This window comes from Myodes glareolus, chromosome 20 (assembly GCF_982192425.1).
Source record: "Myodes glareolus chromosome 20, mMyoGla1.1, whole genome shotgun sequence".
Lineage (NCBI taxonomy): Eukaryota > Metazoa > Chordata > Mammalia > Rodentia > Cricetidae > Myodes > Myodes glareolus.
Window position 1 is genome coordinate 17,979,223 of NC_142045.1, and position 72,089 is coordinate 18,051,311.

The window sequence follows — 72,089 nt, forward strand, 5'->3', positions numbered from 1 at the left end:
AGATGCTTTCCTTCTTCCATTGTATACCTTTAGCTCCCTTGTCAAATATCAGGTGTTCATACGTTTGTGGGTTAATACCCGGGTCTTCTATTCGATTCCATAGGTCGACTTCTCTGTTGTTATGCCAATACCAAGCTGTTTTCAATACTGTTGCTCTGTAATAGAGTTTGAAGTCAGGGATGGTAATGCCTCCAGAAGTTCCTTTATTGTATAAGATTGTTTTGGCTATCCTGGGTTTTTTGTTTTTCCATATAAACTTGATTATTGTTCTCTCAAGGTCTGTGAAGAAGTTTGATGGGATTTTGATGGGAATTGCATTGAATCTATAGATTGCTTTTGGTAGAATTGCCATTTTTACTATGTTGATTCTCCCAATCCAAGAGCATGGGAGGTCTTTCCATTTTCTGGTATCCTCCTCAATTTCTTTCTTCAAGGACTTAAAGTTCTTGTCAAATAGGTCTTTCACTTCCTTGGTTAGAGTTACCCCAAGATATTTTATGCTATTTGTGGCTATCATGAAAGGTGATGTTTCTTTCCCTAACATACTACAAAAGCATTTGTTCAACTATGTTCATAGCAGCACTATTTGTAATAGCCAGAACCTGGAAACAACCTAGGTGCCCCTCAATAGAAGAATGGTTAAAAAAGGTGTGGAACATATACACATTAGAGTTTTACTCAGCGGTAAAAAACAATGACATCTTGAATTTTGCATGCAAATGGATGGAAATAGAAAACACTTCACTGAGTGAGGTAAGCCAAACCCAAAAAGAGGAATATGGTATGTATTCACTCATAAGTGGATTCTAACCATAATTAAAGGTCTTTGAGCCTATTATTCGTGATCCTAGAGAAGCTAAATAAGAAGGTGAACCTGATGAAAATCATGTAGCTATCTGCCTGGAGATTGGAAATAGACAAGAGTCCCAGGTAACCTCGGGTGCATGGCGGGGTGGGAAGGTTGTTGGAAGGGGAGAGGGTTAGAGAGAAGGGAGTAGGGGAGGAATGGGGAAAGCTCGGTGGAGTGGGATGGGGGGAGGGAGGAAGGATGGATATGGGATCAGGGAAGAATATATTTCAACTAAGGGAGTCATTTTAGGGTTTACAGGAGACTTGATTATAAATGGGATCCCAGGTCCAAGGAGAGATCCCCACATTGTTCTCTGGACAGAGGAGAGGGTGCCTGAAACGGCCTTGGCCCATAACCATACTGATGAATATTTTGCTTATTACCATAGAATCTTCATCTGGCGATGGATGGAGATAGAGGCAGAGACCCACATTGGAACACTGGACTTAACTCCCTAGGTCCAAACGAGAAGCAGAAGGAAAGAGAACGTGAGCAAAGAAGGCAAGATCAGAGAGAACCTTCATCTGACGATGGATGGCGATACAGACGGAGACCCACATTGGAGCACCGGACTGAGCCCCCCAAGGTTCAAATGAGGAGCAGAAGGACGAAGAAAATGAAAAAGGAAATAAGGACTGCGAGGGATGCGATCACCCACTGATACAAGGGGACGCGGATCTAATGAGAGTTCACCAAGGCCAGTTGGACTGGGACTGAACGAGGATGCAATCCAACCAGATTCTCTGAATGTGGCCGGATTCTCGGAATGTGGCTGGCCCGGAGTCTTTCTGAAAAGCAATTGACAATGGCACTGGGACTTGTTTCCTCTGCATATACTGGATTTTGCGGATCCAGTCTGTCTGGACACTCCCCTTCCTGGACCTGGAGGGAGGGGGGAGGAACTTGAACTTCCCACAGGGCAGGAAACCCTGACTGCTCTTAGGGATGGAGAGGGAGGAGGAGAGGGAGTGGGGGGAGTGGGAGGGTGGTGGGAGGAGGGGCGGAAATGGAAACTTTTATAATTTAATAAAATTACTTTAAAAAAAAAAGAAAAAAAATCTAAAATGCCTCACCTTTCAAAGCTCAGCCTAGCCAACTGAACATGTCCTGATCCCCACCTCAGAGAGATACCAGTGAGTGCTGCTACCACAGCAAAGTCTCCACCCCACCTCTTGAGCCTCAGCTGTGTTTCCTGAAGACTGGGCTAAGGCCTTTCAGTATTAGTCAGGCATTAGTGCCACCTGGTGGACATTTGCACTAACCCTACAACTACTGCCTAATCGCTTAAAAAGTCTCTTAAAAACAAAAGGTAGGAAAACATTTCCATCGTTTGGGAATATACTTCATTATCGTGACTTCAGACACTTAGTTTCAGAAAACCAAAACCCATGCCAATTGCTCACTCAAACGCTATCCCTCATTGTAATCCAGACTGTAAATGGTCCAAATTACATTCATACACCACTGGGCAGTGGCATGGAAAATTCAGACAAGACCAGGCATGTTCAGGGTGGTATGTCTGCACATGGAAATCAAACGGTGAAATAATCGACCACTGCAAATCATTCAACAGTTTTTTATTATTCATATTTCTATGATCAGAGTTCTTTCCAACATGTGGGTCCCAAGAATCAAATTCAGGACATTAAGCCTTACTCCTTGAGATATCACACCGAGACAGGGTCTAAGTATGCAGCGCTAGCTGGCCTGAACTAGCTATAGACTAGCTATAGACTGAAGACTATCGTGGGACTCATGGAGACTTGCCTGCCTCTGCCTCCCAGGGTGGAATTAAGGCATGCACCACACTGCACCTTGCTTCTCAATAACTTTTACTTTTTATTTTATATGAATGGGTGTTAAGCCTGCACATACTTTTGTGTGCCTCCTGTGTGTCTGGTGCCTTCAGTGGCCAGAAGAGGGCAGAAGATGCCCTGTAATTGGAGTTACAATGATGTTACAGGTTGTGAACTGTAACATCAATTCTAACCACTGAGCCATCTCTCCAGCCACATTCTCAACAATATTTAATACAAATTTCAGATGTCAGTTGCCATGCCTAATATAAGAGACACACATAAACACACACAGGAACCAAATACAAAGTATCTGGCTATGAAGTCGAAGATAAAATGATAACTGTTTTTTTTTTCTTGTGGTAGCTGGGACTGAACCAGAGCCTCACCACTGAACCTACCCCCACGTCTCCAAACATGCCATATTTCTCTACCTGCATCACCAGGCCTGCTGAGAAGAATTGCTTATTTGGCACTTCATGAACTAGTGCTAATGCATGTTATCTCAAAACCCTTCACAAGAATGCTATGAAGTAGGTTATAAGAACCAACTTACGTGAGACTGGCAGAGACAATGTCTGAGAATTGTAACTGCAGTGCTAAATCCCTGTGGATCAAATGAAGGCAGCATTGCCAGAGGAACATGTGGTTAGCTAAACTACTCCTGAGAACAGGCATCGAGAATTAAGCCTGTCCTAAAAGAAACAGGCAGTTCATTCAAAGAAAATGTCACTGTAAGAATTCAAGTCAAAGAACTAAAGCTGAGTATTTCATCATATTCCATCGTATGGAGAAAGAAGAGATACCTAGACAAATCTCTTGCCTTCAATTCAAGGCCTACCTTCCTGGAACTGGTCAAGTTATTTGGACATGTGACAGCAGGCATCACAGTAAACACCTTTAATCCCAGCACTAGGGAGGTTTGCAAATTTGGACCAGAATTTGAGGACAGCCTGGTCTATGTAATAAGCACTAGTTCATTCCACATTATACAGTTAATATATAATTATTATATAATATACTATATCGTATATATAAAATATATATGTTAATGTATATAATTCCACAATATACAGTTAATACTGTCACAAACATACAAAACACCCAATGTGACACAACTGAGCAGCTGCGAATGATCAACCCTTACATGAGTTTTACGGAAACTCTTTCATGATTCCTTACAACAGGTGGCTCAAGGGAGAGCTGTCCTATTTTTAACAGCACAGTCTCTTGAGGCAAAATAAGGCAATGACATAATGTATGGCCAAGAGTATACCACTTCTGAACAAGAATTTGTGAAGCAGAAAGACTTATGTCAAAGACAGAATCTAACTTGAAGAGACATCAGCTGGTGGGTTCTGGTATCTCAGCATTAACTTTAAAAATAAACTGCTCAGAAATAAGAGCAACAAACTTGCTATGGGCTGAATATATGTTCCCCAAATTTACACAGTAAAATCTAATCCTAATGTTACTGATGACGTGAGGCCTTAGGAAGTAATTAGACAGTGAGAGCAGCAGCCTTACCGAGGGAGCAGAGCTCCAAGGAGGTGACGCAGAGAGGGCTTGTCTGTACCTGTGAGGACTCAGAGTTTTTGCAAAACTAAAAGGCCTCCCCCAGAGCCTGACAATAATGGAACCCTAAATTTGACTTTCTAGCCTCCAGAAGCATCAAGGTTTATAGAGTTGATAAAGTCCGGTCTATAATATTCTTCAAAGTACTTTTCACTAAGACAAGAAAACAGTTTTTAAAAAAAGACAAAAGGAACTACAGGCAACCAAGTAAAACTGGGAGCCGGAGACGTGGTATTCCCCAGGGAAAACAATCAACTGCCCAGTGCCAAACAGCCGGCCCTGAAAACATACATAGAAGTAACATTATATGGACAGAGCCAGCTGTACTTAGGAATATTACATCCTTCTCTTTTTTTGGTGGGGGCGGAGGGTGGTGGTAGAGAGGAGTAGTGGTGCTGGGCGTTCAACCCAGGGTTTGACCATGCTAAGCCAGCACTCTCTCAAAGTCCGCCATTCTCTGAAATAGCAGAATTAAAAACTAGTGAGAAGAAAAGGAAAGAGAAAGTCAGCAAGATAAATGTTTCACTTGCCAAATCTGGGTTAAGGTTAACCATGAAATCTCTAAACTATTCTCATACCTTTCTCTAAGTCTGAAATTATGGGTAAATGTATTTTTTAAAAATATTCCTTGGTCTAGAAGTAACAGAACAAGAAAGCCAGGTAAAAACAACAACAACAAAATACCAAGCAATCTAAAAATGGAGGTCAACATGAATACATTTACTAAAATTAAGAACCTTGACTCACACCAACTAAGGAAGCATGTCCTGGAGTCCCCAGACTTTGGCATTCTACCATAGCAAGGTATTAGCTTGACTCTGCTAAACATCTCAACTGCAGAAACAACTCTCCCTCATCTTCTTCCTTGGTCATCAGACTTCTGACAAGAAAGGAGCAGCTTTCAAGTGTGTGTTCCATTATATACAATGATAAGCACGGAATTTATAAAGTTGACTACAAACAACTTTACTTCTTGGTTCCCAGCCACTGTCAACCTGAACAGTCAGAGTACCATGGAACTCACAGAAATGGTAGACATAGCAAGCTACTTGACTCTGCAAGCCCTTGGATATCTTTATTCAAGAAAGACTAAGGTTAGAGTGAAACTAAATTTTTTAAGTGGGAAAATCACATTAAGTATTTAACAACTTCACTTTAGAAAAAGGCATGAATAACTGCCTTAAAATCTTGATAAACCAACCAGTGGTAAAACAAGTGAGAACGTGCTATGGTCATGCTCCAACTGCTGTCCCCATCAGTCTACCACAGGACACAACATGCTTTTTAGATGAATACACACATAAAAATGAAGGACTGGAGGATGTTTGGGGCCTTTACTCCTAACTTCAAAAACCAGGGAGTCGAGTCTTAAAAAACAGTGTGGCACTGAGCACATGGTTCCATCTGCATTCTTAATGGTACATACAAACTAAGTAAAAAACATCCAGTGAGGTGCATTTATCAAATCTTGCTTGTAGGAACAAGGTTATAAAAATTCATTTTCGAAATGCTTAAACCCGAGCCAACACTCTTCTTTCGGAATATGGAAGGCATTACTCTTGGTTTAATATAACATTTTCCTATTCCTTCATCTACAATCATTCTTGCTGACGGTGGTGCGTTATATTCAATGGCAGAAGTGGACAGAAGAAACAGTGTTTATTCTCAACTTGAAACCCCAAATTTAAAAATTATATCCTTGATACAAGGGGCAGACATTTTTATAATAAAAACAAGCTATCACACTAAGCTGCTGTCCAAAGTAAAAAACAAATCAAATTGCTAATTAACCTGTAAAACGAATCTGTGCTCCCTACAAACCTACACACACTTAAATACATTTTAGTCTACCGAAATAAAAATTAAAATAACCCTCAGTTAAGTTTTTTTATAGAGCTAAAGTTATAGCTTAATGACTGGACAGCAACTTTGCAAGTACAAGCCTTGGGTTTAAACCCAGGAAGGGAGAAAAAGGGTAAGGATACAATTCTATGTAGAAATAAAATGATTAACTTCCCAGCTCTCTTGTGATAAACTGAACTTTCATTTCCCTACCTCAAGGATATGAAAGTGATTTAAAGTGGGTCAAAGAAATTAACATAAAACAAATGTAAGAGGCTGGCTTATATTCTAATGTTTGGTTAATATCCAAAGGATCCTAACTTGATCTTAGAATCCAGCACTAAAGTAGTAAAACTACTACGGCACCTCTGATGGAAGCACATTAGATGCCTCAGTACCAGTAACACCAATAACAACTACATTCCATCTCAGCGCTTTTCTAACTATCAGACTATGAAACCTTTCAATACTGTAAGTGAACAATAAAAATAGTCATTTATTCAACTTTAAGACCAAATTCTCCTCTCAAAATACAAAGGAATGCATGTACTATACAATGATGATCATTTTGCTGACTTCTGAGGTCACAGACTCGCAAACAGCATATACCATGGCTCATCATGACATCATTGATGCACCTTCTTCACCAGTGGCATCTTGGGAAATATGAAGGTCTTCAATCATCTCAGCCAGACTAATTCGAGGGGCTCCTTCATCGTCCGTGTCACTCTCCACAGGGATGGTGGAGTCTAAGGAAGGAGGGGATAGTTCACATGTACAAGTATGGACACGCACAGACCACTATCCCTACCATCATCAGCACTGAGGCTCTCAGCTCTTATCTACAGCAGGCTTTCAAATACTAAATAAATGAGCAAACTAAATATGCAAGAGCTAGCAACTTAAGGAATCAGGCTCAGATAACAATTGCTTCATTATGTATACAACAAACAATATTTAGAAAATTTTACAGTTCCTTCATTATCTGGAAGTAAAAGCTTGACTACAGCAGTTTATAAGACAAATAAAAATCACTTATAAAAAGTAAGTTTAAAATATCCTCACAGATACTATCTACAACATGACTTCAATACACCTAAAACACTAACCTCTGTAAATGTTGACATTTTTTCTAATTGCCTCATCTTCTTCAAGATCTTCAAGGAAATCTTGATATTGCCTGCAAGAAAAAGAAACTTTGAGCACTGTCTCAAGTATTATAGTATTTGCAAAGTTGAAATATGGCTGCTAATTAAGTATGTAGGCTGGGAAACAAATTTCCTTACAATAGTTATAACTGTTGAATATTAAAGTGATGTTAAATTCAAGACAATGAAAAGATAACCTCTCACCTCCATTCTACCACACAAACAATTCTTAAGGACAAGTGACTACAGTTAATTTGGGGTGTTTTGTTTCGTAATTTAATGATTTATTTTTATTTATGCATGCGTGTGCATGTATGTCTGTGTATGCCAGAAGTGTGAGGGTACCCGTAGAGCACTGGATGCTATGGAGCCATAGCCACCCCACATGGGTGCTGGGAACTGAACCTGAGTTCTCTGACAGAGCAGGAAGCACTCCCAACTACAGCAGTCATCTTTCCTGCCCTTCAGATTTTATGTTGGTTCTAGGGGCTTGAGTCTTTAGCTGCTGAATCAGATCACCAGGCTAAGACTACAACTGAAACAGTCAAGTGTGCACTACTAAACAGTAGAGCATGCTACAGATGTACGTATTTTTAGAAAACATTATTTTCATGTCTGTTTAAGTTATCTGAGTAATATCTAATGTCAATGAACTATTATGTTAAGCTTAAGATAAAAGCAACCATCTATTTCTGATATCCATGTGGTAATTATTCATTATACTGAGTGTGTGTGTGTGTGTGTGTGTGTGTTTGAGACAGGCTTTCTCTGTGTAGTTTTGATGCCTGTCCTGAAACTAGCTCTTCTAGACCAGGTTGGCCTCAAACTCAGAGATCCACCTGCCTCTGCCTCTTGAATGCTGTAATTAAAGGTGTGCACCACCACCGCCCAGTTTATACTTGAACTTTTTAAACTAAATTATTTTCATTAACACTACAATTATAAAAGACAATAACACAGGAAATGATTATTGAGGTTTTGTATATTGTTATTTTATTCCTTTATAGATTCTCCTAAGTAGATTCCAGTCATAACTTTCTCTTCCTAAGTTAATTTGACAAAAATCTATTGGCCTGAAACTGAAAGTCTTCTGTAAAGCAAAGAACACGGTCAACAAGACAAAATGACAGCCTACAGAATTAGAAAAGATCTTCACTAACCCCACATCAGACAGGTTTGATCTCCAAAATATACAAAGAACTCAAGAAACTGGATACCAAAAGAACACATAATCCAATAAAAAAAAAATGAAGTACAGACCTAAACAGAGAACTCTCAACAGAGGAATCTAAAATGTCCCTCGACCAAAGAATGGATAAGGAAAATGTGGTATATTTACACAATGGAGTACTACACAGCAGAAAAAAATAATGACATCTTGAATTTTGCAGGAAAATGGATGGAGCTAGAAAACATTACTTTGAACGAGGTAACCCAGACACAGAAAGACAATTATCACATGTACTAACTCATAGGTGGTTTTTAAACATAAAGCAAAGAAAACCAGCCTACAAACCACAATCCAGAGGACTTAGACAACAATGAGGACACTAAGAGAGACTCACATAGATATGATCTACATGGGAAGTAGAAAAAGACAAGATCTCCTAAGTAAATTGGGAGTATGGAGACCTTAGGGGAGGATTGAAAGGGGAGGGGAGAGGCAGGGAGGGGAGCAGAGAAAAATGTAGAGCTCAATAAATATCAATTAAAAAAAAGAAACAAAAAGAAAAATCTATTGGGTGATAGTAATTTCTATACGACGTAAGCCTACCTTCTAAGAGTTTCCCCGAAACAACCCCAAGCTTAAGGGAAGCAGTACCTTTCGTCATCTGTGTCCATGTCTTCTCTGTCTCTCGCAAGCTCTTTCAGTTTCCAGTTTCTACGGCGCTGGCGTTTCGTACGGTCATAGCTCTTCTTAATTAACACCTGTAACAGAAATATCTGCAGTTACAGCAAAGACACACACAAGGGAGAACATTCAAAACTCAGGGATGCCAGGGAGTCCAACTGTTGGCCATCGTTACACTTCAGGAGAAAGGTGTCAAGAGGACGTCTAAACCTTTACTATGTATTCATGAGGATGCTTTTGAACATTGTTATTATCTAACTGTGAAAATTTCAAATGACTAAATGCTAAATGATTATTGCCAAAAACTTGCATTGTTTTTATTATACTTTTTTGGTCACCATTTATACAGCACATTTTGAAACATTACAGACAGACACTCCATTTTTTCACAGTAATAAGCACTTACAAAATTTACATGAATTTTATAACATTTAATAATTATATAGTGAAAATTTTAGAAAACAGAAAAATTTTGAGATGACTAGTGATCTCGTGTATCCATTTAATAAATACCCATTCATGCAGCTGGAGAGATGGCTCAGCCGTAAAGAATACTTGCTGCTCTTGAGGAAGACCTGGATTCAGTTCCCAGCACCCACATGGTGGCTCACAACCATGTGTAACTCCAGTTCCAGGGTACCTGACACCCTCTCTGACATCCATCAGCACTGCTCACACATGGTGGATACTACTGACATATGCCAACAAGACATTCATACATGTCACATCAAACAATAAATCTAAATAATAAATACCCACTCTGACCCATACCCAATTCTTTTCTGTCACCAACTGAAGAACAGCCAGATGAGATAGGAACCTCCTATTACCAGGACTCCATTTTTGCTCAGATTTAAAGAAATTCATGTTTATTCTGAAAAGACATACCAAGTGCAGCCAGGTCCTATTCTTCGTACACTGCTGTTTATGAACTTTAAACTCACAATTCTAATTTGTATTCAATAGTTAATAATGGACTTAATTCTACACGCCCTGTGAAGTTGAGAAAATACACAGAATAAGCTGAGGCTAACATAAGAGTGAGCCTGACTAAACTTTAGAGGTCGCCATTTCCAGGTGCAAACTCACTCTCCCTCCATCAGCGGTACTGGCGGACTGAAGCCAGGCCTTTCTGCATGGCAGGCAAGCACTTTGTCACTGAGTAATGTCCCCAGTCCTCTGGTTCATTTCTGTTCTATTGAGACAGGATCTCATTAAGTTTCCCAATCCAGTCTTAAATTCACTCAGACTCACTTTCTAGCCCAGACAGGTCTTGAACTTGTGATCCTCTCAGATCAGCCTCCTGCACACCTGAGATTGTAAGCCTGTGCCACCAGGTCAGGCAGGATCAAGTGTTTTGCTAAGAAAATGAAAATCTGATTATTGAAGGTAGGGGTACCCTGAATAAATCTTCAGAATTCTATCAATCCTCTCTAACACGGGAAAACAACAAAAAGAACAAAAAAACCCTAAAGCCTTACCACATCTGGAACTCTATCTGACTTCATTTTGTTGACATGTTCATCGTTTAAGTTACAGTTGGCCAAATCAAATCTGAAATGTAAACAATGAAAAGTTTAATAAGTATCCTTGTGTATAATTCTGTTTTATATATATCATCTCTATATATGGACACACACACACCTATCTTTCTAAGTAGAAGATTTTGAAAGCTCCCCATTTTAAGTTTTGAAATTTTGGGCTGGAGTGATGGCTCAGTGATTAAGAGCACTGGCTGCTCTTTCAGAAGACTTAGGTTCAATTCTCAGCACCACATGGCAATTTACAACCATTTTAACTCCAGTTCTAGGGGATCCAACATCCTCTCCCAGCCTGTAGGCACCAGGCACATACACTCATACAAGAAAAAGATACACATAAAATTTAAAATTTTTAAATAGTAAATAACAGTTCTGAAATATGCTATGTGGTGAACATGCTTCTCTGCAAACAGGAACACACTGCACTCTAAGTCTGTCACTGTCCCTTGTGTGTCCTCTTTCCATTCCTTGCTAAGGACGTGACGGAGTGACACAGCAGCCTTAATTTCAGAATGCAACTGAGTCTGTAAGTTTACAAAGCAAGCAACAACCTCTCTTCCTCTTGTAAACGGAGCTCAAACTGCTGGGACAGAGCCCACGTCTAGAGCACACAGATGAGCTCAGATGCAGACAGCTACTTACTTTTATGGTGCTGTCTGACATAAGGACTGTTTTTTATTAATTTATTTATTATGTGTATATGCCTGCATGCATTTATGTACACTATACACATGCAAGTGCCTAGAAGTCAGAAGCATCAGCTCCCTTAAAATTGGAGCTACTAGTAGTTGTGACCTACCTGAGAGGAGCACTGGGAATTGAACCTGGGTCCTCTGTAAGAGCAGTACACACAACCTCTGAGCCATCTCTTCAGCCCTGCCTATTTCCAAAAAGTGAAGCATTTTCACAGTCACCTAAACAACCCACTACCATTAAAAAGCTATAAATACTCAAACTATATAAATTCAGTATTTAATTACCAAAATCTTTGAAGAACTGACTCAGATGATGGCCCAAATGGAACAACTATTGGCTTTTGTCCAATACATGGTTTTATAGTTATCAATAATAAAATAATCTAGTTCTTAAGACCTCTTAAATCTTTTTTTGAAATTAACAAGTTTAGTATTTTATTGACTTATGAAGAAAACTTGCAATGCTACCTGGCAAGTTAAAACACAACAAAATAAAACAAACCCCAGCACCAGGTCTCCAGGATTTAAAAGATGTCCCAAGTGAGTCCGACAAAAATACTGTTTATCTGTGTCCATTTCAGATGTCTTCTGGACCCAGACCTCCGCAAGGGTGTGCTTAGCAGAAAAGAAAAAGGAGTCAGTAACAGAACAATTCAAGACTCATGTCACGGAAAAATTAAATGTAAAATTGACTTTTTTCTCACTCAACATGCACTTGGAAATGCCTTCTACTTTCCAGAATTCTAAAATCCTGTATGTAAAATGTCTTCAAAGGAAACCATAAAAACAATCCAGAACTTGTATACAACATTAACACTACCCCTTGAAAAAACAAACATGCAACATACATATACAGCACTTTCAAAAAAAATGGCTTCAGAGAGACTGGTTAACTCAGAGTGGGCACAAAAGTAACTGGAAGGGTAAAAGGATCATAAAGCCAGAAAACGGTTCAAGCAAATGCCTGTAAGACCCTGCTGCGGGAGCTCCTTCAGCTCCTTCAGCCAATCGACGCTGAGTTACCAGCCCATTGGGGCGTGGTCTCTCTCTCCTTTAAAAAAAAAAGCAGCGGCTGTCCTCCACCCCCTCTCTGGCTTCCGGCTCTGCTTCTGGCCCCTAGACTCCTTTCCTGTTCGCATGGAGGGGCTGTTGTCTGGGACGGTAATCTGTAAGTTTTTTCCCCTTTGAATAAATAACCATTCTATTAATCATAATTCCAAACTGGTGTGGGATTGTTTGTGACTTACGCCTTCAAGACCCAAGACTTAAAAACAAACAAATCAACCAAGAGTTCAGAAAACCTACAAATGACACCAGCACACTAATACTGAGCCCCCCCCCACCCCCCCCCCCCCCCACACACACACTGCACACTGGGCTGGAGGGATAGCTCAGTGGACAACAATGATCGCCACCAAGTCTAATGATGTGAGTTTGATCCTCAGGTGCAGCTCCTTCAAGTTGTCCTGACTTCTACAGGTGCACATGTGCACCATGAACAGCCTCCCTCCTCCCCAAATACAATCTAAAAGAACACTCATCTCTGAAATAGTCCCATAAAAACATGTCTGTCAAAACGCAGGTGCTCTTCTAATTTAGAGAAAGACAATAAAATCAAGTTATATTGGCACTATAACCAAACAGGAATAGAGACCCAGAAGGCAGTATAGTCTACAAGGTATGTGCTCTTTCCGTTTAAGAAGTTGGTATCATAACACGACAGGAAAGCATTATCACTGAAGAAAAGATTTAAGAATTACAATATTCACATAGTTCAATGTGTGCTCCCCACCTAGATGCTAGTCTGAGCAAACTTCTGAGACAAAGGAAGGAATCTGAATGTGGACCAAATGTCGTTCTCATAGTGATAAACTGATTGCCTCAAAGGAGTTCTATGTTGTATAAAAAAGTATGAATGATTTCATACTCAGGAACGATTCACAAATTTAATTGTCCACTTGGTTCTCTCCCACCAAAATAAATGTGAACAAAGATTAAAAATAAAAACAGAAAAAAAGCCCTTTGCCCAATACAAAAAGAAGAAAATTGACTTAGACTATAGTTCAGCAACCTCCACCACAATGATCCATTCAATTTCATTTTTTGTGAGACAGTGTATCAGCATGTGTCTCAGTATGCAGCCCTGGTAACTGACATACAAACCAGACTGGCCTCAAACTCAGAGATCCGAATTCTTCCACCTTCTGAGTGCTGGGGTTAAAGGGATGCTCTACCATACCCAGTGATGACAACTCCGTTTCAAAGGAATTGCATTTATTTGTGTGTGTGTGTAAGACAGGGTGCTGGCATCTGCCACAGCACCTGGAGATCAGAGGAAAACTTTGTAGTGGATTCCAGGAACCCGACTCGGGTCGTGAGACTTCACTCTTACCTGCTGAGTGACGCCTCTGGCCCTCACAGCTACCCTCATGGTGTACTTCTTTATCTAGACTCCACATTTTATAATCACTAACAATCGAAAACCACAAACTTTTAAGAGTAAGAATGGGCAGGCGCTGCTTACTTTTTTTGATAGGACTCCAGCCCCGGCACTTCGTTTCAGATCTCGGACTATGCTGCATTCCATCACAATAAATTCTTCGAGCTGTTTAGGGTGGCATAAACTATTGAAAGGGTGACTCCAGAATGTGTTTCCATCAATATCAGCCACTAAGAACAAGCATAAAAACAAGATAACTGACAAATGTCTAAGTCAGTGTGTTAACCGGAAGGCTGTTTAGAACAACAGGAAGAATCAGACCAATAGGAACAGACGTCAAACCGCTCTAAGTCATCGCTCACTTCCATACATGAGCTCCAAACCTCCCACGGTACAAGCGAAATATCGGGTGTCAAAAGATATTTACATCGTGTGCTCATCGTAAGGGGAGCTCACCAAAGCCAGCTGGACCGGGACTGAATGAGCATGTGATAAACCGGACTATCTGAATGTGGCTGACAATGGGGGCTGACTGAGAAGCCATTGATAAAGACACTGGGGCTTGTTTCTACTGCATGTACTGGCTTTTTGGGACCCTAGTCTATTTGGATGCACAGCTTCCTAGGCCAGGATGTGGCGGGGGAGGGCCTTGGACTTCCTACAGGGCAGGTTCCCTGCCCTCTCTTAAGGAGGGAGGGGGGAGGGAGGAGAGCAAGTGGGGAAGCAGGAGAGGAATGAGAGGAGGGGAGGAAGTGTAAATTTTTGAATGGAAAAAATTTAAAAAAAAGATATTCACATCTTAGTTATATAAGCAGAATGCCACACAACAAATTCAATCAGTTTTATGATGATTTCATGTGCTAATGTTTCATTATAGAAACCTACTGGTCATCATAGCTGCTCAAGTTATAAGCCATAAAGCCTACTTTTATCTGACAGGGAAGAATGCCCCCCCTACCCTATTACTGCAAACAGACCTTAGCTGATAATATAATCAATGAGTTTCTGAAAAGTATCAAAATACAGAAACCTTATAAGAAACTTAAGAAAAAGATTGAGGAGACAAATACCAAGACTATCACTATGCAGTCTTCCTTTCTTAAAAAAAACGATTTCTATAAAGATATACTAAAAATGACCCATAATAACGATGAAAAGTTAAAATTCGTACTTAAACTAGGGACCTCACTGGGTCACAGCTCAAATATCCCAAAATTTAAAATACTTGTTCAAAAACTAAAACTTGCAGGCTAGACATATAGTTTAGCAGCAGAACCTCTGCCTAACAGGCACAAATATTTGAGCATACACACATGTGGCAAAAAGACTTAGTCACCAAAATTATATGAGTCAGAAAACTTTCAGAAAATGAATAAAACTGAACTATCTACAAGTTCACAGTAAAGTTTCTTTAAAACAGGAAGAGAATAACAAAAAGCTCTATAATTCCTGTATTATTTTGTTTTGTTTTTGTGAGATAGGGTTTCTCTGTGTAGCTTTGGAGCCTGCCCTGGCACTCACTCTGTAGACAAGGCTGGACTCGGCACACAGAGAGCCACTTGCCTCTGCCTCCCAAGTGCTGGGATTAAAGGTGTGTGCCACCACCACCCAGCTAATTGCAGTATTTAAAAGTACTAAACTTAACTATTAGTCTTCCAAAATAATATTATCAAGAGTAACATTTGGCACTGGGGATGTGGCTTACTTAGCAGAATGCTTGGCTAGCATCCACCAGGCCTTGGGCTCAATCTCCAATAGCATGTAACTTGGTTTCAGGGCACACTTCTGTGATCCTAGTGCTGGGGAGGTGGAGGGAAGAGGATCAGGCATTGCAGGCCATCTTTGAATACATGTAGAATTTAAGGCCAGTATAGGCTACATGAGACCTTGTCTCAATAAAAAAAAAAAAAAAAGAAATGAGTATGGGGGAATAATCAATATAAAGGCCGTGAGTGATTGCTGTTACCAGAGGACAAAGCTAGCTCCAAAGCTTACCTTGCAGGGTGTTGGGGTCTATGAGATGGATGGCACTAGTCACTCGAATACAAATACATATCTGGCTCATATTTCCAAGACTCTGCGCCAATTTTGGTGATAGGCAGACAACATTATCCTAGACAAAAAAGAAGTAACATCTAAAATAAGGCAATTCTAAGTAACTGCCTTTGATAAGCATTCATTAATAAACCTGACAAAACTGTCTGTCTGAATTTGTGGATGGGCCAGTCAAGAATTATCAAGTCTGATTCTGCCTAGAGGACACTACCACACCTGGCTCCATAACATTATTTTTCATCTTGGGCCAATAAAGGACCTGCAGATAAAAGTTACACCTTAGAGAAGTGGAAACACTCAGTACATTCTTAAGATGAGCCCATTTGTCACTATGTAGACTAGCCACCTTAAATTTATAGATATCTGTTTGCCTTTGCCTCCCAAATACAGAGGTTAAAGGCAAGCGTCACCACACCAAGCTATTTGTTGGATTTTACTCATTTGCTTTTTTAAAGTGTTTTATCTTTGTACATTTAAATGAAATGATAATGTATGTTTTAAATGTTTTATTGAAATGTTTACAAGTAAAGACGATTCTACGATCTCATTTCCATTAATACAGTAGTCAAAATCCTGTTGGCCAGGCTAGAAAGACAGAAGCCGAATACAGATTCTCAGCACTCAGGTTAAAAAATAAAAGTTGTAAGCCTAGAAGTAGAGACACGCAGATTCCAGGGGCTCAATAGCCAGCTAATCCAGACTAATTAGTTGGCTCCAGGTACACTGAGAAACTATCTCAAGAAATAAAATGGACAGCAATTTATGGAGACACCTAAAACTGACTTCTGGTCTCCACATGTATACATATGTATACAAACACTAACGTGGATATACAAAACTCTTACCCATACATATTCCAAAGTGGCTCACTGATCTTTTTAACTACCATTTCTTTAGATGAAAGTTTCATGAAATTATTGTATGTCCACTGAGATTCCCTTCTTATTTTTTTTGAAACAGTATTTCTCTGTGTAGCTTTGGAGCCTGTTCTGGAACTAGCTCTTGTAGATCAGGCTGGCCTCGAACTCACAGAGATCTGCCTGCCTCTGCCTCCCAAGTGCTGGGATTAAAGGAGTATGCCACCACCACCCAGCCCAAGATTCCAATTTTTAATAAAACTGGATTATAAAATTTTATAATTTGCTATAACCTTGTTATTTGTGTGTATGTACGTGTGTGTGTGTGCACGTGCACACGCACATATTGTTCAAGAATACATGCTGACATCAAAGCATGATGTCATAGTTGTCTATGTGGAACTGGTTCTCTTCTACCTTTACCTGGGCTCCAGGGATCCAACTCAAGTCACCAAGCTTGCACGACAAGCACTTTAAAAAGGATGAGCCATCTCCCCAGTCCAATCTTTTCATCATAATACACCAAAATGAAGAGCATTCCAACCCACAGTTATAAACACAGATTTTGAATTTTTTTTAAACAAAGCTGAGCATGTCAAAAATCATTGAAGGAAGCTATTCTTAATTTTTAGTCAGTAGGAAACCAGGGGCAATAAATTATATATAATCAATTAATTACTATTCTCTTACAGACATGAATTAATTACATAAAAAGAGGTACCTTGCATATTGGAACAATTTCAACAGAAAAAGTGCTCTTGTAATTGTATGTGTTACTATGGATATCTTGAGAGATCAATCTTTGTGATGCTTTGTATCTATGAAGAAAAAAAATAGTATTAATAGAAAGGGACAGATCTAAGTCCAATGTCTTCACACAGCTTTCTAATGGCTTTAACTATCAACCTGACATAACCTAGAATCAAGTACAGAGCAGGACTGGGCTGCTCTATGAACATGCCTGGGGACTGTCTTTATTGAGTAAATTGATATGGGAAGACCCAGCCCCACAGTAGCACATTCCCTAGGCCAGCAGGTCTTAGTTTGTGGGTCCTGCATATCAGATATTTACATTATAATTCATAACAATAGCAAAATTACAGTTAAGAAGTAACAGTGAAGTAACTTTATGGTTGGTTCACCACAGCATGAGGGACTATATTAAAGAGTCACAGCATTGGGAATATTGAGAACCACTGTCCAAGGCAGAGGGTCCTGAACTGTTTGAGAACAGAGAAATCTAGCTGAGTAGAAATAATCAAGCAAGTGGGCAGGCACGTCCACATCCATTTCTCTGCTCTTGGATGAGATATGAGTCACTGATTTGATTTTTCCATGAGATGAACTGTAACAACTGTACGCTTAATAAACCCTTTCTCCTAAGCTGCTTTCTGTCAGGGGGATTTATCACAGCAACAGACATGAAACTAGAACACAGGGCAAAGCCTAATTTTATCCACTACATCTCAAACTTTCAGCAGAATGACTACACTCTAAGCCACACTAATGTACCTAACAGGTACATTAGTAATCTCATTTTTCAATATAAACTCAGCTTGTGAAAATTTCCCTCATCTTGAAGCCGTAGCTCTTCTCTCCATCTTCTGTAGCACAGCCTTACAGTGCTCATTATTATGGAGTTAGGTTTAACTATTAAAGGTTCTTCAGCAAATATAAAATGGATAACTCAATGTTTCATGACTGTTTAAATAGTCGCGCAAAATTTTAACAAAGGAAGTTATCTAAGCCCGAGGAAAAGATGTGACATATATATATCCTATTCCCTGAACCAGGGACTTAGACATTTAGATTCAAACATACCTGCAGGGAACCACACCCTGAAGAAACTCCACCATCTTCTGAGCATGTTGTTTTGAAGAATAGTAGAAATCCAGACCATCTAAAAATATAATAAAAATGGTTCTGCAAAACAAGGTCTTCCTCTAACATGACCATATCACAAATTAAACCCATAAGTAAAATATATTATTAGAAAATTGTATAGCCAAAACATGTTGGGGATATTAAGAACTGTTTGGCAATAAGGCAGACAAAAATCAGATAAGAAGCTGAAAACTTCTTATCTGAAATGAAAACAATGAAACAAGATTCACATTAATTCACAAGAACAAAATTCAAGGCTAAGAGACAAAAGGAAAAGAATATTTTACGTAATAAACGGAACAGTCTATCAATATGATGATAAGCATCCTAGCAAACACGAGGAAAGAGAACAAAGTAGGCCCCGGATGGCCAGTGTCATTTTACACTATCAACAAAGGGACAGCCGAATGCAAATCCTGCTAAGGAATATTTATGAGATACGGAAATAAGAATTAAATTTACCCACAATAGCCACAACAATATTGAGGGAAGAGAGCAAATTCACAGGACTTATATAAAATTAAGACAGCATGGGACTATTATAAAATTAAAAGTTCATGCAAACTTGAGATTGCAGAAAAAGGCTATTTAATCAAAAGACCTTAAAAGAGGATCAACGGCATTTAACAGATAAATGATGAATTTAGACACTTTGCATCAATTAAAGAGTTAAGGCCCAACTATGAATTAAAATTATAAAGCATAAACTGGGTGGTGGTGGTGCACACCTTTAATCCCAACATTAGGGAAGCAGAGGCAGGCGGATCTCTGTGAGTTTGAGATCAGCCTGGTCAACAACTCAAAATAGCTTCACCCCTAAAACTAGCCACGTTCACTAGCACCCTGTCTGCCACAGTAAGCAGGGCTAAGCTACAAATAAGACTCTGAGATCAGACCGGCTGCCTGGAAGAGGTTTAGACCAAATGAGTCCCTTAAGAAGGATACTCTCCATGCTGCTCTACTGCCCACAGGCTGTGTGTAGTATGTTCCTGGCTCCCAGTTTTGCAAGCTGTCGCCCATACAGGCTGAGGTGGACTTGGTGATATAGCTGGCTTTGAGCCATTCCTGTTCCTGTAAGTAACCTCTCTCCCATAGTCCTGTAAATAACCCCAATCAAAAACACTGGTTCATCAAGTTGGACTTTGGTGATGTCTTTATGTATGGTCTGTAGGGGGATTCCTATTAGGGGTGAGTAGACAGGTGCTGCAACCCACCTGCCCCCAAACCCAAGGAAAACTTCCACCACCCAATATCTAGATTTCATCAAACTTTAAAAGTTGGAATTGGAGAGATGTCTAAGCAATTCAGAGGTTCTTTTAGAGGACTTGGGTTCAGTTCTAGCACCAACATGGCAGCTCACAACCCTCTGCAACTCCAATTCCGGGGGGGGGAGGGTCTAACGTCGTCTTCTGGTCTCTGTGGGCATTGCACACACATGGTGTACTTATATACATGCAGGCAAGACATTCATACATATAAAATAAAAATTCTTTTTTTTTTTGAAACAGGGTTTCTCTGTGTAGCTTTGGAGCTCACTCTTTTGATCAAGCTGGCCTCAAACTCAGAGATCCACCTGCCTCTGCCTCTAGAGTGTTGGGATTAAAGGCATGTGTCACCACCACCCAGATAAAATAAATAAATTTTTAAAAGTTAAAAAAAATTAATGTTGCCAGGCGGTGGTGACGCAAGCCTTTGATTCCAGTACTCGGGAGGCAGAGGCAGGAGAATCTCAGTGAGTTAGAGACCAACCTGGTCTACAGAGTGAGTTCCAGGACTGGCTCCATAGCTACTGAGAAACCCTGTCTTGAAGAACTAATAACAACAACAACAACAACAATAATAATGTTTGCAATAGAAAGAACAACATTAAGAAAAGAAAGACAGGCTAGATATAGCCCAGGAAAAAACACTGCAAATCATATAGGCAATGAGAGACTTATACGTAGAACATGCTTCCTATCATTTGTCTTTAGTGAAATGGAAAGTAAAGCCACGGTAAGACACCACTATAGACTTCCCTCTACAAAGATGGTCAGCAACTAACATAGAGAATCTGGAACCTTTCAACACCTTTCTGTCAAAAAGGTAAAGACCACAACCTGTTGATGCTTCTCAAACATAAACCCCAACATAAATTCCCCATGAAACTCGGCACTCATGTATTTAAGTACAGACTTGGAGACAGGGCTCAAGAGATGGCTAAAGATGATAGATGCCCCTAACTTCCACAAGTGGCATACCATATGCCCCAACAAGACTACACACATAAATAATGTAATGAAAATGGTTCATGTGAGAACTAGCTGAAGGAGATGAGATCAATGTCTTAAAAGGAAATGAAATTAGCTATGCCAGGAGATACCTCACTAAAAGGCTTAATGGACAAGTTCTTCAAAAGCCTAGAGTTAATAAACACTGAAGACAACGAGGACAAACTTTGTAGCTTTCTCCAGTGCTAATATAAACTACAGCAAAATTGGATAAAGCACAGAACACATTTGTTGGAACCATTTGGAGTGCTAGCCTCCAGCTGCTCTTCCCTGCTAGAGATCTTTACTTTCCTTCTGATCTGAGTTACTGAAGGCTGTGTCAAAGTTGTTTACCAGCTCTGCTTCACGAGCACGTGTTGCCTTGGCCTTGAGGATCAGAGGATAAGGTTTTCACCTGTTGGCCCACTTGACTGTTGGGTATATAAGCCTCCATGGTGCTACTGAATAAATGGCTTCTTACCACTGATTAGGTCTGTCTCTGTCTATCTGTCTGTGTGTATGTCAACCTCCAGCCCCTTGCCCGAAGCTCGGGAACTGAATGGTAGCACATAGAGCACAGACGGGCGTTATACGCTGCACACATTCATGTATATATATGTTCATACACATCCAGCACATGTATAAATTAGGAACCTTAACAACTACTTACACACAAAACAAGGTACTCAGTCTAAGGAGACTGAGGCACTGAGAGTCCAAGGACAGCGTGGGCTACAGAGACCCTGCTGTTCAACACAAACTGGTCTCCACATTTTTATGTGTTTGGAGAGGGATGGAGCTAGTGTTTTGTTTTGTGAGAGAGAAAGACCACGAAGTTAGAAGGCAGCATCTGAAAGGAGTTGGGGGAGGGAAGAATACAACTAAAATGTAGTATATGGAAACGTTTTAAAAATTTTAAAAATGTAAGAAAAGGAAAAAAAGAAAATTGACTTCAATAAATATTATTCTTAGTGCCGAAAAGTAACCAACATCCTAAAAACACATACAAAATGATACGAAATAGATACATGAGTGAAGGTAACTAACAGACAACTCACATTAGAAACAAAATGATTAAAATGCATAAGAAAACTTTTATCCCTTATTACTAATCAAGAAATACAGATTAAAACAATATGCCCTTACATGTGCAAAATTTAGAAAAGCCAACCCAGTTCTAACCATTACCAGCAAGTGTCAGGAAAAACCACTAATGCTGGGAAAGTAGTATACTAGCACTGTTATGGGACATCAAAGTTCATATTTGGATTCTCCTGTCCAGCAATTCCAATCCTTAGATCAATTCCCAAGAAAAACCACTACATATACACTAAGATGAACAAAAGAATAGTTATTCAGTTCTATTTTCAGCAGCAAAAAATAAATATAAGTCTACTAATAAATCAATTTATATATCCACTAAGGACTATCAGAGAACAATTAAAAATAATTAAATGGAACTAAATGCACTGTTCCTGAAAGTCGTCCCAACAGTTAAAAGCATCAGAGTCACAGAGCACTTCATGAGAGCAACTACCGACAAGCTAGAGTACACTGTTTTTAAGGAACTGTACTGTCTCTAGAGGTGAGACAAAGGTAAAGTGAGAGAGGGTTTCTTAATTTCTATACGATTTGAATGTTTAGAATTATTTTTAAATACATACTTTGTTTCTATTAATATGCATATGTTTGTGTACACACATGTGCAAGGTGCCTACATAACTAAGAAGGCATTAGATTGCCTGGAGTTAGAAGGTGGATTTTGAACCAGTGAAAATGGGTGCTTGGACCAAACTCCAGTCCTCTAAAAGAACAAGTAGCACTCTTCCCTGACGAGTCACCTCTCCAACTCCAATTACAGTATTGTTTAAGTTACTAATATACAAGTTAAGGAAAACACTTATTTAAGTCAAAAATTAGTAATGAAAAAAGACTTTAGCTAGAAAAAGAGTTGTTAAACCTGCAGCACTGGGGCTTTGGCAGTAATTTTAAAAAGGAATTTAGTCTTTTGTCAACGAAACATTCTGTGAGAATAATGTCTACTATGGTCCTTAGCTAGAATATGAATGAACTGAAGGCAAACAAGCAATCCAGCAGACTCTCATGTTGCCCAGGCAGGCTTATACAGGGGACAACCTTCAAACGCTCGCTCCTCCTGCCTCCAACCCCCAAGTACCGAGACAACAGACACGCAACACCACACCCAGCTTTGAGTTTCTTCATCAGGCATTACTCAGCACACTTTTCCCTAGGGATTAGCCAATCAATAAAGAAATCGTGTACACAAGTGTGGTGGTTTGGATGGAAATGGTCCCCACAGGATAATAGGGAATGGCACTTTTAGGAGGTATACCCTTGCTGGAAGAAGTGTGTTACTGGGGGAGGTCTTTGAGATTTCAGATGCCCAAGTCAGGTCAAATGTCTCTTTCTCCTGCTGCCTGCCAATTCACATATAGAAATCCCAGGTACCCCTCCAGTACCATGTCTGCCTGCAACCCAGTTTCCCACCATTAACAACCTCTGAACTATAAACTAGCCTCAATTAAAGGCTTTATAAGAGTTGCCGTGGCCATAGAGTCTCTTCATAGCAACAGAAACCCCTAACTAAGACAAGGTATCACTAAATTGGTTCATGATGCAGACAACCCTATGCCTACTAGTAATACTCTCAACGTAGAGGCACAGATTACGTTTTCACATAACTAATACTGCTTTCTCATTTAAGGACTTTGGTCATTTCTTCAAGAACAGTCACCATCAGAAATCCTGTATTTTAAAAAGTGACTTAGAAAAACAGCTCTTGTCTAACAATAACACCAACCAAAACCTATCAGTAGTAGGAGTCTTGCGTTTGCTTCAAAATATTTAAATTATTAATTTCAGAACTATGGCATCGCCATCATATGTGTGTGTGTGTGTGTGTGTGTGTGTGTGTGTGTGTGTGTGTGTGTGTTATAAGCCTACAGTGTCACTCAGGGACAGTCACATGAAACCCAGATGGCAATCCCTGCCACCATCAAAGAAACCATGCCAAACAAAACCCAGCATATTCTGAAGCACAACTTAGAAACTACCATAAAATTTTATGTTTCAGAACTCTATTTAGATATTTCACTATGTATTCATCCCTCTTTATTTACTGAGTTTATACTGAATTCTATCTATCACACATTACCTCTTAGCCCATAAAATACAGAGAAAAAGTAGAAAAGAACTTAAGAGATCTTCCAATCAGAGCAATCTTTCCCATATGAAACAAGTTCTTGATGAGTTTCTTATTTCTTTACACCACATTAATGGAGTCACCGGCTTATTCCTCAAGACGAACAACACATAGAGGGCAAGAGCCAATATTAATACAGCATTATACTCCAAGGACAAAGAATGGCATCGATCATAAACTAAATGCTTAATAAATGAACTGGGACAGAGGGACATCACCACAGAAAAGAACAGTTCTAGATACGTGTTATCCACAATAGCCACTAACATGTGTGTTTAGTATCAGCTAACAGAAGAAAACTCAAAACTCAATTCCTAAATTAAGCAACATGCACAATGTAGATATTAAATTAAGAATTTCTTTTTACACGTGTACATGATTTTTTAAAAAGAATTTGCAATTGCTTCAAAAGCTGAGAAAGATGTTATTTGAGATAACTGAAAGAAAATTTAGATAGTTTCCAGTTCTTTTCAATCTGAACTCACCATGAATCTCTTTGATACGCAGTGTATTCTGATGCATTCCATATTTCAGAATCAACTGTTCCAGATAGTAGAACGTTTTCTTGTGAAGAGTCTAAACATCCATGCATTACACAATCAGTACATCATATGCCAAAAAACATTAGTAAGTATAGTACACATATATCAATTGCAGATATAGCACACTGATTTTTCAAACAAAAACATCCTTTAAAAATTAACTAAAACATAAAGTAGTGATGTTATTTCCAAAGCTGAATGTTCCAGAAACCTAGATTCTGGTCATACATCAAGGGAACAGAGAAGGTTTTATCAGCTATTTATAATGGGCAATGGTAAGTTCATGATGCAGAATTCACTCATTATCTGTTTCAGTACCTTCTGCCTGACTTGAATCACGGCCTTCCAGAAATCCTTAGCTTCTACTCTATGGCAATCTCCACACATCTGGGACTGAACAACATAGTCCACCACAAACACTTGCTGAAGGATAGCACCATTCATCACCTGGAAAATAAAGCAATTGCACTCCTTCACTCTTACAGCTCTGCCCAATAGGAACCGCTTTCTTTATTAAAGAAGAAAAATAAGTAATTTGAAACTTTTTTCTATGAATGCATTAAGGACACCAGTAAGCTAAATTTAAAATTGCAAAATTAAGTTATACTACCTATTTTTGGAGAAGAGAGGGAACATACAAGGACTGAATATGGGGCCTGATGCATGCTGGCCAAGCACTCTACCACTGAGCTACTTCCCTGATGTGGGATCCCCCTCCATATGCTGGGAATGCCATTGGTTAATAAAGAAACTGTCTTGGTTTGTAATAGGGCAAAAGAGTAGAGCTAGGTGGGGAAAACTAAACTGAATGCTGAAAGAAGACGAAATCAGGGAAAAGCCATGTAGCCCCACTGGAGACAGACGCCAGAACTGATAAGCCACAGTCTTGTGGGGATACAGATTAATGGAGATGGGTTAATTTAAGATGAGTTAGCCAGAAATATGCATAAGCTAACAGTCCAAGCAGTGTTGTAAGTAATATTTTATAAATAGAAATTTTAAAAATATAAATATTTTTATAAATAATAAATATAACATGTGATTATTTCGGGTCTGGACAGCCAGGAACAAACACACAGCCTTCCTACAACACTCACCCCAGTGGTAAGTTATGCTGTTTTAAGAAAAGTACACAAGAATTTCAAGTATTAGATTACCATATTAAGTTTACCTCTAGAAAAAGTGGTTGTGAACATACTTTTTTAAAAACTTGTGGGTAGGGATGTGGCTTGATTGGGTGAGTGCTTGTCTGTCACACTTGAAGCCTCGGGTTTGATTCCCACTGCCATATAAACCAGTCATGCTGGCACACACCTAAAATTTTAGCATTTGGGAAGAAGCAGGATTTGTGGCTATATACTGAATTTGCAAACTCAACCTAAAATTTTTTTAAAAGTTATATATATGTGGACATGCTGTATATATACATGCATGTGTGCCTATGTGTGTGACACACAACTCACTTTTAGAAGAACATTAAGTAGGAAATTCTCCACAAACAATGAAAAGTTGCCTGGGAAGCTTTCTAAATATAGTCTAGGAGTATACACAGCTTAATGGTGGAGAGCTCACCTGGCACACTGGAGACCTTAGGCTTGATCTTTAGTACTTCAGGAAAATAACAATAAACAAACAAACAAATTCAGAGATTCTGATTCTGCTACTATGGTATATAATAATCAGTCAAGTTTGAGAATCAGTCTTAGCTAATGTTTTAACTTCAATGTTTTTAAAATTAATTATTTTTGCTTTTTAAAAAGTTTTAACTTTTAACTGTGGATAGATGTGCACATGAGTACAGGTGGCCATGGAGACCAGAAATAAGTGCTGGATCCCTTGGAACTGGAATTACAGGTGGCTGAAAGAAGCCCAATGTTGGTGCTAGGAACTGAACTTTGGTCCTCACAACCCTGGGATTATACGGCTGCTAAAAATAACTGAGGGTTGGGCATGGTGGTGCACACTGCCTTTAATGCCAGCACTCAGAGGCAAAGGCAGGAGGATTTCTACTTAGTAAGCGCTAGACCAGCAAGGGCTACCTAGTGAGAGCCGATCTTAAAACAAAATCAAAACCTTTAATGAGACTACTGAATCCATTAAATTGAGCAATGGTAGCTATTAGTGACCCAATTATAAGTCAGATGATTAAAAGATAACAAAAGACTAAGATTTAAATTATACTCTTCGTTTTAAAGCATTTAGTCCATAAAATAATTTAACATTAGTCTCTCATTCTCATGACTTCTATTTTAACCATATTAAAGGAAAAATGAATAGCTTACCTCTTTCTGAATTGTCAATTTAACTTTAAGCCTCTTGGAATGGGGCTCAGTCCAAACAAAGCCTGCATCGACAAGGCGAACCTTCAATAAAATATTGAAGAAAAGAAAGGAAACTTAAGTCCCCATCTGAGAGACAGAAAGATGAATGAATACCTCATTCATAAACTGGTGTGGGAGAATTGTCTGTATTCTGTCAATCATATTTTAATAAAACATTGATTGGCCAGGCAGGCAGTATAGGCGGGAAAGCCAGACAGAAAGTAGGGGTGGAGCAAAGAGACTGGGAGTTTTCTGGGACACAGAAGCTCTCTCAGCCATTCCTGTACAGACCACCAAAGAGGCAACATGTAAGCTGTCACACTGAAAAAGGTACTGAGCCCATGTGGGTAACGTAGATAAGAATAATGGGGTAACATAAGTTATAAGAGCTAATAAGTAGCCTGACCAAATGGGCCAATCAGTTTATAATCTTATGGAGTCTTGTGTATGATTTTCCTTGGGAGTTGCCAGTTGTGGGGTACCGGGCGGGACAGAAACCCCAACAAGCTGGCCCCGTCATGTTACAATAAACAACTCAGATCTTTGAAGGAACATGGGGTTAACATTATTACAACACTCACTACAAACAAATAAAAGGTCTATCACTAAAGCCATGGCAAGAAAAGCAGCATGTGAAAGGGCAGCCCAACGGCTGCACAGTGAGCCAAGAAAGAACTATTAAAAAAAAAAAAGCTACTGCTCTTAAAATATACAAATATAAAATTTTTTAAATAACAAATTGATGACTTCATTATGCAAAAGAAACACAATTATTCTGTAAATAAAAGCTTCTATTCAAGTTAATATCTTTCTATGTTGGACTATAGATTTCCCTCCTCCCCCTTCTAAGAATGGACGTTTGTTGGAGAGATAGTGGTTGAGAGCACTGGCTGCTCTTCCAGAGGACCCAGGTTTAATTCCCAGCACCCATATGGCAGCTCACACCTGTCTATAACTCCAGTTCTGGGACATCTGACACCCTCATACAGATATACATGTAGACAAAACACCAACGCACATGAAATAAGTAAGTTAAGAAAGAATGGACATTCATTTGAGTTACCTAACTATAACACTCACTGACAGATAAGGAACTAAAAACAGTTTGCTAATCTTGATGAACTGAATATAAAACAGGCTAGAAAGAGAACTTTGAACAAACAGACTGAGAGAACAAGATGGAGCCTTTGTAATAATCTGAGTAGAAACCTAACTTAGAGGAAACAGAAATAAGAGAAGCAAGAGCAGCTACTTAGGAGATAATTCTATAGATTTAATAACTATAGATTAGAGAAAAGAGAACATACACTAGCACAAAGTCCAAGTATCCAGCTTAGGCAGCTAGATAATACAAGTTGTTTGACACAAATAAGCAACAGGTTTAATAGAGAAAGATCGCTTCATGGCATCTATGACACACATAAGTCGTATGATACTGTCGTATGATACTGGTCTGAAGGTGCAGGGAGAAATCTGTTAAATAACAGACTGAAAAGTGTGAGCAAACAGACTAAAACTGTATCAAATATTGCCTGGTGAGAACAAGACTAGCCACGGCAGACGCAGTACTAAAGCGGAAAACCCACCCAATATGACTGAGGAGGCTACAGCAAATCCCAGCAGTCAAGAAACCAAGTCAAGACAGAAGACGAGCAGCTTCCTAACCAACGCCCCCAGCCAAATCTCATAGTCCTCCCCACCACCGTTGCCACCACCCTCATCTCTCTCTGCGGAAGTTAAGAGCAGGAAATGTACACAGCACTAAATAGTCTGTGTGCTCTGTCTAAAGGCTCTAACCTCCATCTGCAGAATGCGGAGACCCTGACATCCACTTCAGCATTCAGAAGGCTCACCACACTCCTCCTTAGACAGGCAATTCCCAATGGTATCGAGTCTTTTGTCCTTTACCCTACCTGCCTCAGTCACCTTTCCATTTCCTTCAACCAATTTCCATATGGTTCTTCATTCTCTTCTGCCCCCATCTAACCAAACCTAAAATCATTTTACTATGCTCTCTATTCAATGGAGCATCTCTTTCCTTTCCCTTCTAGTTGTCACAACTACACTGTTTCCCTCCATATAATTAAAAAAAACCCTAGACAAATAAATCAAGAGCTCGAAAGATTCCAGACCTTAAAAGAATTACTGCTAGAGCTGGAGCAATGGCTCAGTGGTTAAGACCACTTGCTGCTCTTCCAGAGGACCTGAGTTCAATTCCCAACTCCCACAAATCAGCTCACAAGCATCTGGAACTCCAGTTCCAGGGGATCCAACAACGTCTTCTGGCTTCCAAAAGCACTGCACACACATAATGCACAGACATACAAGCGGGCAAAACACCCATACACATAAAATAAATAAGTCTCCAAATTTTTCTAATAAATAAAACTATTGCTGCTGAACAAAGGTCAATATAAAAATTAAGTGTGTGTGATCAAAACATTTGTAATGGGACTAGCAAAATGGCTCAGTGGTAGAGTACCTGGCAAATATGGGCAAGGTCCCTGGTTTAATCTCCAGCACCAAAAAGCAGATGAAAGGAAAAGAAAAACGCGAGCAAAACAAACAGTCACCAAAACAAAGCAAATTCCACACAGAAGGATTTTCTGAAAATGAATGTTGTAACCATCCCACCTACCTTACTTAGAGGTGCTTTAATTTTTTTCAAGCACAAAGCAAGAAGCTCCCTGGACTCTAAAGCACACTGTATCCAAGATGCTGGAGGCTGAAAATATCTGAAAGAAGATAGCATATTAAGTCTGCCACTTATTTCCATAGGCCATGCATAACGTATACTGATTATTAACCAGAATATATGTGCACACAGAGATATTATTCTGGGGAGACACATTTTGAATTCTTGGGAAGGTCCAGACAATCTCCATATAAACAAAGCCAAGTGCTATTTGGGAAAATATAGGCATATAATTTTCATATTTACCAGCAAGTTTTGTGTCTCTCAATGGACCACCAGATGTAAGTAGCTTATGCCAACAACTAAGAAAATGAAACTAAAGGCGAATGAAATATCAACTCTCAGAACTCATCGTCTACTGTCAAATTCAAAATACTATTTGCACAAATACTTTTATCATCTTTACCAGATGAGTAGGACCGTAGAACACACACTATAAATTTGCAAATTATTAAATCCGTAGTACCATCAACCTAAGTAAAAGTTCAATCCCAATTGCACATGCTTCCTTCTGTGTACTTTGGTGTATTCTCAGCACGCCACAGCGGCTCTCTCTGCATGGTAACAACTTAAGAAAGCTAAACAACTAATGTGCTGTACTGTACCTTTGGCACTGTTTGCAGAAAGAAATGGAGACCTGCTTCGGAACACCTTGGCTGATGTCAACTTTACTTCGTAAACAGGCCACACAAACATTGGCAGGGTTTGGACTAATTGGAACGCCACACTCACAGCACAAGCTTGAGAAAATAAAGCAAAAAAGTTTCCAATTAGATCTTATACATTCGCCAGTTATATATAAAATATATAAATATACATAAAATAAAATTATATATATACATATATATGTATGTATGTATGTTATGTATGTATAAAACCCTACCAAACCAGAGACCCAAGATCGATTTCTAGCACCCAAGTGGTAGTTCATACCCATATGTAACTCCAACTCCAGGAGATTCAACCCCTCTTCTGATCTCTGTGGGCTCCACACATACATATACACACTCATGCACACACACATTAACGCAACTTAAAAAACAAACAAAAAAGACAAGCTGAGAATGGTGGAAACCCCCTTTAATCTTAACATCAAGAAGCAGGGAACACTGATCTGCGAGTCCCAGGCCAGTCAGAACTCTATAACGAGGTGCTGTTTCACATGGGGGTGGGGCATGGAGGGCTGGCACCCTAAGGCAGAAATAAAGCAACCTTAAAGACAGAGTGAAGAAGAGCCCTGGACCAAGGAGAGCTACAATTCCGAGAATGCTGAAAGCACGGCACTGTGCAATAGAACTTCATGCAGTGATAGAAATGCTGTCCTTCATCATCCCTTCTTTAATACAGGAAAAGAATAAAAAAGATTAAAATGCAAATAGCATAACATCAGTGGCAAACACTGAAGCACATTCCATGTGAACAATATAAGACAGTCCAGTGTGGTGGTGCACACCTTAGTCCCAGCACCTAGGAGGCAGAAACAGGCAGATCTCTGAGTTCCAGAACAGCCAGGACTTAACAAGGTGACAGTACGAACAGCAAACAAAGAAACATGACAAACAGCACGGAAGAGCAGTTTCTCTTTAATCTTGTAAACACTGACCAGTTTGGGAGACATCTGACTACACAGACGTTTTTATTCTGAGCACGATCTCCACATTAGGAACAGTTCAGTTACTGGGACTCACGGTAAAGAAAAATGTACATATAACATAAAAACAGAAAGGAGATTATTATAGGAAAGGAGGGGATGTGGGGGGGGGCGGTGAAGCACAGTCTACTGAAGCTCTAGATGGGAGTATAATAACTCTAGTGTACTGGACGCAGAAAAATTTTGTGAACTGGGCTCGACGTAATTTCAGCACTTGGGAGGCTAAGGCGGGAGGGACAGGTCCTCAAAGTCAGTCCTGGCTACAGCGTGAATTTCCTGCCAACTGGGGCTACACAGTAGGGCTCTATCTGAAGCAATTAAAAATTAAAAAAAAAAAAATAAAGGTTGTTAACCACTGACATTGTTGCCCAAAAGAAAACTATAATTAACTTCCAGGGGTAAAATATATTTTTAAAAATATAATAAACTTCCATATGTGGGCACTTAGTGTGTGGCTCGTATGTCGGAGGAACCGAGTTATAAATGAAAATATCCACATGGGGAGAATGACTACGCAGTGCACTGTCTCTCCAGCAGGACGTCTAGTAAAAACCCTCCCTGAAGCATGCATTCTCTAGATCGAACTTAAAATGAACTGAATAACTTAATTAGATTTCTTAAGGGATTAAAACTTCAGTTGTTTCCAATTGAGAAAAGGGTTCCTGTCACTGAAAGTTTCCCCAGGAAGTTTTCCGGGGTTCGCAACTCACATGTGTCCCGGGCTGCGGTCAGCGGGTTCCGTCATATACTCCATCGCTCCGGATCTATCAAAGGAAGGGGAGGACCGGTGAGCTTTGCACCCCGGGGCGTCTCCCGGGCAGGGCAGCTCCGGGAACCCCAAGGCGCCGGGCGTCCACGATCCCAGGCCGCCCGCTGCGGCCCCGCGTGGGTCCGGCCTCGGCCCCTCCCCGCGCCCCAGCACCCACGCGGTCCGCTCGCGGCCGGACTGCACCACCCGGTCCGCTCCCTCCTCTGCCCACGGCCGGCGCCAGGAGCCTCATGGCGACCCCAGAACGTACCGGCTCCTGCCTGACAAGCGGAGGGACAAGCACAGCCGTCACTCTGCCCGTCCCGGGATCCCTTACAGTTGCCACAGCTGGCCACGCTGGGATGATGTCGCGAGAGGAGGACCGGAAATCCCGTATGCAGAACGCCGGTGAAAGGGACGAGTAGGCGGGCCAAAAATACACGTGGAGCAAAGGGCGGGGCCTGCGAGGGGGGGGCGTGGGAGGCGGGGCGAGCCGGCAGGAAGTGGTGCAGCTTGGGTGATGTAGTCCCTGCGGCTTTCACCCCGTCGCGTAAGCTTAAAATGCTCGATCTACGGCCTGGAGGGCTGGCTCACAGTTTAAAAGCAGCTTTTCTTCCAGAGGCCTGGGTTCAGTTTCCAGCACCCAAGGCTCAGCCTTCTACGTTTCCAATTCTGTAGAATCTGAGGCCCTCTTCTTAACTCGGAGGGAAGGCACCAGTCACAAACACTCATATACATAAAATAGATAAACCACCTAAAAATAGATGCCCAATATAAATATGGCCATGGACAGTCTTTAAGAATATCAAGTCACTGTTTACGAAGCAATTGATACACAAAAGAAAATCTGAAAACTTTCTTCTATATTACAAACGTTTGACTTTTCAAAAGGAGAAGCAGAAAAGAAAAAAACGTTTTTCATTAAAGAAAGTTATTCTTAAAGAAATAATCTAGACATATTTTTTCTGAGAAGTGAATTTACAAAGTAGATGAAAATAGATACATCAGCAACTGTATCAACGTGGTTTCAGAAACTAGTGTCCAAAAAAAGATTCTACCTAACATTTTTAAGAATTCTTTTATGTTTATTTTGAGTGTTTTGCCTGCATACGTGTCCGTACTAAATGCATGCCTGGTGCCAGAGGAGATCAGAAGACAACAACTGGTGGTGAGCCACCTTGTGGGTGCCGGGAACTGAAGTCCATCTTCTGTAAGCCTAAGCGCTCTCAACCTCGGGGCCATCTCTCAAGCCCCAGTAATGACATTTTCATCTATGCACATGATGATAGTTATGTGCTGGATAGTTTTATGTCGATTTGACACGGGCTAAAGTCTTTTGGGGGGCGGGGACCACAATTAAGAAAATGCTTCCACAAAACTGAGCAGTAGGCAAGCCTATAGGGCATTTTCTTAATTAGTGACTGATGAAGGAGAGCCCAATCCATATGGGTGGTGCCATTTCTGGGCTGTTGGTTCTGGGTTCTGTAAGAAAACAGGCTGAGCAAGCCATGAGGAGCAAGCCAGTAAACAGACCTCCACCATGACCTCTGTATCAGCTCCTGCCTCCAAGTTCCTGCCCCACTTGAGTTCCTGCCCTGACTTCCTTCAGTAATGACCTGTGTTGTGGTCATGTAAGCATATTAAACCCTTTCCTCCCCAGCTGCTTTTGGTCATGGTGTTTTACCACAATAGTAATTCTAACAAAGACTCAAAGGTATATCCTTCTGAAGATGTTACTAAAGGAAATAAACTAAGAAAAGGGAAAACAGAAACAGTTTCCAGGAATTATCAGTAGAGTTCAGATAAAGCAGATCACCAGTCCATTTGTAGCTGTCCATAGGCTCTGAGACAAAGAAACAAGAATTGACAACATCTGTAATGCTTTGGAACGACTTCAGAAGGAGATAGATAAGCAGCTGGCAAAGTTTCGTACTGATGAGGGAAATCTATAATGAAACTACACATATAAATTCAACAACTTGGATGCAATAGACCATTTCCTTAAGTCCACCAACCAATAATAATAAGTTGCTTATTACATTAAACAATACTCTCTTAATGTGAAAGTGTGCGAGTCACACATTCACTACGAAGGACTTGGAATGTGAAACTTGAAAAATCCTCCCATTCCCACTTCCAAACCACCAGGTCCAAATCATTTCACTGGAGAACAATACCACATGTTAAAAAAAAAAAACCAGCAAGCACAGATTCTGTGCACTCTCTACCAGGAGAGAGCAGAGAAAGGCAAATGGCATTATTGTTTACATGGGAAATCCGAAGAAAAGTTCCTAGAACTAGTAAGTGGACTCAACAAGATACCAAGATACAAGAGAAACACACAAAATTGCTGAGATGTATTTGTATTTGTATATATGTGCATCTGTGTAAGTGTGTATTCCATGGGTATTCAGGTGCCTGTAGAGGTCAGAAGAGGGTGTCAGATCCCCTGGAATTACAGGTGGCATTAAGCTGCCCAACATGGGAGCTAAGAACCAAACTCTGGTCCTCTGAAAGAGTAGCAAATGATCTTAACGGCTGAGTCATTTCTTCAGTTCCAAAAATTATGTATGTTTTTTATACTCATAATAAATATTGAAATTTACTGCAACATAAATTATAGTTACTTTTTTACAAATGTAAATAGAGTGTCTATTTTCGCCATTTTCAGTATAGTTTTGGAAGTTTTAGCTAGACTGGTAAAAACAAGAGACATAATATAAGGAATACAAAGAAAAAAGAAAGAAATCCAAACATTCTTATTTGCAGTGATAAGATCCTATACATAACAGACCTAAGGACTCCAACAGAAGTTTTGCAACTGGAGGCTGGGGAGATGACTGAGTCAACAAGGGGCTTGCCATGCAGGACCTGAGTTTGGATACCCGGAAACCACATAAAGGCTGGGTGTGGACTGGACAGATTGTTCAACATACTCTTCTTGCAGAGGACCAGAGTTCAGTTCCGAGTGCCCACGTTGACAACTTACAATGGCTTGTACCTCCAGCTCTAAGGAGATGTGATGCCGGTAGCTTCTGTGGGATTCTGCACTCATGTGCATATACCCACACTCTGACCAGCCCCATTAATAAAAAAAAAATAAACATGTTTTTAAAGGCTGGGCATAGTGGGGTGTATCTGTAATCCCATAGTTGGGTAAGATGAGACACGCTAGTCTCTGCTTACAAGTAGTACAGGGTCCTACTAGCCAGTCAATATAAACAAATCAGTGAACTCCTGGTTCAGCGAGAGAGCCCATCTCAAACAATAAGGTTGGTGGTGATCGAGGAAGACACCTGAAAACAACCTCTGACCTCCACAAGTATGTGTGCACCTGCACAAACATGCATACATATGAGCAGGTACACACACCAGCAAAGGGAAGGGGAATCACTTAGAACTGTCATGCACTTTCACCAAAGTGATGGTACAAAATGAACACATTCAACACAAAATTCAATGACCTTTTTATATACCAATAACAAGCATGCTGGAGAAGAAACCAAGAAAATTATCTAAAGGCATGAAAGGCCTCTACAATGAAAACTTTAAAATACTGAAGAAAGAAATCGATGGAGAGACACCTCAGTTTCATAGATTGAAATAATCGATATTTGTAGGAGCCCACATGTGACTCGGTTTCCATCTGGAGTCATTTCTGACTTAAAGAAGTTTGAATTCAAGCTTGTCTGCTCTGCATCTTCTAGTAACCTTGAGGGCTGTGAGTAATGCATGTGTTAGCCCACAGAAAGAGTATTTTTGCCCAGTTGAAAAAGCACATTTTTCTATTAAGATTTGGGCTGGTGTATGCCAGCCAGAGGCACTCCTCCTGAGGGATGAGAAGCTGCCTAGCTGAATAATATAATGCACCTGCTTGAACTTTCTCCCAAGGACGGTGCAGGGAGGTGGTTAGCTGATTGTACTGCTTTTCGTTCTGCCTTTTACCTGTATTTACTATATATGCTGGCTGAGAAATAAACTCGGGGCTGTCTGGTATTAACAGTCAGTCCTCCCAGTCTAGCCTATGTTTCTGTCTTTATTTCTCTTAATTTAACATTTCCTCAGTCCCAGTGCCCCCTCCTGGTGCGGGAGAATTATCTGTATTCTGTCAATCATATTTTAATAAAACGCTGATTGGCCAGGCAGGCAGTATAGGCAGGAAAGCCAGACAGGAAGTAGAGGTGGAGCAAAGAGACTGGGAGTATTCTGGAAGCAGAAGCTCTCTCTCAGCCATTCCTGTGCAGACCACGGAAGAAGCAACATGTAAGCTGTCACACTGAGAAAGGTAATGAGCCCATGTGGCTAACGTAGATAAGAATAATGGGGTAACATAAGTTATAAGAGCTAATAAGTAGCCTGACCTAATGGACCAATCAGTTTATAACCTTATGGAGTCCTGTGTGTGATTTCCTTTGTTGCTTGCCGGCTGTTGGGGTACCGGGCGGGACGGAAATCCCAACAAGCCGGCCCTCATGTTACACCCTCCCAGGGTACCCCCAACTGATTTCTGCAGGAGCGGGTTCCAACAAATATTATGAATATGACTATCTTATATAAAGTAATCCCCCATCAAAACCCTGGTGTTATTTTTTTCTCCAGAGATAGGAAAAATTCTTAAAATTCACTGGGAAGACCAAAAAGACCTCGGACAGCCAAAGCAGTCCTGAGCAAAAAGAATCATGCAGGAGGTATCACTGTTCCTGGCTTCAAGTCATGTTACAGAGCTGTAATAATAAAAGAAGTATGAACCTGGCACAAAAACAGACATGCAGATCAATGGAACAAAACAAAGACGAAGCAGATTTGCTGAACTGAGTGTATCGGGCAACACACTCGCCAGACATCCCTTGAAAACAGACACAGTTTAGTTAGTAACATTTCTGCGTTCATGGCCTCCTTAACCACAATCTCTCACGTACCCCAAGATTTGTAAGTTTGTGGGTGCCCAATGTGGAGCTTGAAGAATGTCATACAGCTTTCAACAAAGACATCCAAAAACCTAAATGGAAGTAAGTAGTCCACTCGGAGGCAAGAGAAACTGTCAGCAGTAGCAGCAAAGAAATGGGAACATCCCTGTCAATCGAAGAGCAATATATCCAATTGCTCAAAGTCTTACTTAAGGGAGGCTGGGTACATGTGAAAAATGAAACTTTTCTACAGCTGTATAAACAAATTAAGAAGCATTGTTTCTTAAATATAAAACATGGAACCAGATTTTGAGTGCCTTTAAACGGGCTCAAAAAGAGAAGGCATTTCCATATCTTTATGACCTCTTTGTTTGCTTATAACTCAGGCCTTTTAGGCCATTACAAATTGTATCCGAAGAAATAGATACTAGAAATAATCATACAGATACTGAAATGGTTAGAGAAAGAGAAAGGGAATAATAATGGTTATATGTCTGCTCACGGTGCCTTTACCTTCCTCTCCAACAATGCTAAGAGCCTCTTCTGAACAAAAGAAAATCCAGGAAAAGATACCATGTGCTTTATAACACTTAAAAAGTAATGTCAATGGAAAATAACTGTTTCTTCTCTCATACTCCTTTTCTTGTTTTTAACTTTCTAAGACTTTTGTTAAAATATGAGCTTACCACAAGATCTGTAAGTTTATTGGATATGGGAAAAAAGAACCTTGTAAACGCTATAACAAAAGTTGATGCAGAACTTCTTAGATCTGCTGAGACCCGCTTATCATTGTATCTACTTTTTAGACTAAGGGAGCAACAATAGCATCTTTGAAAAATTAACAGAAATTGGTAAATAGCTCTAAGTGGTTACATAGGAAAAATTAATAATCAATCTTCAAAAAACCAAGCATAACATGTTATTTTTGATGCTATTACTAAGGATGAACCTCTTGATCAAACACTAGCTTTATAGATGATGCTAATGAATTTGAAATTGCTTGATATTCTGGTGGAAAAGGTACTTCCAAAGTATTACAGGCTCCTTAATTATCTATCCAAAAGTCCAAATTGGCAGCTATTATTATGGTCTTGTCAGATTTTCCCCAAACTTTGAACATTACCATCTCGCTGGGTGCAGTATCTACTACTCAATATATTTTCACTGTTGTTTTTTTTATCCTGATGATACAGAATTATTTCTTTCATTCTCACAGTTGCAGAAGCTATTAATCTATCACATTAATTCATGTTTTATATCAGAGCACACACCAGGTCCCTATGGCGAATAATCAATTCACAGATCCTTTAATCAATTCATATTAATTATATCCTTGTACCTTTTTACCTAAAAATATTAAATTTCATGCAGATACACCTGCTAACAGTAGAGCCTTAAAAAGCAAATTTCCTTTAACTAAAAGAATGGAAAATTAATAACTTCACATTCTGAAACTTGTCCAACTTTTAATCAACCTCAGTTGCCTTCTGGTAAAAACCCCAATGGTTCTATAGCAAATGAAATATGGCAAATTAATGTAACATGCACTAAAATTTTTGGTAAGTTGCAATGTGTTCCTCATTCTATTGATGCATTTGCAACATTTCAAGGGACCACTGCACTAAGTAATAAATAGGTTTCACCAGTTGCATGGCATTTAAAGGAAGCTTTAAATGTCATGTGCATTCCTCAACAAATTAACACCTTTTAATAATGCTCCAGTCTATATGTCACAAAAATTTAAAGAGTTTTTACAACATTAAAACATTAAACATATTACTGGTATCCTTTATAATTCGTAAGGACAGGCCGTCATTGAAAGGTCTAACTGTAGAATAAAAGTTCTGAGTTCACCTCCAGATTTGAAAATCTACCAAAACCCTCCATTCCCTTAGCTTAAAATCTACCAATCCATGACACACACACCCCAAACACATCAATCTCTGAGCTTAAAACCTCACCAATCCCGGGGCTTACTCAAAGCTCAGGACTTGAAATCCCATCAATTTTTGGGTTTGACTTGAAGTCCCACCAGTCCTCACCCCATAAACCTCCACCCTGAAAACCTTTGCCCCCAAGAAACCCTATATAAAGTCTGTCTCCTGCTTGGTTCCCTGATGCTTCTTGCCTGAGCAGAGGCAACCACCCTCTTACGCCTTTCTCAATAAGTCTCTTGGTTAGGGTTTGTTGTGTGGTATGACTTTGTGATATTCCTTGCCTCCTGATTACCAGGATACATTTCCCTTCAGAGCTGTAAGACATATATTAGTGAGAACTTCTCCCTCAGAGCAGTAACACCTCCTTTGGGTGCTGTGGTAGCTCTTCTGCTCCTTCAGCCAATGGCTTTTAAGATACCAGCACACTTGGGTGTGGTCTCTTATACTATAAATGCAACTGTTAAGTGTGTGCTCACTCTCTTGCCTCTGGCTGCTAGACTCTGTTCCTGTTCCCTGTTTGTGCAGAGGACTGTTATCTAGGACAGTGATCTGTAAGTCTCCCCTAAATAAATAACCCTTTATTATTCATAATTCTGAACTAGTGTGGGATTATTTTGTGACTTCTGCCATCATTTGGGGAAACCTTCCTGATCAAAGCTGCAACACTTACAATAAGAAAATCTTAAAAAATACTAATTAGACAAAAGCCAGAAAAGACAACCCTTAAGTCTAGGAGCATTATGTTAGGCTCCTCATTTACTTAAAATTCTTTTTGAATTGTGAAGACAATCATCTTATGCCAGCTAAAACTCACTGGCAATCTATTATTGGAGAAAGTGCTGAGGGTAATATATTGCAACTTGCTTGGTATAAAGTGGAAGACTCTTTTCAATGGGAAAAGGAAATGTTATGAAGTAGGGCAAAATACATGTTTATGTTTCCACAGATACAGGTGAAGATTGGTTTCCAGAACGGCAACTGAGAGATGAGTAAGTGACCATGGTTTGACCCCGACTTGTCTACTGAATAAATGGCTCATCTGACTTTGGGTCAGACGTTCAAAACAAGTGTGAAAGCATTACCTTCCATAGTGAATTGTTCCTTTCCTGCACTGGGAACAGATACCCCAACAAGACGGCCCTCATGTAACACCTGGGGGCAGCTGAAAATATTAGCCAACAAAGGAGAGGAGATAGTTCTTCATCTGGGGCAAAATAAAGCACCTGAAACCTTGTTCTTGACCATGTTAGCCAAGTAAGTGAAGCAAGGTGTTTTTCTTACTAGGCTTATATTTCCAACCATCCCTTAAGCAAGTGGTGGATCCCACTATTCCATTTTATACTAAAGACTCTAGCTGGATTACAGGACCCTATGAGAGTTCCCCAAAGAAGACGGTTTAAACCTTTTAAATAGGAGTAGAAGGACTTCCAACTTGTACTGGGCGTGAAGTTCATTGTTTAAAAGTTGTATCTAGTGGACAGTTATTCATAATAGAACCAAAAATGAAGGGAAAAAGAACCTGTTCATTTTAATAGCTAAGGGGGTTAAAGGAGATATTACTAATGAGCCTTTCATTCCACTTCATTTTGCCCCTTGCCACACTCCATTGTCTCAGAGTTAAGGGGAAGGGTATATTGGGGAAAATGTAGAGGAGCAGAGGTGCAGGTTCTTATTAATTCTTCAAAGGCAGCATCATAAATTCGAGCTCTGTAGGTTCTGCATGCACCAAATGAAAGACAAAGAACTAAAACAGTTCTGTAATTACAGGGTCACCACCCTTAATAATGAGTCTGAGGGGTTAGCAGTACGTGGGGGTGGGATGAATATCCTCTTTACCTGAAGCATTTATATTCTTTCATCAGTAAAAATGCAGGAGTCAGATATTGGGGTAGAAACTTGATAGATCCCACAGAGCAGTCGAGAAATAATCAGTGTATCCTGCCTCTCCGTCTTTCCAGATTGAAAAGGCTCTTGAATCTAAGTCCCTCCATATTCGTTCCTGTATCTTTTTTTTTACTCTGTTTGTGTGACAAAATTTCCACTCTAAGACATCTTTTTTCTGCATAAGAATTCCTGTGGGAAAATTCATAGAAGGTCAAATAACCTGAATACAAACAAGCTCCGGATCCAAGCGGTCCACATGGGCATCCTGTAGTTTCGATTCTACCAAAGTCAGTCCTTGCTCAGTCACAACTGATAATCTTCTTGGACTATTTAAGATCTTATCACCTTGTAAGGTTTGAAATAAATTACTTAGCTCGTGAGTTGTTAACCCAATTTTGAGCTGTAGCCAGTTAATATCTCCCAGCAATTTTTGAAAGTAATTAAGAGTTTGTAATGGATCTCTCTTGATTTGTGCCTTCTGCGGTTGGATTTTTTGTAAATCTATCTTATATCCTAGGTAATTAGTAGAATCTCCTCTTTGTATTTTTTTCAGGAGCACCTTGGTGGGACCTAATAATGGCAAGTGTTGGGTGCCAGATGAAGCATTTGTATTAATTATTCTTTTATCAATAAGAACACGGGAGTGAGATACTGGGGTAGAAACCTGGCAGATCCACAGAGTGATGGAGAAACCATCCGCTGACCCTGCCACTCCACCTTCCCGATCAAAGAGGCCTGAAAATCTTTCTAAGGTCCTTCTTATTCCTCCCGGTGTCTCCCCATTCAAATCTGGATCCATCCAGAACTCTGTGGTTTATTCTGGCTGGTTGAACATGGGCTCCAGCTTCCTATTCAAGATTTCACTTGATTGCCAGTCTTAGAATGACAGTGCTAACAAATATCCCGCAACATCCATCTCCTCTTGTCACCAATGGGTAACATTTGGGCCTGGAGAGGGAATATATAGAAAAATACTTCTAATAATGAGGTCATGTTCTGTTTTATATAATAAGTATCTCAGAATATTATGCTATGCGTTCATCTTCTTTATTTCCTTATGACTGGAATATCTACTTAGAATCAATCTGAAGGATATGTGTCTTGCTCCAATTGTTCTTCATGCCTGTTCACTTGAACTCTCAGAGCACTGATGTACTTTGAGCCGAACTTGGTGTTTTGATGCCTGGACAGATGGATAGAATACGGAAAGAATCTCCTTCCATGTCTATGTTCTATCATATGTCAGACCAAATGAAGAAAAGGATTAAAAACATGATTGCACTAATTATGGCCAATGTGTTGGGAAATATTGTCGTTACTGCCACCACTGCAACTCCTGGAGTAGCCCTTCACCAAAACATTCAACACATACATAATATTTAAAAATGGAATTCTGATTCAGAAAAGTTATGGAACACTCAAAGATATCGGCTGCATGTTGGAATCACAAATTTAGAATCAGCTGTGGTTAGGTTAGGGGATCACGTTGTTATCTTACAGTTAATCATTAAGATGTGATTAGAATGTGATCCAGCTCAGCACATTTGAACCAGACCTTGTTCCCTTGGGATAAGGTTGGAAAACAACTATTAAATCATGGTAATATGACTCAAGAAATGTTGAAATTACTCTCTGATGTTAGTCATGCGTTTGCAGAACAATGGTATGGACTATCTGGTGACAAGTTATTGGAAGGTATTGCTGATGGCTTGGGGAAGTTCAGTCAAGCTAAGATGGCAAGCTTCTCCTATGCTGTAATGTTTACATTAATTGTTTGTTTGGCTTTGCTCTTTTTAATGGTCTGGGGAAGAAACGCCTCCCAATATCAAGAAAAGAGCAGCTGCATTAAGCATTGTGTTACAAAAATATGACTAAACAAAAAGGGGGAAATGAAGGAGATTGCTTGAACTGAAGTCAGGCCAGGACAATGCACTTGCCAGCTGTCCCTGGAAAACAAGAGAACATTCACAGAGTTTTGGCAGTGTCCCGCCTTTATACTCCAAGAAGTATTTCCTTGGCCGGGCCTCAAGTTCTTCACATTTATCTTCTGGAAAAAGGATTCAATTAGTAACATATGAAAAGCTGCTCTTTGTCCAGTAAGAAAAAAGCCCACACAACAGATTGGTTTCTTACGCACTCTGCATTTTGTAATCAGAGCTGCAACAGTATAATATGTCTAAGAACAAAAGCTCTGCACTCTGAGTTCCGAATAAGCTGAGCCCTTTGCTGTTCCTCATTTTCAGTGTCCATGGTCTCAACCCTGACCTTTCACAAGAAGATCCAGATGTACGCCTACACAAATGCAGCCCAAATCTTTTTATAGAGATGCCCAAAATACCCACTCTTAAAAAGACAAACTCTTTGACCATGGTGCTAGGGAAAATTGATTATCACATGTAGAAAAATGAAGCTAGATTCCCATTTTGCATCCAGCACAAAAATCAATTCCAAGTGGTTCAAAGACCTTTATGTCAAGTGTGAAACAGAGGAAAACATAGCAAGTACATGAGGAGATATAGGTATGGATAAAGAGTTTAGGAATAACAGTCCAGCTTCTCAGCATATAAGGTGTGCAGCCAATGAATGGGAGGACCCCAACATATTAAAATTTCCATAGTCAAAGAAGACAGTTGATCATGTGAACATGCAGCCTACAAAATAGGAGAAAATCTTCGCCAGCTATGAATCTGACAGAAGATTAATAGCTAGAACACACAAGAAATAAAAATAAGAAAACCAGAAACCCAAGAAATAGTCTAATGAAATGAACAAATAGTTCGCAAAAGACGAGATACAAATGGCCAAAAAAAAAAAAAAAGTTCAATCTCACTAGCAATCAGAGAAAGGTGAACCGAAACTGCATTAAGATTCCATCTCACCCTAGTCAGAATGTCAATCGTTAAGAAAACAGATAACAAATGCGGGCTAGGCCCTGGACAAAAGGGGTCCTAAGAACAGTGCTGGGGAGCATGCAAACTCTTCCAGCTTCTACGCTATGCAGCGTTCTAAACCAACCAGATCTGTCACGTGGCTGAGCTGTATCACCCCTTGGTGTTCGCTTGGAGTCAACACACAGCATAGCATACCGCTGTTTTCTGCAGGTCTAGCCACAGCAGTTAAGCTATGGAATCGATACAAATGTCCCACAGCAGAGAAGCGCGTAAGGACAAGGTCATTTATGGGAACGACGGAGCTGCTTTTCAGCCGTAAAGAATGAAGCTGTTTGTAACAAAATGGATGCACCTGAAGGCAATCGTGTTAAACCCACTGAGCCAGTTATAGAAAGACAAATCTGAGGTGCTCTTTCTCATCGAGACATGGTGGTCAGCAGAAGCTGGCTAGAGGAAAACCATCGTGCCGGTCTCCAGGGTAGCTTTAACAGTCTCATTAAAAAGGCTTAGAATCACTGAGTTTTGCCTCGACTACTCACTTATGTCCTTCTGGCTCTTTTGAACTCTGAAATACAAATGTGAGGTCCAGAGGAGCGGCGGCCAGGAGATGTGGATAAGGCAAGAAGTAGTGAGGGTGAGCGCCTGCATGCTAAGGCACATGGCCTGAGAACTGGGGTCTCAGCAGTAGCGTTATTCTGAGGCCCAGATCCAGGGCTCCCCACATTTACATCATCTCTGTGTCAAGAGATAAAAGGCTTCATTTCCTTAAGCCACTGTGGACAACTTCTCTACCTTTTCCCCAAATGTATTTTTAACAGATTCTGACACTCGTGGGAGCCTCTCAGACAAGCTGCTGCGCCTTGCCTATATGACTCCTGCCATAGGGATAAATCACTTTATAGCCGCCCAATACTCTTTGTGTCTTTCAGAAACAACATTTCAAACACTACTTTTTCCTTTAGGTCCTCTCAAGTCAGTATTTTGTGTTTTCCTTTCCTTCTTAAAAATGTCTTTGCTTTTATTTTATTGATGTATATATGTGTTTTGTCTGTATGTAAGATAGGTGTACTATGTACATACCTATGGCTCTCAGCAGTGAGAGGAAGACATCAGATCCCCTGGAACTGGAGTTAGAGATAGCTGTGAGCCATCACGTGGGTGCTGGGAATCAGACCCACAACCATTCGCAAGAATCGCCGATGCTCTTAATCACTGAGTCAGATTCTAAAATAAAAATTCAAAACACTCGAGGAGAATAAGAAACACAAACTCAGGGAAAACATTCAATTCCAACATTTTTAACCAAAAAGAATGAATTTATGTTATCATTGTGCTTACGTCGGTCACTCTCTGTCCTGCTAGTTTTAAGTCAACTTGACCCAAGCTGGAGTTATCTGAAAGGAGGAAATCTTAATTAAGAAAATGTCTCCATAAGATCTGCTGTAGGGCATTTTCTTAGTCATCAGGGAGGGAGGACCCAGCCCATTGTGGGCAGGGGCATCCGGGGCTGGTCCTCCTGGGTTCTACAAGAACGCAGACTGAGCAAGCCATGGGGAGCAAGCCAGTCAGCAGCACCCCTCCATGGCCTCTGCAGCAGCTCCTGGATCCAGGTTCCTGCCCTGCTTGAGTTCCTCCTCCGGTTGCTATGGCCATGGTGCTTCATCCCAGCAATAGAAACCCGAAGACACTGTCCTCATTGAATCAGGCTTTTGTTGTAACTCACATAACTCGGAATTTTAAGAAATTATCTTCATAAAGAATGACAACCCAAGACAGCCCATGCCACTTCAACCTCTGCAACCCTTCCTCTCTGCCGTACCCCTTGCCAACTCAGCATGTGCTGGCCAGTGATGCTTCTCACCTGGAACAGCCAACCTTCAGAGCTGAAATAGCTCAGACAGCCTCTTCTCCAGCCATCTCAGGACATACGAATAGTGACTTGACTCTTGGGTCTTTCTTTGTCTCTCTGGACTTACAGTTCATCTACCTAACTGAAACTGAAACTCCTAGTGGGAAAAGGATATGGAAGAAATACTGAGTTACCTAGCACATGTTAAGTTCATATAGTGTTAAGTTCATTTTAGAAGAATACATTAAACTCCATTTATAGTGTGAAATCTGATGCTTGAGATGATGCTTCATTACTTAGCAAAGAAGGTAGGGTGCCTAGGGAGATAGGTCAGCTCTAGACTTGGGTCTTAAGATACGTGCATGCTTGTTTTGTTGCATTTTGTTTGTTTGATTGTCTCTACCCATTCATCCATAGATGGGCACCTAGACTGATTCTATCAGTTGATTTGTGGACAGTGTTACAATAAACATGAGATCCAAAAGGATGCCAACTTCGATTTCTTCAGAACATACACTGGGCGCTACAGCTGTGAGATCTCTTTTCTGTTTTGTGGGGGGTACCTCCAAATGACTTGCATAGCATCTTCACTTGTCACACTCACAGAAGCAGGGTTTGGGGCTCCTTTTCCTTCACATCCTTGCTATAGCACTTGATTTTGCTTTCTTGATGAAAACTATTCTGATTAGAAGATTGCATTTTGTTTTTGAATTATATAATTATCTCTTTATGTTTAAAGGCATAATTGTACAATTTGCCTTTGAAGAAGCATTGGGTCATAATTTCAAGTGCATTCTCCTGACTCATACAACTGCATCTGTCAGCCTGGGGAACACACCTTTCCCTAATTTGTAACATGAAGGTCCAGCTTGTTGGGGTTTCTGTCCTGCCCAGTACCCCAACAAGCCAGCAAGCCCCAAGGAAAATCACACATAGGACTCCATAAGATTATAAACTGATTGGCCCATTAGCTCAGTCTTCTTATTAACTAATTCTTACATCATACAGTAACCCATAATTCTTGTCTATGTTAGCCATGTGGCTTGGTACCTTTTTCAGTTGTCAGCTTACATGTTGCTGCTTCGGTGGTCTGTGCAGGAGTGGTGGAGGGAACTTCCTCCTCCCTAGCCTTCTCCTATTCTCATTGCACTGCCTCTACTTACTGTCTGGTTGACCCGCCTATACTTCCTGCCTGGTTAATCAGCATTTATTTAAAATATAATTGACAGAATACAGACAATTCTCCCACACCATTAATCTGTTCATTTATTACATTCTGACGATACACTGCTTATTTCTCTAGACTCAGAATAATAAAGCAAATTCCAATAAAATAACAACCCCAAGGGTGTGATAATTAGGAGTAAGTATATAAACTAATGTGTAACTAAGTCTCTTGGATAGCATGAAGCTACACAGGGCTTTAGCAAGGTGAATGTAAATGGCTTTACCTATGGACTACAAGACACACAGCACAAGTGGAGCAGGAGGGTCGTCTGTCTATGTGTTACTTTCATTGGTTAATAAAGAAGCTGCCTTGGCTTTTTGATAGAGCAGAATTCAGATAGGTAGAGTAGACTAAACAGAAAGCTGGGAGAAAGAAACCAGAGTCAGGCAGATGCCATGATTCCCCTTCCCGAGACAGACACTGGCTAGACTCATGCCGGTAAGCCATGACCTCGTGGTGACATCCAGATTATTAGAAATAGGTTAGTCAAGATGTGAGAGTTAGCCAATAAGAGGCTACAGATAACGGGCCAGGCAGTATTTAAATGAATACAGTTTCCGTGTAATTATTCTGGGTAAACTAGCCAGGAGCCGGGCGATGGGAAGTGGCCCGCCACTTCCTTTGGCTACACACAAGGGCTACACTTTGCACATCTTCATATCTAACGGACCAGTGAAAAACAAGTGAAGAATGAACGAAGGAGTGAAGGATTGTCTCTCTCTTAAGAGTGGTCATATGACCAATACTTCTTTTGAGTGCCTAGGTTGCTGTAAACGTTTGCTGATCCGTAAGAGTATTAAAGAAAAACGGGAAAAGGTTCCTGTCGTAGGGTTTCTGTTGCTGTGAAGAGACACCACGACCACAGCAACTCTGATAAAGGAAATCACTTAATTGGGGTGTCTTACAGTTCAGAGATTTAGTCCATTATGATCATGGCGAGACATGATGATATGCAGGCTCACGTGGTGCTAGAGAGGAGCTGGGAGTTCATCTTGGTCCCTAGGCAATGGAAGTGAACTGTGACACTGGGAGTAGCGTAAGCATAGGAGACCTCAAAGCCTATCTCCACAGTGACACGTTTCCTCCAACAAGGACACACCTCCTAATAGTGCCACTCCTTTTGAGTTTATGGGGCCAGTTACATTCAAACTACCAGTGTTCCTTTGTCTTCCTCCAAGTATTTTTTTTTCTCTCTGGGCTACGCTATTATTCTCAGCATTACTGAGGAAGTATTTCCCTGTTTCCCTGCAAGATTGTCGGGGGTACTATACTGTACTGTGAAATTTACAAGATGATAAACTCGAGGATGGGGTGGACTATCTGCCTATAAGAAAGGCACTTGAGTTGGGTGGTGGTGCACGCCTTTAATCCCAACACTCAGGAGGCAGAGGCAGTTGGATCTCTGTGAGTTCAAGGGGAGCCTGGTCTATAGAGCTAGTTCCAGGACAGCCAGAGCTATTACATGGAGAAACCCTGTCTCAAAAAAACAAAACGAAAAAAAGAAAGAAAAAAAGAAAAGAGATTTAAAAAAGGAAAGAAAAAAAGAAAAGAAAGGTGCTTGATGAGATAAGAGAATCAGAAATCAGAAATTCAGGGGCATTCTTGGCTACATCATGAGGTTGACGCCAACCTGGTCTAAAACTAAAGTCAAGGGAAAGACTTTAAACTAGATGTGTTCTATGGAATAGTTTTTCCCACCCTAACCCTGCTTTCCCTCTGAACTATATAGCAGTTTATAAAACATAATGACAAAAATAACACGATATTTCAAAAAATCATTGCTTCAATAACTAGCAGAAATTAGGGGATCTACCCCTAATAGGCTCCATTTGTAATTTCTCTTCCCCAGTTTTATCAATTTACCACACAGGTCTCAAATTGGTGTACAACACACCAAATCTAGTTCATGAGATTTTTTTTTTGTTGGACCTAAATAGAATTTGTTGGGGGATATTCAATCACACTATGAACCCCAAGTTTGCATGTGTTAATTAAATAAAATTAACCTTGGGTCAGGAGGCTGTGTTAGCGGCTAGTTGACAGAAAGTAGTCACAGAGCATCAGAGGACATCCAAGAGGGACAGAGAGACACAGGAAGTAGTAAGGCGGGGTTTACAGTGGTGCAGGAAACACCACTTACTCAATAACTTTTTCATGGATGCCAGCAAGGAGAGCTAGACAGTTGCTACTCAGCCCCTAGAAAGCCTCTCTGTACTTTCAGGTTTTCACCCCAAACTTTGAATCTCAAGTCTTATTCATCAATAGAATGATAGAGATTGATTTAAAGCTACCTTTAGCAGCAACAATAGGGCCAGTGCCTGTGGGAATGGAATTCACACCAGGCTGCAGCCTGAACAGCCAGGTCACTGCTAGAGAAGCAGGCTGGTGACTGTGGAGCTGGGATTGCTGGTTTAGAAAGCAGGAGATGAAGGTCCAGCCACTGTGCCAATGAAAAAAATAACAAGGCTTCTTAAACCTTCAATTATTTATTCCATCACTTAATACTCTTATTTGCAAGCAACAGAAATGGACCCTGATTTATTTAGTGGGAAAAATAAACAAAACAAAACAAATTGTGATTATCATTTTAGTAGATTCCAGAATCCAAAGAAAGAATGGGGGTGGTAGACCAGACTTAGGATCCTGTCACCAGGAACTCTAGCCAAAATCATGCAGCTAGCCAACTCACCAAACCCAGTTCACACAGTTACCATATGTGGTCATCTGACTAGGAATGGCCCCATGGACTCACGTGTTTGAATGCTTGGCCCATAGGGAGTGGCGCTATTAGGAGGTGTGGCCTTGTTGGAGTAGGTGTGGCCTCGTTGGAGAAAGTATGTCACTGTGAGGGTGGGCTTTGAGGACTCATATGCTCAAGTTGTGCCCAGTGTGGGACACAGGTCAAGATGTAGAACTCTCAGTTCCTTCTCCAGCACCACATGCCTGAATGCTGCCATGGCGTGCCAGACGGTAATGGTATAAACCTCGGAAACCGGAAGCGAACCCTAGTTGCGTGTTCCTGATGTCCCTACACAACAATAGAAACCCAATGCTTGTGTAATACGTGGGTGATGAGGCTTCCTATGGAAACAGCCAGTGCTGCATCCCGCTCATTTCCCATACCGCTCAGCTATGGAACTAACCCAAGGTTCTTTGCAGCCCCTGCTTCTTTGAATCATTTCCCCCCCAGTTCAGGGGAGACAAATCTATTCTGCCAAGGGGAGACTATCTGAGCAGAGGAAGGATGTTAGCCAGAAGAGGGAGGGCTGAGTCGCCAGTTCCTACTCGCCTGCTTTTTCTTCCTGTCCTTTTCTTGTTGATTTTTAAATAACTCCTACTACTGTGGCAATTCTTCCCCTTTCAAGTTTAGAGTCCCTAAGCAAGCATAGTAATTGGCACATTCACAGCCAAAATTGACACAGTCGGAAGCACTAAGTTAAGAAGTCTAATAGCCGGCTGTTCTTGGTAAATATTTATTAGTCTGCTTTTTAGATCCTGGTAATGTGTCTAATAAATATTTATGACTGTAAAATAGAGAACCCTAAATGACCATGACTACACTCATCAAATATTTCTTTAAAATTCAAAATTAGCTCCTGAATAGAGTCTGTGAGAGCCTTGAGAAAACCAATTAAAACCTTAATCCCTCGTGTGGAGTGATTTTCCTCCCCTGCTTTGTTATGAGGCCTCCGTGTTTGCTGGTCCATGAGCTACACTGCCAACTGTGACCCTCTCCCGTAACCGATAATCCATGCAGCAGTGAGCAATCAAACAGCTCAGGGAAAATTGACTCCATTCAACCAATTCTTGGATAAACTCATTAATTTTCTCCGAAAGCTTCTAAGAGGATAAGAGGCAGCCTAGAATTTGAGGTGTATTTGTCAGTGGCTTGGCATGCCTTTGATTTCACATACAAAGAAATGCTTTTAGCTGCAAGAATTGTTTTTCTCTATTCATGGCAGAACGGACTTGACTTATTCTGGAATCTCAGCAATTCATTTATCACCAAGATTCAATGTTCTGCTTCTTTTAAAATATGACCCATTCCTTTGGATGGGAGGATTGCAGATCATAAATAATTTTTGCCCATACTATATTCCAAAAGATTAAATCTTCCAAATTTATACTCCGTTGATGTTTATTGAACATTAACATGCTTTAGACACTGAAAACACAAATCTGTTCTCTCTGTGAAGTCCCATCCACTCTGAGCTTTGCCTTCCTCATCAATAAAATGGGATTGAATAGCACAGACAGCATTTGTAACATTGGTAATAGCAGGTAATAAAATAAATGTAGCTGTAATGGCTAAGATAATGTAACAGGGCTTAAAACAGGTCACTGTTTAATCAGCAACAACTCCACTTAAATGTGGCAGCTTTCATCTCTTGGAATACAGCGTGGAGAATGGTCGTCTTGTTACTATATACTGAGTAAACAATGGCTAGGGAAGAGGTTTTCATCCTGTCTACACAAACTCCTTGCCAGCTTAAGGATGCAGGGATTCAGGTTAATTAGTGCGCTGTCATCTTGAGTTACCACTGCTGCAAACCGTCTCTGGGGAAACCTTGCTCTGTTTCCCTATATAGTGACCCCATCACACCAGACAGATGCAGCGCCCTTCCAGTGTCACAGAGCTGAGTAAGTAGACTGTCATCATCAGCGTCGGTAACTTTACCTTCATCCTTGATGTTAGCTTGAGATCAACCAAGAGGCTTAGATGAAACCACTATATAATCGCTTCCACCTTCTGACTCGAATTGTGGTAATCCCGCTGTTTTACAACTGTTAAAACCCCTCTCCTCCAGTAAATTGCACTGTGGCATACTGGATTCTGCTTTTCCTTCCCTTTCCTTTTTTTCTCTTCTCTTCTCTCTCTCTCTGTCTCTGTCTGTCTCTCTCTGTCTGTCTCTCTCTCTCTCTTTCTCTCTCTCTCTCTTTCTCTTTGGTCTTTAATTATAGTCTCATATGGGGAATGGATTATCCCCCAAACTATAGATAATTAAATTTACAGCTGTCCCAAGGGTGACCTCCAGAGCTAATGGATGCTTGCTCTAGTTTCACAACATGAAATTCAAGATGATGTCTGGTCCAAGCTCTGTTAGTTTTGAGTGGTTAAGAGTAAGAAACAAAGGACCGCCTCCATTGGTAAAGACACTTGTCACTAGCCTGGTACCCTGTGTTCAGTTCCCAGGGCCCGCATGACAGAAGAGAGAGCTGATTCTTACAGAGTTCCTCTGACCTCCTCCACACCCACACCACGGAACACACATACCATACATATACATATATACAAGCAAACATACATTATAAATACATGTGTATAATAAAAACTTCAAAAGAGTGATTAACCAGCAGTTGAGAAGCTGGTTCCATCTGTAAAGTCATTGATGTTCAAGCATGAAGATCTGAGATCCATCCCCAGCGCCCATGTAAAGGCTAGATAGATACACACTCTGGTTGTTCTGTTCAGGAGAATCATCGAAGCTTCCTAACCAATCAGTCTAGCCTAATTTGTGAGCTGATTGAGTGAGTGACTCTACCTCAGAAAATGAAGTAGAGTGACTGACAGAGACGCCTGACATTGACTTCTAGTCTCCATACATGCATAGGCACACACACACACACATACACACGTGCACCCACAACACATGCACGTACATGAAAACAGGGAGTCATGCACCAGCTGGCATGGGTGTTAGGAACCAAACTCAGTTCTCTGGAAGAGTAATATTACGTCTTAACTGCCGAGCCATCTCTTCGGCCCCATTTTCACACATTCTCACAGGGAGGAAAAGTCTAGAACAAAGCAGGCATTAAAATTTATGAAATGTGGAATGTGCTGGAGGAATAAAGCTTCGGGGGAGGGAAGGCTGGCGATGTACCCATAGCATCTAATGTCCTTTGGATGAAGTAGTTTAATATGCTGTATGTGGACAGAGAATCGCTTTGAAACTTCTGCCGTGCTAATTTGAAGGCTTGGGAATAGATGCATGGGAATTAATAATCCCTGGGAAACATTTTTCTCTGCAGCACATAATGTCCAGTTAACATTTACTCAGCAGAACGCTGTCCTTTCTGTTCCGTGAACATATGCATGGCTGACAGATCCTCCACTTGCTCCTCCATTTATCTAGATCTTTCTACTGAGACGCTCTCCTCTCCTCCCTGTTTGATTAGCTTGCAATTGATTGCACCTTTCTCTAGGGCTCCAGGTCAAAAGATCAAAGTGGACAAGATTGTTTTGTCTTTGGAAACTTTTAAATTTTTTTATCCTATTTAAAATTTGGTAAAAATACCAAATTTTCCATTTGACATGCATGAGTGCAGTACCCATATGTAAGTGCACTGCATGTGTGCTCATTACCCTTGGAGGCCAATAGAGGGCTCCAGATACCCTGAATTTGGATCACAGGTGATGGTAAGTCACCATGTGGGTGCTGGAAACTAAACAGGTCCTCTGTAAGAGCAGCAGGTGCCCTTCACCTCTGTCCCTGTCCCTTCTCTCTCTCCCCTCTCCATTTAAAACTTTGAAAAGGGCCTCTTCTTTCTTCCTAAGTCATATGGGGACAATATAGAATTCTATTTGGACCTAATCCTATTGTCATAATTTAGTTTCATGAAAGATTTAGCTTCTTCAGACTGGTACAGGTATTTGGTAAGGTTTTCCTTTCTACTCTGCTGATTTACATAGCCCCAAAGCACTGTTGTAGTAGAAAGAACTGACTCACAAAAGGAATAAAAGTCCTTACACAAGATCCCGTGGTTGAGGTAATGGGCCTGTACTACCCAACCTATTGGCTTCTGTCCCAGCCCCTTCGGAAACAATTAAAGAAACGAACGTGTTATTAGTTTAGCATCATCATTTGGATCAATTTGCTTTTAAAATCTAAGGAATGAGTGTTGTAAAGTAAATTATTGAAATTCAACACCCACCAAAGAGTGCACAGATCTCGTGAACTTTGATGAATTTTCACTAAGTGGAACACCACAAGCCCCAATCAAGCAATAAAGACCTAAGCATGTGGCCAAGATACTAGATTCCTCCATTGTCCTGACTTCAGGAGGTCACCACTTCTGTGACTTTTACATTAAAGATAATTTTTTTTTGCCTTCTTTGACTTTTACGTAAGTATAAAAATCCAGTTGTAAACTCAAGGATCTGGATTCTTTTGTTTCACATTTCATTGATGAGATTGATCTATGTGGGTAAGTATAATGAGAGTTTGATCATCCTTGCTGAATTTGTCATGGTTTGTTTTATTATTGATGAATTTCACACTTCCTCCCATGTTGGGGCTGTTATGAACAGAGTCACTGTGCACACTCATGTGAGGTCTTTGGTGAATACATGTGTGCATTTCTGTGACGTGAGATCTAGGAATCATCAGTTCGTGGGATCTTCTTCACTCTTAGTTTCTTTTTCCCCTGGTATACTCAGCTGGAATTTTGTCATGGCATCTCTCAAGAATTTTGAAAGGTGGTCATTGAACACAGCCATTTTAAAAAAAATTAAGCTAAGCCACATAAACTTAAAGACACTACGTGAAAACAGAGGCAATAAATAGTGAAGTACACATTGCCTCCTTGCAACATTCACTTACTACCTGTGTTCTTATCTGAGTGGTAGATAAGAACTCAACTCAGGGTTTCCTCCACCCAGGCATGGGAGTGGGGTGCACGGTGCCACGGAGGGGGTGGAGGTGATCGGATGACAACTTTGGGGAGTTGAATTTAGGTTGTCAGGCTTGCTTGCTGCCCTGAGTATTAGAGAAGCTCCTAATTCTTACTTGTCCAGTATTTTCTGTTATGCTCAGGGCTCTCTGTGTCCCATTTGAGACACATTTGCTGACCTCTGGCTTCCTGTTTTCTTCTCAAAGCTTGTGTTTTACATTTCTAAAAACTTCAAGTACTGCTCAAATCCACAAGACCAGGAAATGAATGTGGTGCCCCAGCAGCTTAAGCACAGCTCTTCGTTTACAGCGACAGAAACGTCTTGCATCATCCTCAGTGACAATGCCCAGGGGTTGCTATGGCGCACCTATCTCCATGAAGATGCTCTTCCCACATAGCGGGGGCCATTGCTCCGAGCATCTCTCCAAACAAGGCAGTATTGCGACTTCTTTGATCTTTCGATCTGCAGTCTCCCTGGAGGGAAGAGGCAGGATAAAAACCAGGATTCATTTTGTGTTTGTGTCTATGGCTATTCAACTGACTTGGAGCCATTTTTTGACAAAGAAACTCTTTTGCTCTTATATTAAAGTGCATATCTGGTCACAACCCAGGGAGCATGGTGAGTCTTGCAAGACTACTTATAACCAATAGCGCATAGGATTTTTAGCATTTTACATATTTGCCACCCCAATTATCTCAATATTTCATCCAAAAGGAATTTTCTTGCCAACGGTTAGAGAATAACAAGTCTCAACTCATATTTCCACGGCTTATTGATTCCCAGTGCTTTCCATCATAAACAAGAGCCTGGGTCTTGAGAGTATGTGCCCTCCCCCCATCAACTGCATATAGTCTTTCTTGAGTACCTTGAATCTAGAAGTCATAAAATAACCATTCATGTCTTATTTTAAAGATATATACCATTAGATCTCCTGATGGCATTGCGAAGTGTTTTCTTAACAATTTAAGAAAGAAATTGCTTCTTTTTAAGCAATAAAAGTAGATCTGGAGGTTGGTTATTGGGATCAGCGGTAAGAGCACTTGCTTCTCTTCCGGAGGACTCGGGTCTGATACCCAGCCCACACGAGGCAGCTCACAAACGTCTGTGACTTCAATCCAAGAATCCAAGGGTATCTGATGGCCTCTTCTGACCTCTATGGGCACCAAACAAGCATGTGGTGGGCATAGTGTACATATGTTCATTCAGGCAAAGCACTTAGGCACATAAAACAACAAATCTAAAAATATTTTTAAAAACTTTTAAAGTAGATTCTGAAAACACTAGATTCTGATTATCTATGGGATATCAATATTTACTTGTGTAAACTTATTAGGAGAGTTGATTGAGTGGCAAATACTATTTTTTAATTACTTCATTTAGAAATTCAATATTCTCTTTTTTTAATTTTTAAATTAAACATATTTATTTGGGGGAGTGTAATCAGACTTTTCTTTATGGGACTTCCAACCCACAAAAGATGACACAGAGACTTATTCCCAATCAGGAAAGCTTGGTCTATAGCTTAGGTTTGTCTCAACTAGCTCTTATAATTTAAATTAACTTATTTATATTAATCTACATTCTTCCATGTGGTATTACTGTTCTTCCTTCTTGGACCTCCTGTTTCCTCTCTGTGTCTCACTGGCAAATCTGCCTTTCTTCTTCCCAGAGTCCTCTCTGTCCCCAGAAATCCCGCCTAACCTCTTCCTGCCTAGCTATTGGCCATTCATCTCTTTATTGCACCAATCACAGTGATCTATCTTCACACGGTGTACAAATATCCCTCAATAAGGGAGGATTGTGTGGCTCCCAGAAAGTAAACTCAGGTCCTCAATCTTGGCAGCAAGCACTGTTATTCACTGAGCCATCTTGCTAGCCCACAAATACCTTTTGAATAGAGAAAACCACAGATTTTGGTAACATGACAGCTTATAAGATATTCTTTTTATAGAGTGATGCACCTTGAAGCAATTCAAATCAATACAGTCCTTTTAAGAATAAATAACACGGAGGCCTGGAGAGTTGGCTCAGCAAGTAAGAGCCCTTGTTACCTCTGCAGATAACTGAGGTTCATACCCAGTACCCATATTGAGGCTCTTACCTCTGCAACCCAGCATCAGGGGATTCTGACTCCCATTTTTGACCTTCTCAGTACCAGGCACACATGTGGAGCACTTGCATACTTGCAACCAGAACACCTATACACATAAAATAATAAAATAATCAATACATATAAAATAATATTTTGAGAATAGTCTGTAAGGAACTTCATTTCTAATTGTGTTGTTGGTTCCGTTGCTCACAGCAAGGGCGACAGCATCACATCCCAGTTGCACATGTGCAGCGTTGTATTAAACAAGGAACAACAGATTCCGTCTTTGAATTCGATGATAAAGAGAACCTAACCGTCCACAAGGGGGCATCTTTACACCATTTGGTCACTGGGAAAAACAGGTTTTCCTTTCACTTTATTTTACCTTTTAACTACACCTGGATGGAACTCAGAAATGTAGGCAGTGACGTAACCCAGGCTCAGAAAAACAAAATATCACATATTCTCCCACATGTGCACATCCTGGTTTTGTGTGTGAGAGTGTGTGTGTATGTGTGTGTGTGTATGTGTGTGTGCATGTGTGTGTGTGCATGTGTGTGTACATGTGTGGGTGCTCATGCGTGTGTGTGTGTGCATGTGTGTGTGCGCATGTGTGTGTACATGTGTGGGTGTTCGTGCGTGTGTGTGTGTGTGTGTTTAATGGGAAGGAGTGAGGTCATGAAACAATGGGGCCCATGAGAGGAAAGGAGAGAGTTTAAAGATGTAAAGCAGGAGGGAAACAGAACGCATACGACATTAAAGCCAGAGGGGAATACTGGAGGGACAAAGACTTAAACAGGGACAAAGGGCAGGGAGACAGGAGTGGGGTCAAACAAGACAAAAATATATGAAAATTCCACAAGAAAGACTATTACTAGACACTCTAAACAGAAACAAACAACAACAAAACCCTAGCAACCACAGTGTGAGCAATCCAGACAACACCTTGACCACGGGGACACAGTCAGAGTGACAAATGAGGAACAGGTGGCACACAGGTTGCACGCCTCTGACTGTGATTCTGTGGGGTTACAGCATTCTGCATGGACAGTTCTGGTCAGGATGAATGAGAAGATATCCGACAAAGACAAAATAAGGGCTGCTCTAACTTCGTAAAAATAAAGCAGGGTTAATTTCTCAAAAATGTATGTCATAGAAGTCAATAAAAGTCAAGGAAGAATTTCATATTCAGACACAAAAAGACATGATAACTAAAGATGGTATATTACTTGATCATAGTAGGGATCTTCTGGAAAGGGGAGGAGAGAAAAACTATAGAATACATCATTGGACTAATTAGCCAAGTTGGAAAATGGATGGTAGAGGAGAAAAAAGAATAGGATCAATGGGAAGTCTACAATGTTGACCAGCCCAGTGCTTGTGTGTAAGACTCACTCCTGTTTTTAATAAAACTAAAATTATTAGGGCTAAAGATGGTGGGGATAGAAAACAGTTCACAAAATACATGTGTGTTCTCCAGGTAAATAAAGAGTCTAGATATACCCCCCAGACCATATCCTGTCTCACCTGATCTTGAAAGCTAAGCAGAGTTGGGTCTGAATTAAAGGTGCATGAGATCATGAGATGGGGGGAGGGAGAGAGAAAGAGAGAGAGGAGGAGGAGAAGGAGGGAGAGAGGGAGGGAGGGGGAGAGAGAGGCAGCAGAAGAAACTGACAGTTACAGGGGCTCAGAGAATGATGCCTGAGAATGTAATTGTTTGCCATGACCTTCTCTCTTGACCACATCTCTTGCCTCTTTTCCTTTCCCCAAGCACTAGAAGGTGTTTTCTCTGATGCCCCCCCCAACTACTTAAATACTGTATCTCCTACAAGATTAATTTACAAGGATATTGGAGTTGACAACTCACCACCTGGAACCTAGGTGAACTTGGTCTAAGATCACATTACCTATTCTTCAGTTCCATTTACTACCTTTAAAAATCAATCCTTCTCCCCAGTTGCCTTCGAAGCTCACCTCTCTCTTCCCTGTATATTTAAGCTTCAGCTGCCTGGGCCATCTTTGAGTTTCATACAGTTCGACTATTGTGCAATTGCCTTTTCCCCTGGGAAGCAGTGTGTTGTGCTCTTTTTTATAGCTTAAGTCACTAGAACTTCAGGGACTGGGATACTTTAAACTGCAAGCTCTGAGTTACAGAGATTCGGAAGGAAGTTGTATCTGACCCTCAGCCGACTGCAGAGAGCTAAGTCACTAAAGCCAAATGTCCCATGATACAGCTTCCTTTCAACTTCCTTGAAGGGTGTTTCCTGATTTCTTCAGGGAAGCACAAATTCAGAGGCTGTAGACCTCTAGGGGAGTTTCCAAACAGAATGGGAAACCACACACCTGAATCACGCTGCAAGAACCCATTAGAACTTGACAGACTTGCCTACTGAAGCCCTATAAATGTCAGCCTTGCTCCCAACTGTCTGCTGCTCATTTCCAGGCATATAAATAAAACCTGGTCTTTGCTTCTATCAATTATCTATCAGCTCTACCCCAGGCTGAATCACTTAGGTTAAGCTGAGTGTATTATAGGTGGAGAAATGACTACAATTCTCCTTTTCTTCTCTGGCCCCAAGCACGTAATAAGTAGGCTATTTCATCATCATTGTGTAAGTTGCAGGCTGTACTTATCTAATTTAGATGGCTACATTGTTGGGTGATTAAATATTATGGAACCACTGTTAGACACACAGTGGTGTATGTACAATGTGGACGGAACCATAATTATGGCGGTGCATAACTAGACTCACAGCCCAATGTAGAAGATGTTTGTGATATTCTAAGGAAAACAACTGAAGAAGGAAATGGGTCTTACCTAGCCTCGAGTGAGATTCACTTAGATCCCAAGAACCTAGAGTAAGGAGTCAGCTCCTCTGTATCCAAAGGAGACTCAAAGGGCCTTTCAGAAGGAAAGGGACAGACATTTGGTAGCAGCTGAGGACTTCATCTTAGGTGTGGTGCCAGCCCTGTGACCAACCTGCGAGGGCTAAGACAATACCAGGAATTCCAGAAATGCAAAAGATGAATGTTCTCTCCCACCTTCAGAAGTACACTTATGCAAGAATAAATTGTGGCCTTTGCCTTTAACAGTGGCCCTCGCTTTTTTAGCTGGGCCTCAGTTCCAAACCGGACCCTGGGAACTGAGGACAGTAGCAGCTAAAAATAAAAGTCACGACTTGATAGAGTTCCAGCTGTCTCTTGGTGGTTTCTATCTCCGCAACAATCTTCCTCCGTTGGCTGCTTGTGTCCCCAGCTTTCCTGGCTTTAGGGGTGATGTACATGAAGGGGGGAGGGGTTCTACCCAATAACATTACCTGGCAAACAACCAAAGCCTGAGCTTTCAATAACCTTGCTGCTAAAGTCCAGCTGTGACTCATGGGATGGATTTCCCACAGGGCACCACTCTCCGCTCAGGCTCCGTCCTCCGCTATGGTTTCTGACTCCAGACTCCCCACTCTTCCTCGGGTGAACTGCTTACTGTTCAGGGCAGTTTCAGTCCCCAGGCTCTGGGGTAGAAGACACAGTGCCAGCCCCCGGCACTTTCGGAGCTGTTCTAGAGATACGGGCGTGATTCCAAATTCTACTCTTGGGCAGAGGCTTTGGAATCGGAGTCCCAAATGTCCCCTCTCTCTTCCCAGCACTGTATGTGGAGAGGGAAGAGAGACACAGCTATGTCACTAAAGGGAACTGCACCATCGCCCCTTCTGCACTCCCCCTTAGGAAGCTGAATGGGGTGCAGTCAGTGTGGGGATTGTCTTGGAATTTTTCTTCTCCTTTCTATTTTTGAGAAACAGAAAGGTATTTCTATTTTGAGAATAGAAAGGTATCTATTTTTGTTTCTATTTTACCTAAAAATTAGGATATGAGTAAGAAGTGAGAATACTGTTTCACTAGAGGTTGACATGGGATTGAGTACTTTGTAGCCAGAGGAATTAAAGATGCACCATCTGTAGCTAGCTCCTTTTTAAATGGGCATTGATCAGCACGTTCAAGATTGAGTTTTAACCTGAATGTGGGGTTCTAATTTTCCTATTATCACCAAAAATTATGTCCCCAAGGACTGCAGAGATAGAGTTGCAGAAAGCCCATGTGTACTTCAGGAAGTAGCTATTAGCCCCCACCAGCATAAGCACATATATAAAGCTGTCTTTCTTGTTGTCGTTATGACAAGAACGAAATGAATGCCTGTCACCTACCAGAAAATGCTGCCAAAATACTACAGAATTATCAGATTTTTTTTCCCTCTCTGTAAAAATAGATTATAGAATTTTCAAGGCCAGGAGAGGTTGCTTCTGACTCACTCATGGCTCATAGCACACTGTCTCTGCACACTGGCCATTCATCTGCCACAGGTTTCTTGTTGATTTTAAGAGAAGCCTTTCATCTTCCTGTAAAATGGAATCTTGTTCAGGAACGCAATAAAACCACAGAATAAGAAATAAGAAAGAGAATTATTTCCTTGATAAGCTGTCTGCAGCTACCTGTTCGCAGGCCGTTGTTGTTTCGTTGTTGCTGGAGCAAATTATCTGAGGTTGGGTGCTTAATAAAGAAATAAGATTTATTTAGTTCCTATTTCCCAAGGTTTAAGAAAATGACGTCATCCTACTGGTGAGGGCCCCCTGGCTGCATCACAGCACGGCAAAGTAGAAAGGGCCGAGGCTGCACGCACACGGAGCCAGACTCATGGGGTAGACTCGCTTATTCCTGAGGAAACCAGCTCAGGAAACCTGTCTGAGGTCTCATATTAAGGGTTCCAGGGGACACTGATGCAGATTACCTTTTGTGTAAGCAGTTTATTAGAATTATTGACACCGTAGATAGTAGACCGCAGGACCTCTGAGAGAGGTTAGGGCCATTAGGCAGAGTGAGGGTCCCTTTTCAATTTCAGAGGCAGGGAAAGAAGTCCCTTGCAAGGTGCTTTATGAGGAGCCCGTTGCTCTTCTCATATTCCTGGGTTGCAGCAAGAGGACATTTCAGTCCTTGGTTTTATGGTTTTATATGTATGTATGTATGTATGTATGTATGTATGTATGTATGTAAATCTGTCACTCTGAATGTGCTACCTGTAATCCCTACTGTTTAGAATCTTGATGGCCTTCTTTTGATGAAGTGAGAATCACAGACTCTCATTAGAATAGCTGCCATTTCCCAGTGTCGTAGTTAGGATTTCTACCTATGGAGACGTGAAGTATTACTGTGACGAGACACACAATGACCATGGTAACTCTTATAAAGGAAATCATTCATTTCCCCCTCCCCTCCCATCCCCAAGACAGGGTTTTTTTTTTTTTTTTATAGTTTTGGAGCCTGTCATAGAACTAACTCTTGCAGACCAGGATGATCTGGAGATCACAGAGACCCGCCTGCCTCTGCCTCCAGAGTACTGGGATTAAAGGCGTGTGCCACCATGGCCCGGCTAAGGAAACCATTTCACTGGGAACCTCAGTTTCAGAGGTTTCATCTGTTATCTTCCTGGTGGGAAGCATAGGGGTGCACACGTGGACATAATGCTGGAGAAGGAGCCGAGAGTTCTACATCTGGATCGGCAGCCAGCAGGAAGCGAGGGACACCTAGCCTGGTTTAAGCATTTGAAACCTCAAAGTCCAGCCTCAGTGACTTCCTCCCACCAGCCATACCTACAACAAGGCCACACCTCCTAATAGTGCTGCTCCCTGGAGACCAAAACTTTCAAACACAGGAGTCTGTGGGAGCCATTTCTATTCACACGGCCACACCCAGTAACAGTGGAAATTGCTGATCAAGCTATGAAGGACCTAGTGAGCATGGCCTGAGTTGCTCTTTGCCCAAACCTCACACCACCCCCGTAACCTAATTACCTTCCACGATACTCACTCACCCTTTTACCGGTTCTACCGTCAACACTGCCAGACCAGGGGCCAAGCTTCCAACACATACCCAAGCCACATCCCAACTATATCAGCTGCTAAAGAAATCCCTATAGGAGAACAGGATTTGCACCTCACCATGTCTGCACGATGGTCTGCAGGCTGAGCATTCCAGACGTGGGAAAATTCCTGCTTTTTTTCTGCCACCTGGCGCCTGTGGAGGTCTGCGGCGAACCGGATGCCTAAAACGCCAGCATGAGCCAGGCATGATGGCCCATGCCTTCAGTCTCAGCACTCAAAGGTAGAGGCAGACGGATCTCTCTGAGTTTGAGGTCAGCCTGGTCTACTGTTCCAGTTCCAGGACTACATAGAGAAACCTAGTCCCAAGAAACAAAACAACAACGACAAAAAGTTAAAAAGCAGGTATGTGTGAAAGACTGTGATGAACGTAAGGCCGTTTTTACTGCCTCTAAGCAGGGTGTTCAGAACCAAAGGGAGCCTAACACGTTTCTTAAAATCGAAGGTGTTTATGTCGGAAGCCAAATTCTTCTTGTGCAAAGATATCCTTATGTATTTTTATTTTTATATTTATGGGGGAAGGGCAGAGAGAGAGAGAGAGAGACCTGGTCATCCTCATCAACTTAGACCATGAAACCCCATATGGACAAGTTCAACAGAACCTATGTATACTAAACAAAAAATAACACTGTAGCTCCTGGTAGCAAGCTGGACAAACCAGAGGAACTTGGAGAAAGGTAGTTTTAGGCCTCGTGAATACATAGACTTCTGCTAAAGTAACTTTTTATCTTATTCACCAAAAACCATTATTATTTTGTATTTATCTTTTCTTTACAGCATAGTTTTATACTTTTAAGACATTACTTATTTTTACTATATTTTTGCTATAATATCTAGAAATTTACTGCATTTCTGGATGATGCTTCTAACATGAATTGAAAGTTGAAATGTAACTCTCAAGTGAGGAATAATGGGGAAAATTAGAGCAAAAAACAAGAGCTGAAATGATCAAAATATCAAAAATGTCATACAGTAACAGAATAACCTATATACTTTTTGGCTACAATTGTGGTAGACAAAAGCTCATGAAGGTTTTATTTAGCTGTCATTTGCTCACATTCAATCACCTAGCAATCCTGTGAGTGGATTATATTTTAGTTACTTTTTATTTCATAGGGAGTTATCCCAAGTTTAACAGTACGAAGCAAGGAGCATCATGTCTGGTTAGCTGTAAATAAGACACGGAGAGTGTGGCAATACAATATTATGAAAATATCTCTTATATTCTAAGAGACTGGCACTTTGACTGGACCTCACAATCAAAGTTAATAATACACATTGAGGTCACTTAAGACCGCTATTCTACTGTGTACTCAGATTGTTTGTCTAACCTGCCTTTTAGGGAATAATGCAACAATCAACCTTGGATATCCCATCCACATTTACAGCCTAAGCTTATGCATAGCTATAATCTTAAATTATGTATTCTTTGATGTCCCTGACCCAGAAAATGGCATTTGTATCATGTGCTGAAAGCAGCGAATACCGAGGTTAAAAAGCAGTCTTCTAAAATGAACATCCCTTTATGGATATTGGTTGACCAACAGTGATGTTTGGAGTGCTGTTTGTTGTCTAGGTCAGTTGGAGTCAATGACTTAATCCACTGTGAAACTCTGTTAAAGATTTCTGTAAAGGAATGTGCCATTCCTTCCTTGTACTCTCTAGGCTATTCAATAAAGGCAGAAAGAAGCCTTTTGTGAGGAACGCGTGCGCGCGCACACACACACACACACACACACACACACACACAGAGAGTCACATAACACATGAAAACATACAAGAACAGGGACAGACACGGGGCAAGCTTCTCCAGACAGCCTTCAAACAGGCACAGATCACACTCACATAGTAGACAGAGAGAGGAGAGAAAACACAGAGCGCATGAAGCAGAGAACTCAAGCCTGTTCTCACACTTGGTTAACTGACTCCAAGGGGAAGAGTTTTGATTTCCTTCCTTCGTCTGGCACCGATGCACTCTTGGCAACTTGAAGTTCGTCACTAATGTGTTCAATCAATGCAGGGGCCATCTCTGTAATGACTGTCCCACTAGGATTGCACAAGGGGTTTAGAGTGTGTGTTTCCAATGCAAATGTGGTTCCTGGTGAGACGCCTAGGAAATTGTATGTTTACAGCTGGAACAGGAGAAGACCTTCAACGGTTGGTAATTGTACTGGGATTCTTGCTTCTTTGTAGAGGGCCGCAACCACACTCTCCACCATAGATGGCGCTGCACCGCCAGGTGAGCTAGAAAGCTCACATGTGTTGGTATTTTCCACTACTCCCAAGGTTTCACCTGGGACTGGGAGCAGTTGACCAATCCAAGAATGACACGTCCAGAGCGGGGTCTGTTTCCTTTATAAGGGATGGGTTCCATCTTATCTGGGTCTCCGCCATGTGGCTTATGCTCTAGCTCCCAAGAGACATAAAGCTTTACTGCAGAAGGATCCTATGTGTACCGCGTGGTTCTTGCTGGCGAGACGGTAGCGCGGGACATCTGGTGCCGAAACCCGGGAAAAAGAAGAACTTTGCACCACCGGAGACCCCTTGGACACAAGGAGGATTCAGAACTGCAGGCATGCGTGCTCAGAGAGGTACGTTCTAAAGTCCAGAGAGCATATCAGAAACTGAGCAGCAGTGGGAGGTTGTGCGCGCACCCAGATAAGTTAAAAAGGACCCTCCGGTAAAGAATGGGGGAGACAGAAAAGAAAATAAGTTAAAAAGGACCCCCCAGTGATTTTAAAAGAGAGTGAGGATGGGGGAGAGGGCTGATTTGCAGGGTCAAAAGCTTTATGTTGTGTTGTTCATGTTGTCTTTTGTGTACTGGATGGGAGAGGGATATTTGAACTTGGAGACTGCTGAGGATGTGGTGTTTTGGGAGGGAGGTTCTGTTTTCGTCTCCACGGAGGGGGAGAGCCTAAGGGTGTACTTGGGATTTACGTGGTTTGAATCACCGAGACCTCCTGAAATGTTGTAATGTATACCCCTAAAATGCAGCGGCCCAATAACAGCAGGAAGCAGCCAAAGAGACTAAACGACGCCCAAATTCCCTTAAAGATTAAATGAGGTCCTTTCAAGCCTGCTTCTCTGAGTTCAGCTTTGCTCCGTGCACCGGTTTGGGCTCGGAGTGGGTGCAGCTGGGGCTGGAGGGCGGCTGGAGCGGAGCTTTGCTCTGTGGCTATGGTGGGAGGCATATTGCGCAGGCTCAGTTGGTGCCTGGCCTGGAGGGTATCACAGCAGTACCGAGAGTGAGAACGGTGCCACAAGCTGCCAGACCAGAAGGCTTGCAATGTGCCTGAAACTGTGAGGGGCTCTGAGGCTGGAGTGGCTTCTGTTCCGCTTGGCTGAGCTAAGCTGTGCTGATCCTAGGTAACAGCCTGGGGCAACGGGCGGGGCGAACAATGCTGGCTACTAGCCCGAGAGATTTTCCATCTGAATAAGGAACTGAAGAGATAGCATAGGGGTTAAGAATGCTGCCTGCTCTTCCAAGGGTCGTGAGTTCAATTCCCCAGTGACCACATGGCAGCTTACAACTATTTGGTTTTAAATCTAATGTTTCAGGATCCACAGGGAGGTAGATGCAAAAAGCCCTTAGATTTTTAAAGTGATTGGGTCGTTGGCTGGGTCTGTGAGAGTTTGTTTACAGCTGCTTTTGCTGTGGCACAGGTGTTGAGAGTTGGCTAGTAGGAAAACGGCCCTGTTCGCCGCCTCTCCCATTGGCCCCTTGAGCCGCAGTGGCTCTGGCGCGGACCTTGAGATGTTGCTGCCTGTGCCGCCTCGGTCTGAGTGTCGGCTCCCGCCACACTCCGCCACCAACACAGCCTCAGAGAACTAGGCTAGCCCCGCGGGGAAGGCAGGGGCGCCTGGGGGTGGAGCCGCCACTTCCTGGCCTGGGACAGGCGGAGCCGCGCAGCGAGCAGGTCCAGGGCCGCACACAGCCCTTGGATGGCGGGCGGGCTCTGGAACCCGAGGCCACCGTACTGGCAAGGAGTACAGGAGCCAATAAATCTTAAACCTAATATCAACAAACAGGGCCTGGGTTTTTCCTAGGCGCCACTGGGACAGCACGGCCTATATCATAAAAAACAAAGACCCTCAATCAGTTATCTACCACAGTGGCTACAGCCCTGGATCAACAGGCTACCATAGATACATCTATTAGAGGTAAAATAAAGAACAGGTGGATAGCTTATGGCAGCTTGCCCAATTGGGCTATGTATGGAAAACTCCAGCCTTATGTGTGACCAGTATACCATATGAGAACTTTATAAAAGTGGCTAACTTGTCCCGAGAATTGTCTTTGTATCTTGCAGGAGAATTTTGATGATTTGCTGTCCTCCTTGAGATGGTCCATCGTGACAATCAACTCCACGCGAGTGGACATAAGCCTGGCCAAAGGATTCCAGTCCTGGATCGTGTCCTTCATCCCCTACTTCAAAGAATGGGTGGGGGTGGGAGTGTTTTGGAACGGTCCTGCTATGGAATAGTGTTTCTCCTCTGGATGGTCTGCTGACTCTAATCCCAAAGCCATAGGGACAAAGTGGTTTTTGCAACAGCTCTGGCTGCCCTGGAACAGGGAGCCTCTACTGATGTGTGGTTATCTATGTTAAAGCAGTAAGGTTTAAGCCAACCAGCTCCTGCACCCCTAGGACTGTGGTCCATTGCACAGGGTGGAGTGCTTGGCTTAGCTAGCCCTGAAGGTTGTCGAGCTGAAAAGCATCGCACAGAGAATGGCCCTCTCTGAGAGATAAGTCGCTCTGCTTAAGGGTTTCCTGCCATATATTCCCTTTCCCAGAAAATTGGCAGAGGGCAGGCCGGATAGGTTCCAGGTGTCATGAGCCTAGGGACAGATTCCGTGTAAGCCCATTTTAATGTTTTCATTTTGGGAAGTGCGACCTCTATCTTTACCTTCCTAGGGAGTTGCCTTTCTGCAAAGAAGTAAAATTAGGGGGAGATGTAGAGGGCCGCAACCACACTCTCCACCATAGATGGCGCTGCACCGCCAGGTGAGCTAGAAAGCTCACATGTGTTGGTATTTTCCACTACTCCCAAGGTTTCACCTGGGACTGGGAGCAGTTGACCAATCCAGGAAGGACACGTCCAGAGCAGGGTCTGTTTCCTTTATAAGGGATGGGTTCCATCTTATCTGGGTCTCCGCCATGTGGCTTATGCTCTAGCTCCCAAGAGACATAAAGCTTTACTGCAGAAGGATCCTATGTGTACCGCGTGGTTCTTGCTGGCGAGACAGTAGTGCGGGACACTTCTTGTTTGATTAAAGATTTCAACTAGATTTTCAGGGTGGGAGGCTTGGTGTTCTCATGCCTCCATAATTTTCCCATCATGCCTGCCTTAGTCAGGGTTAACTCTTGCTGTGATCAAGCACAGTGACTAAAAGCAAGTTGGGGAGGAAAGGGTTTATTTGGTTTAGACTTTCACAATCACAGTCCATCACTGAAGGAAGTCAGGACAGGACCTCAAACAGGACAGGAACCTGGAGGAGGGAGTTCATGCAGAGGCCGTTTTGGAGCGCTGCTTACTGGCTTGTTTCCCCTGGCTTGTTCAATCTGCTTCTGTATGGAACCCAGGAGGACCAGCCCAAGGGTGTACCTCCTACAACGGACTGGGTCCTTCCACATCAATAACTAAGAAAATGCCCCACAGGGATGCCTACAGCCCAATCTTATGGAGACATTTTCTAATTCAAGTTCCCTCCTCTCAGATGACTTTAACTTTCATCGAGTTGACATGAAATTATCCAGTACACTGCCTCAATTACAAAATTCAAATATATAAAATACATATAGTATATCTTATATGTATGTCCTGCCATTTATCCAAATCTTCTGCAAAAATCATATGAATATATGCATTAAATGTTTTATATATATGTGTGTGTGTGTGTGTGTATGGTATGAATAACATTATGCTAGTAAAAAGTAATGTTTTCTGTGTAAACTAATTCTCCCGTGCGTCACAATCTTTTCTCACGGTGGGTCTTGTTCTTTGGCACGCCGAGAGTTTCATTGCTCCGTTACTTCCCTCTTCTCTTTACTTCCCTTTTTTGTTTCCCTCAATCCCTCTTCAGGGAAGAAAAGAAAAAGCCCTACTTAAAAATAATACTTCAACTTTATGAGCTCAATCATGTTCTTGGAAAATAAAATGCATTCAATTTTTATGCTAACATTTTGGAGAAAATTAAGACCACAATATAGTAAAACATCAATTGCTATGATAGGCTCTTCCATATTACAAATTAAATAGTTGGCTGTAGCACACGTAAAACATCTGCTAATTCAGATTAAAAGGAATGAGGAACTCAAGTAGAATCCCTTTTTCCATTCAATCATATAGAGGACGAAACATACATATTACGAAGGAAACACGAGGTGTATTTTCACGACCTTGTCTATTAGAGAGCTTGGTTCAGTAAATTGAAACAATAACTAAATCAGTGTCCTGGGGATTTGAAGGAGTTGATGATTGTACTTGCCTTGGTGCTTAATTAACAGCTGGATAAAGCCACCAGACAACACTAATCCAATTAAACAACAAAAGGTGCAGAGCTGTTCTTAATCTACAGCCAATACCACGGGAGTCCTTTGCCTTGAGTTGAACTGTTTTCTGTTTCCTTGAGTGACTTATCAACGCCTTATTGACTATGTGATCTCAGCGTGCACACAACATAGCGAGGTAACTTAAATATCCTTCTGAAATCTGAATTCTAGACTCTTAAAAAAGGAGAGGACACAAGTAATTTTTTGAAACATCTCATCACCGAAAATTTGAAAGCCAGAAAGGCAAACTAGAACGCCAGTACTCATTGCTTGTGAGGAACGAGCCAACCACCAGCCCTTTCCCCTTCCTGTGGTTCTCCACACAGACGCTTGTGATTATCACCAAGGTGACAGTATTCGCCGCGTTTCAGCGATGTGGTTTTGCTCATTTTGAATACACCGTACTTCTGACACACTATAAAAGACAAGATGTTCTTTCCTGCCCCTTTTAAAAGCACACACATCTGCTCTCAAAGCTCCTTGGTTCCCAAAGCAATGCTCAGAGGTTAGGATGTGGGGAAGCGGTTGGATCATGGGGGCCTTTGGCTAATCAATGTGTTATCCAGGTATGGATTCATACTTTAATGATACTGCTAGGAAGTGATAAAAAAAAAAAACCAGGAGGTGGGGCCTCGTCAGAGGAATCAGCGCCACTAAGGGGTGTGACTTGAAAGGTGTATGTTGTCCCCAGTTACTTTCTTGCTCTACTTATTGGCAGCAGTGAGCTTCCCTTCGCTCCTCCCTGCACCTCTAACCCTGCATACTTATTTCCTTACCAGGGGCTTAGAGCAAATACGAACTGGAACTTTCTAGATGAAATAACTTTCTTTCTTTTATGTTTTCATGCCATCTATTTGTCGCAGTGAGAAAAACTGACAGTAGAGCGAGTCTCAAATGCTGGAGCGTCTTCACCCTAAACCCCAAACGATACAAAAATCATCAAATGATTCCACATTTTTCTCTACCAAAAATAAAAGGGATGATATATAATAGTAGAAATTATTTTCAATTGTTTGCATATCAATATAATTGTTTACATTGTATCGGTTAATTTCTGGATTCTGCAACAAAATACCTAACAAGAAGCAATTTAAGGAATATAGGGTTTGGTTTTTTTTTTTTTTTTGGTTCACAGTCCAAAAGCATTCATCCCACCATGGTGTAGAAGGCTCCGTAGCAGAAGTGAGAGGCTGGCTGGCCACATTGCCTCGAAAGACAGAGGTCAAAGAGGCAACTGAGATACACAGTCTCCTATGCCACCCTCAGTGACCCATCTCCTCCACCAGGGCTTCTCATCTCCTAAATGTTCTAAAGTCTTCCCAACCTGCATCACCGGCTGGGACCAAGTGTCCAAATGTTTGAGCCTATGGGGAGACACTCCACAATCAGGACTGTCTTAGCTACTTAGTTACTGTTGCTGTGAAGACCACACAACCCTACATAAGAAAGCACTTCATTGCAGACTTGCTTTTAATTTCAGAGGAGAATCCATTATATCATTCCAGGGCGTATGGAAGCAGGCATGGGCTGGAGAGGCAGCTGAGAGCTCACATCTAATCCCTTCCCAGCAGACTTGAATTTGTACTTCACTGACCAGAATTATGTTGTGCAGTCATGCATGGCACACAGATGGATGCATGCCCTGAATAAGCAACATTGTTTTATGTTGAAGTGACATATCGCAGATATGCGTCTCAGTATTGTTTCCATTTTCCTAAGAATGTACTTACATAACACGTTGTGAAAAGAAAGCTTGTGTACAGCAGATAAAGGGCATTCCAGAGCGCAAGCAGCTCAACTGATCTAAAGCCTCTAAATACGTGACTATTTAAAATATAACTGTTCGTGACATAAATTAAAGCATAATTTAGTTTAATTAAAATTAATGGCTAAAATGATACGAACTGTTCCTTTTCCTCTGTCACACGACTCTGATCCCAAGACGCCATGCTGAAATAAGCTGGAGGCTAGGTCTCAGGCAAATCTCCATGCAGGAAATGACAGGTTGGTTTTTAGTTCTGCGTTTGTTCCCCTCCAGGACGATGGGGAACAAGTTGTCCAGGTTCCAGCAGGAAGGAGGGAGAACAATACAGGCTTTGTCTTCGTTACTTTTGTACTGCAGAGATAAAACACCGTGACCCAGATAGCTTACGGAAGAAAGGGCTTCTTTGGCTTACGGTTCCAGGGAGCGGGTAAGGGTCCATGAAGGCAGAACTCCGCAGCAAATCACAGAAAGGAATCAGAGCGCTAGGTTCAAATGGCACAAGTCTTTCGGAAACCTCAAAGCTTCGCTCCCACTCCCCACAGTTCATCCGCCAACACCTCCTACACCTATCCAACTAGCATCACCAACTGGGGACCAAGTAGTCAGAAGCCTAAGAAGGTGGGGGATGAGTCTCATTCAAACCAGTGGCGGCTTATACTTTCTCAAATTATTTGCGGTTTGAACTAGTCAATGTCGCAGGAGAAGGTTCCCTTCAGTCTCTCCACGACCACTTTTACTCTGAAAGGATTCATCATGTCAGCCCCAGCTTTCTGCACGGGCTTTACTTTACCTATTTGTAATCACAAATGATTTGTGATCTGTGAACTGGAAACCGATAATTACGGAGTGAAATTAATGCAAACGGTTTTCTTATTTGCATATTCAAATAAAAGAACAGCATCGAGGTCTGAGAGAGTAAATAGAGCACTGGGCTCCCTTGGAGAGTTGTTTAAAATTCTGGATTTGAGAGTAACACATTTTCTAGTTTTGTTGTTAACTTTCTATTTAAAAAAAATATGTGTGTGTGTGTCTGTTGTGAGCGTGTGCATCACAGTGGGTATGTTGAGGTCAGGGGACACATTCGGGGAGTTGATTCTCTCCTTCTTTCTGCTCCATATATTCAAGGCCAGCTTGGATGGCATAGTGAATTCCAGGCCAGCCTTGGCTGCAGAGTGAGAGACCGTTGTATAAAACAGCAACAGAAAAGACACCTGTTGCATTCCAGGTCCAGCGAGGCACTGTGCAGCTTCTGTGCATCACTGTCCTGCACATACGTGAGTGGAGTTAGAACTCTCATCCCCTACGCCTAAGAGATCGCATAAGAACACACCTTGCACATGCTTTGCTCATTAAACGCTTATTAAATTGAACTAGCAGACAATGTTATACAGAGGAGAATTTCCTTGAGTCAAACTGGGG

The 72,089-nt window shown here is 41.3% G+C and overlaps 1 protein-coding gene and 1 long non-coding RNA gene across 2 annotated transcripts; one reads left to right on the plus strand and one right to left on the minus strand.

The window, feature by feature from the left end:
• Positions 1 to 6,539: 6,539 nt before the first annotated feature.
• Nmd3 (NMD3 ribosome export adaptor) lies at positions 6,540 to 32,389 on the minus strand. The gene is made up of 16 exons (XM_085682493.2): positions 32,236 to 32,389; positions 31,927 to 31,980; positions 30,171 to 30,305; positions 29,509 to 29,605; positions 26,832 to 26,912; positions 24,868 to 24,996; positions 24,493 to 24,583; positions 18,473 to 18,551; positions 17,373 to 17,469; positions 15,735 to 15,852; positions 13,824 to 13,969; positions 11,802 to 11,914; positions 10,545 to 10,617; positions 9,034 to 9,140; positions 7,173 to 7,243; positions 6,540 to 6,812 (listed from the first exon to the last, which is right to left on the minus strand). The coding sequence occupies exons 2-16, from the start codon at positions 31,968 to 31,970 to the stop codon at positions 6,682 to 6,684; spliced, it is 1,512 nt and encodes a 503-aa protein (XP_085538619.1). The 5' UTR covers positions 31,971 to 31,980; positions 32,236 to 32,389; the 3' UTR covers positions 6,540 to 6,681.
• Positions 32,390 to 64,548: 32,159 nt separating this feature from the next.
• On the plus strand, positions 64,549 to 67,562 carry LOC148118781 (uncharacterized). Its single transcript, XR_015735753.1, has 2 exons — positions 64,549 to 64,945; positions 66,665 to 67,562. It is a non-coding gene; the product is annotated as an uncharacterized LOC148118781 (long non-coding RNA).
• Positions 67,563 to 72,089: the final 4,527 nt, after the last annotated feature.

Excerpts from the sequence above, each read along its gene's own strand:
- Nmd3 (XM_085682493.2), bottom strand. The coding sequence starts at position 31,970 with ATGGAGTATATGACGGAACCCGCTGACCGCAGCCCGGGACACAT. Across the intron at positions 15,853-17,372 it reads AAATTGTTCCAATATGCAAG|GATAATGTTGTCTGCCTATC; the intron begins GTACCTCTTTTT and ends TTTTTTGTCTAG. Across the intron at positions 10,618-11,801 it reads CCTGGAGACCTGGTGCTGGG|ATTTGATTTGGCCAACTGTA; the intron begins GTTTGTTTTATT and ends TTTACATTTCAG.